The 72,089-nt window shown below is 35.2% G+C and overlaps 1 protein-coding gene across 17 annotated transcripts; it reads right to left on the reverse strand.

Annotated features, from left to right (window-relative positions):
* Positions 1–4,144: 4,144 nt before the first annotated feature.
* Positions 4,145–57,645, reverse strand: LOC129311355 (uncharacterized). Of its 17 annotated transcripts, none has more exons than XM_054953604.1 (13): positions 57,481–57,645; positions 56,628–56,840; positions 56,429–56,530; positions 54,663–54,791; positions 24,538–24,633; positions 24,205–24,300; positions 16,828–16,905; positions 8,479–8,574; positions 8,214–8,348; positions 7,522–7,585; positions 7,251–7,406; positions 6,971–7,153; positions 4,145–6,880 (listed from the first exon to the last, which is right to left on the reverse strand). In XM_054953604.1, exons 2-13 carry the CDS (start codon positions 56,658–56,660, stop codon positions 4,518–4,520), a joined length of 3,531 nt encoding a protein of 1,176 aa, XP_054809579.1. In that variant the 5' UTR covers positions 56,661–56,840; positions 57,481–57,645; the 3' UTR covers positions 4,145–4,517. The 17 variants fall into 17 exon arrangements, with proteins under 17 accessions (XP_054809579.1, XP_054809584.1, XP_054809578.1 ...); XM_054953609.1 differs by having other exon boundaries at positions 4,145–6,703; positions 6,881–7,153; positions 57,481–57,644; XM_054953603.1 differs by having other exon boundaries at positions 4,145–7,153; positions 56,628–56,725.
* Between the last annotated feature and the right edge of the window lie 14,444 nt (positions 57,646–72,089).

Genomic DNA, 72,089 nt, shown 5'->3' on the forward strand with positions numbered 1-72,089 from the left:
AGTCCTCTATGAAGCCCATTGAAATATAATGTATTGAATTTGAGTAAATAGTAATGGTTATGTATATAAGCTGCTGTAAGAAACAATACTTGTGCATAATTTGTGAATGCTTATATGTGTGTGTGTGATTTTTGAATACTAGCCCATTGAACTGTGTATATGTGTACATGCAATGAAAGGATAGTATGGGCTAGTGGATGGATGATATGTGAGTGGAATTGGCTATGTGTATAAATTGAATCAAAGAAATGTGATTTCACCCAAGTTTTGTGTAATGGATAGTTTATAGGCCAATTGTGTGTATGCATGTTATATTGTGTATATTACTAGTCAATCAAGTGTACATTGTCTAATTGGATGTAGTCAAGGCCCTTAAGTTGGCCAATAACGTGTGGTTTCAATTGGTGATACTCAAATGGCAAATTTTGGCACAAAATGGTCAAAATACACTTGAGTGTCCAATTTTCAAATGGAGTATCAGATTGAAATGAAATTAGTGTCATAGGTTAGATTTTGAAATAAGCTTCATATGGGTGCTTAAATCACCCCAATTGGACGTCAAATAAGAAAACCACACACCTTCAAAGTTCATATCAGAATCTAAAATTTGATAGCAGATTCTGATATGTGCACCACAGCACGTGTGTCAACGAAGGACAACATGCTGTGGCGCACAACACAGAGAGTGACACTAGGGTCTCTGTACGACATGTTGTGGCACATATGGCATGAGCCACGGCACGTGGCCCCTATTTTGATTTAATTTGATTGAATTGCATATGTTTTCTAGTTGATTTTGAAGTGCAATTTCGTAATGCTTCCACTGCGTAATATTTTACAACTCGTATATATATTATTAAATGATTTTAGAAACGTTTTTTTACATTGAGATCCTAAAGTTTTCAAGTTAATTATTTTGATTAGTAGTTTACGTGGAGGGTTGTATGGTAATATTGTTGAGGGCATTACAAATAGTTGGTATCAGTTTCTCAAGTTTCAAGATCTGGTTACTATGATTGTTTCTTGCATTCATCCTAGACCTTGGCTGGTGAGGCAAAGTATATTTGTGATTCCCAATCATGTGGTGAGGTGGAGCACCATATGTGAGAGTTGAATGGTCAAAAGTGGAACAAATCTATATGTATATGTGATTGTTTGTGTATTCCTTATATAAGCCCACAATTGTGTAATGTGGCATTGAGAAGTCAAAATGGACAATTGATGTGATATATGTGATTAGAAGTTTCAATCAGGTATATATGGTCCTTTTAAACTTAGTTCAAGGCTCGAAGTGGTTAATGGGGCAAGAAATGAGAATTAAGCATTTGGGATGTAAGTTCTGAAAGAAAAAGTAGCCTTTTGCACTTGAGTATCTAATTTTAGATCAGATAGTCGAATCGAATCCAAACTTATCTCATTAAATAGAATACATTATAAGTTTTGTTTGGGTGCTTGAATCACTTCAATTGGACATCAGATATGGAAATGACACGCAACAGAAGTTTGTCTTCTGAGCTATCATATGCACCACGGCGCATGGCACCAAAGAAGAACAGAGCACATTGCTCTATATTGCATGGCACTTTTTAAGGGAAAATGTGGTGTTTCATTAAGTCATAGATTTGTGTTTACGCTTCCAGTAGCCCTCTTATTAACATATGTTTAACAAAGTCAAGATCCCACATTTCAAAAACAATTCAAGGGCTATTACTCTGATATTATGTCATTGTTGTTTAATGATTGTGGATTTGAAAATAGTAAAGTTCGGATTAAGTAGGGACTTTACAATTAAAGGAGATAAGTTAGAGGAAAGCACAACAACAAGTATAAAGGATTGTAAATGATCATAGTCCAAGTCTGATGGTCTAAAGGATCTATAATAGGTATAAATCACTCACATCTAACTTCTCCCCTTTTTGTCTTGCAACCTAGTGCCCTTCTCCTTATTGATTTCCATATCAGTAGCTCCAACCCCTTTCTCTTGTTAAACACCCTTAACATCCAGTGGTTTAGATGAGGTGGAAGATAAAGGTTCAGGATTTTTAGAGAAAGGTTTAGAAGGTTTATGGGTTTTGGTTTTGGGTTGGCTCTTCTTCCTCATAAAAGTGTTTGGTCCTATTGAGTGGAAGCCTCAACCAGGCCCTTTGTGAGTTGTTAGTACTTAAGTTTGATGCTTTGTTGGATTTTGGTAAAGATGGGAGTTTAGGTTTAGGAGGGCTATCGAATAGGTGGATCACAATTTCTATTTTTAATTGAGGTTTGGTTTGGTGTTTAGTTTGCTGAGTTTCTAGTTGACTTTCAACTTGTTTTTCTTATTGATGAGGTGAGGTAGGTGGAGTAGGAAGGTTCAATGGTGATTGTCTAAAAGGAGAGGAGGTAGGTGAGCCAAGGCTTAGTCTGGTCTTGGCTTTAGGTAGTCCAGCAGGAGTTTAGGTGGAGGTTGAGGATGTTAGCACTTGCATTAAAGCCTCTTTTCTTGGCTAAGATGGACCAGATTTAGTCTCTGCATCTTCAATCTTCAAACGCTTCATGATTTTATCCACCTTAGCACTTAACTTTTCTTGCCTATCATGAAGCGCCAATCCCAGAGATATTCTCAGGATATTCTCATTCATGCAGTGCACATCTTCCATTGTAGACTCATGAGTACCTTTGCAAGGAACTCATTTGTAATTAGTTGTGTGTAGTTAGGCATTGGTATATCATTGGTATTGTTAAAATCCCAATTACAAATCATGGCCCTTGCTTGAAAATCTTTATAGCGTTAATTGAGAATTTTCAAAATTTCGCTATGAATCTTAAACCAATCAACAAAAAATAATTTATTACAAGTAAGGACCATGATCTGTTATTAAAATTTCAATAATTCAGGATCTGTAATTGTCATTAATCTTCTTATGGAGTTCCTAATTATCATTTTTCTTGTTGAAAAAAGTTATTTGTAAAGATAATTTGGGGCATGTGGAATTAAATCTTTTTTACTATGAAATTAGTTGATAAGGTATATTGTAACTATTCTCATACCATCCTAGCGAAATTATATGTTGATTCTTATACATGTATATGCATAATGTTGTATTATATGTTGGCCAAAATAAATCTCTTGTAGCATATGCTGATGTGTTTCATTTCATTTTCTTTTATAGCATTTTCAAGACAGGGAGGAACACTCGAAATAGAAGTAGAAGCAAGATGGAATAGATGTCTTGCAAGTTTAACAAAAAGCAACTTAGAAATGATTTGATGGTAAAAATGGATTTCAAGCCATACCACAATTGTCAACTTTTAGGTATTTGCAATCGATAAGTATAAATGATGAAAATATTACAGATAGAATACACGTTAGATTATTAAAATGAATTATCAAAAATTACTTGTGATGGCAAAGTTACCTACTAGATCTTAAAAAAAATCAAAACACTTTTAGATCAACAGGCAATAATATTATAAGGTAGTGATTATTGGCTGTTGAAAGGCTGGAAAAAAAGAGTGGAAGATAGTAGAAGAGAATGGTGGCATAGATGATAGATGTGTGGTCATTAAAAAAGAAAAAATGTGATTGTTAAAAGAAAAAAGTTGGGATGACATCCATTAATGAGATGATAAATTAAAAACATTCATTCAAGGTCATTCAAAACGAATGTAGACAGATGCACCCATGACGGTTGACTACACAATCATAGGATGCCAAGAATGACATTGAGAAAAGCTATTAATTGCGACAAATTGGTAAAAGAACAAATTAGTTTAGAATTAAGTTTTTTTTTTTCCCCTAAGGAGCTTTTGATACGCTCAAGTCAATAATGATATAAAGATATCCATTAACTTGAAAATAAAAACTGGCCAAAACTTCATGGACAACATCAAGCTATTTGAACATATTTGAGAAGGTTGACCTCTCATAAAATTTAAAGATAGCAAAAGCTTCTTAACCCTTTGGTTAATAATCTGCGGATTTTTACAGCATTCCAATGGATACGGTTTCGCTACTGGCCTCATCACACTGAGGTATATATTTGTTGTCAAGGATGGGTTTAAAGGATTGCATTGCTTAGAATACCATGCCCATGCATACGGGTTTTAATTAAATAGTAAAATATAATGGCATGCATGAGGGAGGGCTACAACACGACTTAGTCTGCTGTAAAAACTGAACAAAAATTTCAATAATCCAGTAGCTACAGACATGACATTGATCCGGGGATGAGAATTGACAACGACGACCAATAATGATTGAAACTTTTTGCAAGGTCTAACATTATGGGGTTAACCTTTGTTGATATTTAGAACTAACAACGATCAAGTCATATGGCACGAGAATAAATCATAAGCTGTGGGTGTCGCTTAAATCCCTGCCTAGTTGATTCTAGATGTGTCCATTAGAAAATAGGAACAAAGTTTGTCTAGGGCTTAATTATAGAAGGAATGCACGACCACTTCCCCATAATGACTTTATTACCTAAAGTACAGTAAACGATAAACAGATCCTGGCGCTAGCTAACAATTATTTAGCATTTTTAACCTCCTTGAGAATTCTTACTCGACTGAGAATAGTGCTTTTGAGAATCAAACTCAGGAAACCAATGCGGGCCAACTTTTTCCGGGGGTAGGATTGTGGAGGAGCTCATTGATGATTGCTGACCTGGCATGGACTTCACATTGTAATGAAACGAAATATCACCCCGAGATAAGCTGGGAGGTCCAAAATCAGGCAACATTGGGCTAGCATCCTTCTGCCCACAACAGTTGTTAGCAGGTTCCTGGAAGCATCCTTGAATTGATAAGTTTTCCTCTACAGGTATTGCACCTGTGAGAGTCTTATATGCAAATTCTAGACATGGGTCCGACCAAGAATCCACAAGTGGAGAAGAAAACTGCAAGTCAGACTTATGCTGCCTTTCAATTCGAGTTTCAAGTTGTGGCTGCTTGGCCGGACCAGATTCTTGCCCGAGAACCTTGCTAATATTATAGGATGACTCTTCGAGTTTTGATGCATCTACATTTCTAGATTGATGCGCAATTTGAAATTCATTTCCAGCTCCAATATTCAGGGATGCTCTTTCATCCAAATTAGTGGTTATATTGGCTTCATCACCATGGCATTCTTTTGCAAAAAAATTAGTCGTATTTTCACAAGATGTCGAACTGGTTCTCAGCTCAGCATGCCCTAGAAGATCCTTTGAAGGCTGGCAGACCATTTCACAAGATATAGAGTTGATCAATAACTCAGGTTGACCCAGGAATTCTTTTGAAGGTTGGAAAATCTCATTAATATCTGCACGCTTCTGTGATTGGTTCAAAGTCCAAGTTATCTTGGCATCATCACCATAAGATTCTATAGAAGCAAATTTAGGAGCATGTTGACAGGATGTGGAGCTGATAAATGACTCAGGTTGATCTGGGAGTTGTTTTGAAAGTTGGCAAACCTTATTAATATCTTCGTTATTCTGTGATTGTTTCATGTTATCAAGAGCTTCTTCATTAATGCAGTTCTCTACCACACTCTCAAGCAATCCTGTATTTGGTGGACAATTAAGATCAGGAGTTATGACAGGCAAAATTTCCTCAGCACCATCCACTGGCAATGCACCTGTGAGAGTCTTGACTGCAAATTCAAAGCATGTATCTGACCAAGAGTCCCCAAACGGTAAGGATAGCTCCGTCTCAGACCCCTCCTGGACTTTTTCAGCTTCAACCTTCTGTAACTGTTCACGGGGATCAATTTGAACTTCATTTGAATTCTCATTCTTGTTTGATGACTCTCCATGTGCTCTACTTTCGGGACATGTGGAGGCTTGAAGATCAAGCTGTGTCTCTTCCCCAAAATCAATATGCTTCAATGCTCCATTGCCTGAAGTTGCAGTAGCAGTTAGTTCATCTTTGCATGACTTTTTAGATGATGCATATTCAAGAGCTCTATCAGAAGGTGCTGTTTCAGGTTCATGGCCAGCAAGTCGCTTTGATAACCTGCGAGGCAAAGTAGGCTCTTTCTTACTCTTGGATTTCTTTGGAGTAACTTGTCGATTTTTGTCATTGCAGCCTTTAATAAAAATCTTGGACAATTTAGTTTTATCATCCGCATCTGCTTCAGGAACCAAAACAGGCCTCTGACATTCCGTAGTATTCTTGGGCAATTTAGTTTTATCAACGTAATCTGTTTCAGGAACCAAAACAGGCCCCTGACCTTCTGTAACATTCTTGGACAACTTAGTTTTATCAACATCATCTGTTTCAGGAACAAAAACAGGCTCCTTGTGAACTGAATCCTCAACTGGTAATGCACCAGTGAGGGTTTGAATCGCAAATTCCACAGATGGATCAGACCAAGAATAGTGAAATGCGAAGGATAGTTGAGGTTCTGACTTCTCATCATCCAACTGTTTCTCTCCAAGTTTCTCTTGTTCACAAGTTCTGGGTCGGACTTTACGTGAACTTTTGCTCCTCCCTGATGACTCTCCAACTCTTGGCACATTAATAGAGGTAGAAGCATGATATGCGGGCTCCTTAGATGGAATACTGCCAATTTGATGTGATTCTGCATTGGCCCCAACTTTAGACTTTTTAGCCTTGTATTCAGGAGGTTTGTCACATAACATGGAGCCAGTAATATCAGGTTCATATCCAGCTAGTCGTTTTGAAGCTCGATAAGGAATGTGATGAACTTTCTCGTTACTTGATTTGTTACCTGATTTTCTAATTTCACCTGCATTCAGTTTGTTTTCTATTAGGAGATTATCCATAATTGGTAAGTCACCTGTTGGCTTTGTTGTACCATTCAAGTTTGGGGAGCTATAATCATTTGATAGAGAATTGTGATTTGATTGCTCTCTGAAATCTCTTTGGTCCTCAGAAATTCTGTTGCTTTTGTTTTGTAACTCACCTGGTATATCACGCGTGTGCTCAATTTTTAGGACAGCATTGAGTTGTTGAGACAATACATTTGCTGAATCAATATCTCGAGCAGTTCTACCTTTCCTCAAGCTCCTCTTTGGAACAAAAAGAGACTGTTCATGGACGATGATATCAGACTCAGACACCTGGTCAGGTTCAGCTCCAGCAAGTCGTCTTGAAAATCTGTGAGGCACACTTAATCCTTTCTTGTTGGATATGCCAGGGCTTCTGTGTTTCTTTTCATCAGCATTCTTCAATGCACCTGGAACATAATTTTTTTCTCGCACATCAGCTGCCGGAGATAAGTAAATGTTCAGCTTCAGAATCATAGGATACAATTTTTAACAGCGGTGAGGTACCTGGATCAGATGTTCTATTCATTTCTGGAGCGTTTGCAGCTGCATCCTCAAGTGAATGCATTTTCACAACAGCTTCAACAGTCTTCACATTATGCCCTTTTACTGAACTGTTGGTATCAGACAATTCTGTGCTTTTTTTTTTAGATATCTTTCTGCCTGGAAAAAAAAAATATGTTAGGAATAAGCTACAGGCATAAAAGGCATATTCTGAGTTTCGATAAACTTGTGATACAATTGATCAATGAAGACCAATATTGTCACCATGATGTACCTAGAAAAAGCTGCCGTTTGGTTGCAGGCTGCTTTAATTTCTGTCTTTTAGCTTTAGATGACGGCTGAAGAGGACAAAGCAAAAGTGAAAATTTTAAATTATTCTTACTCAAATACTCACATGCAAAGTTGACCTCTTTGTTTTGATTGATTGCAGGATAGAAATCATACAATACACTTGGATTTTAGACTATCAATGCCAAGGAATGTGTGTACTAGACATGTGAGGTAAAATAGTATTTGAGGAACAGAAGATATCGTAGGCTGATACTAGGGGTGAGACAAGGTTTTCAATAAATGGAACAAACTTAAATACTCTTGAATATAATACTCTTAAGAAATCACCAACATAAAATTAATTTTTCTATTAAATGAGAAAAAAGCACATACTTAACAGATTAGCTGAAAGATCATCCACTGAAGACCAGTACATGTTAGGTTTAGAAGCTAAAATTCAAATAACAGTTCCAAAACTAATTTATATGTCGTTTAAAAACGTCTCAAGATATTGCTGATGTGATTGAATGATATTTCTCCCGTTTTGTAATCACTAGATTGTTTAGACACTCAGTTGAGAACCACTTGGAAAAGGATATGGATTTAAGTGTTCCCAAAAAAAAAAAAAACAAAAAACAAAAAACAAAATATAAACTAGTAACTTAGTGCTTATCTTAACGAGCAAAACAAGCTTACAGTGGAACTGTCTTCATCTTCAATTTGTCTTTTTGTTGGTTTATACAGACATTTAGTTATATCTCCAGATTCAACATAGCGCCATGCATCTTTCTTGGAACGGAATACATAACCATTCACTGGATCTGTATAGTACTGTAGAAATTGCAAACCAATCAGAACTTATTCACACATTAAGCACATCAGAAACTGTAAATACAGAATAGTGGGGTTGGGGATGGGTACAACGCATAAACAATACCAAACATTAAATCAAATTTCATACTGGGTCTTTCCTAATGCCACTGCCGTTCTTCCCAATCTTGACTTCTTTTATCCACCCAGGAGGTAAATCATCAGCTGCAGACTTCCCAGTTTCAACCTAAAGCATTCCAAAACTATTTAAAACAAAAGTACATGCCAAATAATAATTCAAGAAAATGAACTTCTAGTGATAATTGACAGACTACACAGCCAGTTCATTCCATGGTTGTTAAAAACGGGATTTGACTCATGGACTCGCATGCTTTCATGTTCTTACATATCTATACCTAGCACTGTTTTGAAAACAGGACCGGACCGGCCGATCAGACTGTCGACCGGTCTGGTTCAAAGAAAAAAACCGTTTTAAGAGTTGAGCCGTTTCGAACTGGCGGTTGGACCGGGAACCGGATCCGGTTTTCAAAAACCGGACTATTAAAAAAAAGCTTTTTTTTTATTTTTTATCAAATTTTTTTAAAAAAATGACTTATTTTTTTAATCATTTGATATTATATTGTATCGTATGGCTTGTTAGGTCATGATAAACTTAAAGTATTTGATTTTTTTAAATTAAATAGCAATTTCATATGTATTTCTTATATTTAAATTATTATATACATATATAATTTTTTTTAATTTAATTATTACGTCACTGGTCCAACCGGTTGAACCATGCGAATCGTGAACCGCTGACTTTTTCAGTTCAATGTCCGGTTCAGTTCTGAAAACATTGATACCTAGTTAACTCTTAAATAGAAATAGTAATGTACAAACTCAAAAAGAAACTTGCATAAAATCATAGTTACGAGGTGAAATCATCAATTTTTTGACGAGTTCACAAGTCGTGTATTTAACCTTCCTTATTCCTTTATCATCGTCAGACTTGTCACTGGAAGCCAATGGAGTGGCTCACTGTTGGCTGCTTTGGAATATTGCAACCCTTCACGGATGTTGCTCACTACTTATACTTATTACTAGAGGATGGTTGTGGGAATATTATGTCATTATTGTGAATAATTAGCATTTATTGTCATTATTAGGCTTTATTAGCATTTATTAGGTTTTACCTCACTTGATGTATATATATATATATAGCTTCAGTCTGTACATTAGAATATACATGAATGAGAAATACACTTTTTCTCTATCAAAATACCAGATGATATCAAAGCATTAGGCTCAAAAATTCAAATTTAGTTCAGGAATAGTTGGAATGAGACTTTCTAAACAATACGTGACGGCCTTTGTGTGGACAATGGTGAAGGGAGCTGTGAATCTCACTACCACCCTAGACATACTGAGGAGGCTCCGAACAACGAAACCTAGGATAGCAACGGCGAATAGTGGTGCGTGTGGACCACTGTTTTGAAAACCGAACCGGACCGGCCGGTCGGACCGTCAACCGATCTGGTTTCCGGTCTGGTTCAAAGGAAAAAACTGTTTTAAGAGTTGAGCCGATTTGAGCCATTTCGAACCGGTGGTCGGACCGGGAACCGGAATCAAGCCGGGAACCGGATCTAGTTTTCAATAACCGGACTATTCAAAAAAAAAACTTTTTTTTTTATTCTTTCTTAAATTTTTTAAAAAAATGACTAATTTTTTTAATCATTTGATATTATATTGTATCATATGGCTTGTTAGGTCATGATAAACTTAAAATATTTGATTTTTTTAAATTAAATAGCAATTTCATATGTATTTCTTATATTTAAATTATTATATACATATATAATTTTTTTTAATTTAATTATTACATCACCGGTTGGACCATTGGTCCAACTGGTTGAACCATGCGAACCGTGAACTACTGACTTTTCCGGTTCAATGTCCGGTCCGGTTCTAAAAACATTGGTGTGGACCACATGTGCCACCCTGTAAACTAGGTCAGCAAGCTTTCGGTGGCACGTGCGGCGAGTATTAGCTCCGTTCAGAACACAATCTCCTCAAAAGACAACAACACACTCTCTCCGGCTAGATCCAGGACAATCTGGCATATAGGTACATCGTTTTCGAACCATATCAATCCGTATGGTGTTGTTAGTGCCTTGTTTTGTTGAGTTTGGAGTTATATTAGGTTGTGGCTTCTATTTTCAGTCTATTATGAAGTCTTTTCCTTTTTTGAAGTGCTATGTATACTCCTCTGTAGTGTCGTGACTAATTTTTCCAGATCTGCAGCTATAGCATTAGTAGCAAAAAAGGGTCCCTTTCTTCAAGCTTTAAGGACAACTAGGAGTGCAGTGGTATGGATTGTGGATTCCGGGGCATCCGATCATATGACTAACTGTCATCAATTGTTCACCACTTACACCCCATGTGCTGGAAATGTTAAAGTGAAAATTGCAGATGATTCCTTAGCACCTATGGCAGGGAAAGGGAGCATCCATATATCAGATTCTATTGTTTTGGAATCTGTTCTCCATGTGCCAAAACTTGATTGCAAATTTCTTTCAATCAATCAATCGACTAAGCAACCAAATTGTTTTGCCAAATTTCTCCCATCCCATTGTGTGTTTTAAGACCTATCTTCTGGTACGACAATGGGTAGTGCTAAGGAGTATGAGGGGCTCTATTATTTAAAGGTCATTACTCAAGTGGAAACCTCACCTATTTTTAGTAACTCTGTGTCTACCTCTAACATTAATAATTTTATGTTATGGCGTAAGAGGATGAGTCATCCTAATTTTCATTACCTTCAACGATTGTTTCCAACCTTATGGCCCAACCTGAATTATAGTGAAATCCAGTGTGAGATGTGTGAACTTGCCAAACACCATCAAACTTCCTTTCCCAAAGCCAAATACACACCCACCAAACCTTTCACAATCATTCACAGTGACCAGTGGGGGCCATCTCGTACTCCAAACCGTACTCAAAGAAAATGGTTCATTTCCTTCATTGATGACCATACTCGTATTTGTTTGGGTTTACCTTTTAAAGAACAAGTCTGAGGCTGCATCCACATTCATGAGTTTCTTCACCATGATCAAAAAGTTTCTTCATCCACATTAAATACTAGCACCCAAGTCTAGCACAGTGATAATGGTACTAAGTGCTTCAACTAGTCTTTGAGTCATTTCCTCCAAATGCATGGTATTGTCCATACAAGTACTTGTGCCCACACCCCTCAACAAAAAAGGGTTGCAAAAAGAAAAAATAGACATATCCTTGAAGTTGCAAGAGCATTCATGTTCACTTGCAATGTGCCAAAGTTTTATTGAGGGGATGTCATTTTAACCACAACCTATCTCATCAATCAAATGCCCAATCGAATCTTATCCTTTAAAACTCCTCTCCAAAAATTGCAAAGTGTTTTTCCTACATCCCACATTGGAAACAAACTTCCGCTTCGAGTATTTGGTTGCACAACCTCTGTTCATATCCACTAAAACAGTAAACTCGAACCTCGAGCTATCAAGTGCATCTTTCTTGGCTATTCTCCTACTCAAAAAGGATACAAATGTTTTGATCCTGTTTCTAAACACACCCTTGTAAGCCTCAATGTTACCTTCCATGAAGAAACTCCCTTTTATTCCAATTCTTCAATTCAGGGGGAGAATATAGGTGAATCTCAGACTTCGGAACCAGCACCTTACACAGAATATGTACTTCTTAAGCCCTCACCAGAATCATTACCCTCACCATCTTTTCCATCAAACACCCCACCTTTACCAACCTCTTCTCTTATGCCAAAGTTTGGAGAAAACAAGAAAACAGAGAGAGATGTAGAAAGACCACAAAAGGAAGAGTCATTGGTTTATACTCAAAAGAAGAAATCAAAAGATAGTAAGCAACTTGTATCTAAGGCATCAAGAGAGTCAGAACCAGAGGTAGTTCTTAAAGCTGAAGTACCAAGGACTAATCCATCTAGTAAGCCAAATGATTCAGAACAAGGAAGTGAATCTGCTGAACTTGATCTTCCTATTGCTCTCTGGAAACCACCTCGAACTTGTACCTTACATCCGATTCAAAAGCATGTATGCTACAAGACTCTCTCTCCTAGTTATTGGGCCTTCATCACTAATTTGGATAAAATTGTTATTCCTAACAACATCCAAAAGGCACTGGAAATACCAGAATAGAGAAATGCAGTTATAGAGGAAATGAAACCTTTGGAGAAAAATGAAACACAGAGATTGTTGAGAGACCTAAAGGTAAGAAATTAATTAGTTGCAAGTGGGTCTTTATCCCAAAGTATAAGGCTGATAGCACACTTGACAAGTTAAAGGCACGATTAATAACAAGGGGTTTCACCCAAACATATGGTATAGACTACAACAAAATGTTTGTACCAATGGCAAAACTATATACTATCAGAATTCTATTGTCAGTAGTAGCCAACCTTGAATGGAAACTTCATCAACTAGATATCAAGAATACCTTTCTAAACGGAGAATTGAAGGAATAAGTCTACATGACTCTAACTCTAGGGTTTGATAGAAGCAGAAGTGACAAAGTATGTTGGCTAAAAAAATCTCTATATGGCTTGAAACAGTCACCTAGAGCATGGTTTGACAAGTTCTCAAAGGTCCTAAAGTTAGGTTACAAACAAGGATTATTAGATCATACGATGTTTGCTAAGGCTAAGGGAGCGAAGAAGTGCATCCTTATTGTGTATGTAGATTATATAATTCTTACATGAGATCATGTTAAGAAAATAGCAAGGATAAAGACTATCCTTGGTAAGGAATTTAAAGTCAAGGATCTCAAGAACTTGAAGTATTTTCTTAGAATGGAAGTTGCAAGGTCAAAACGAGGCATATATATATATCTCAGAGGAAGTACGTACTTGTCTTCTTAAGGAAACTGGCATGTTAGGCTGTAAATCTAAAGAAACTCCTATTATGGTCTCAAGAAAGAAGCAACCTGAGAAAAACAGTAAGGAGGAGTTAGAAGGAGAAGAAAACTCTGATAATGAGGTTAAAGAAGACAACGACAATGAAGAAGAAGAAACGGTTGATAAAGACAGATATCAGAGATTAGTTAGAAAGTTCATTTATCTATCCATTACAAGGCCAAATATTGCTTTTGTGGTCAATATAGCAAGTCAATACAAGTGTGATCCAAGGAAGAAACACCTGGAAGCTGTATACAAGATTCTCAAATACCTTAAAGGTACACCTGGTAAGGGATTGCTATTCAAGAAGCATGATCAGAGGACGATTGAGATATATACAGATGCAAATTGAGAAGGGGACCAATGGAGACAGGAGATCCACCTCTAGCTATTGTTCGTTTGTGTGGGGAAACCTAGTGAGTTGGAAAAGTCAAAAACAAAGAGTTGTATCTAGAAGTAATGCTGAATCAAAATTGAGAGCATTAGCTCAAGCAATCACAGAAGAACTATGGATAAGAAGGGTCATGGAAGAAATACAGGTCAAAATTGATCTACCAATGAAGTTGTATTGTGACAATAAAGGCTGCCATATGCATGGCATTGAATTTTGTACAACACGAGAGATCTAAGCATGTTGAGGTGGATAGGCATTTTATTAGAGAGAGAGTAGAGAAAGACATTGTATGTTTGACATACCTACCTACCAAGTTACAAGCTACTGATGTGCTCACCAAAGGACTACCTAAGCCTACCTTAGTTGTATAAGCAAGTTGGACATGATTAGCATTTATGAATACTGATGTGCTCACCAAAGGACTACCTAAGCCTACCATAGTATGGGAATATTATGTCATTATTGTGAATAATTAGCATTTATTGTCATGATTAGACTTTATTAGCATTTATTAGGTTGTACCTCACTTGATGTGCATACATAGCTTCAGTTTGTACATCAGAATACACATAAATGAGAAATACACTTCTTCTCTCTCAAAATACCACAATGATATACACTATGGCTACTGTGTGATACGTGCAATACATTAATCCTCCCTCACAAGCTTTGTTCATACAAGAATAAGCAATAAAAAAAAACAAAGAAAATTGGGTAAACATACATGTGGCAATGAGACATCTTGTGATCTTCTTTTGATGATTTATGTTACTTTTAGAATCCGTTAATTAGCCTTAATAATAGATTAGTGAGTTCTATTGAGCAAATAATAAAATATTAGATTTATTATTGTAGAAACCGAGAGTTGAAGAAGCTTGTGTATTATCAAGACTCGTCAGCAGAATGCATCCAGCAGAGGCCAACTTTGGTCCAGAAAATAGGCATATGATATAGGGAATAAAATCAAATACATACTACCTAATTAAAACAGAATAAAGATATTTACAAATTAAATCTTTGATTTCCATGCTCCCCTCAAGTTGAATCATAGGATATTAATCATGTCTGACTTTCATTACTTATCTTGTCCATTCCCATCCCTTTATTCAATAAATAATCCTGACATAAACTATGAGTGTGAAAACTAGCCAAGCACTACAAAACATCATTCCACAAAGCACCATTTACACCAACCAAATCTTGCGCTACTATCCATGGTGACATGATGGACCTTTGTTACTATCCATAGTAACATGTGGGAACCATCCCGTACTCCAAACTATACCAAAACAAAATGGTCCATTACCTTCATAGATGGTCACATTCGCCTTTGTTAGGTTTTTCTCTTAAAAGAAAGGCAAGGAACATCTGTTTCTGAATTTATTCACCATGATAAAAAAAAAAAATTAGTTCAATACAAACACCCAAGTCTTGCACATTGACAATGGTACTAAATACTTCAACTAAACTTCTCTTCTACTACACAATACTGTCTATAAAAGTAATCATGCCAATACACAAAATAGGGTTGCAAAGGGAAAAATAGAGGCATTATCAAAGTTGCTAGAGTACTCGTTTACATACAATGTGCCAAAGTTCTATTGGGGCATATCATGTTAACAGCGACGTATCAACTAAATGCCAAGTGGAGTCTTATCCTCTGATACTCCCCTTAAATGATTACAAAGTGTCTTTCCCAAATTACATCTTGAATCCAATATTCTTCTTCATGTGTTTGGCTACACTTCTGTTCATATCCACCATAGCAATACACTTGAACTTGATACCATGTAATGTGTAGTTCTTGGATATTCCACTACTTAGAAGGGGTTCAAAATCTTTGACCCATTTTCAAAACACACTTTTTATCAGCCTCAATGCTAGAGGGACACTTTTTTCAACTTAATTCACTAGCCAGAACTTAGTTCTAATCTCAAACATTTGTGACGTATTCTCACCATTTGAATAGGCTTCACAAACTGCTTTCCATATCTCATAAGCTATAGGGGGAGACATGAAGCTCCTTTTTATGGTAGGTTGTCGAATTGACAAGACAAGACGAAACCGTGGAATTTTTGAACTCGTACAGTTTCAAAGCCTTGTTCAAAACCTCGAGCACTAATCCTACCAAAGATGCATCCTTGTTTTCCACAACCTTTATTCGCAAGCTTCATGGATTCAACCCACTCTCTGCAATTCTCACTAGAGAGCTTGTCTAGAATAATGGCGACCACCAATCCCTCTACGCCAATAGCAATGAGTGTGTTGCAAACCTAACAAAAATTAGAAGTAAAGGATCCCTCAAGGCCAAACAATGCATGGTTAGATACTACATATCGAATGTATCGAACTCCCCCTAACTCTGATACTACGTAGAAACTAGGATTTGAAGATGCTTGTGTATTACTAAGACTTATCAACAAAGTATATAGAAAAGCCAAAACCTTTAGGCCAATAAAATAAGGATATGATAAAACAAAAAGTCTTATCCCACAAGTGAAATTGGCTACATAAATTGCACGACATCATTATATTCTATCAACAACAAATCTCAAGCAATATTACTAGCCAAAATATGCTTCTCAATAATTTCATTTAGAAATACGGCATTTATATTTGTGAAAACCAAATATTTAATTTGTAACTATTAGTCTTTATTATATTTTTATTATACAAGATTGATATAATTTTGTTCCCTATATCAGAAATCAAATATTTATTGTCTATATAGGTCTTTATTCTTTTTTCATTAGATAAGATTGATATGATTGAGATTATTAGATATTAAATATACAACAACAACAAGCCTTATCCCACAATTAAATATTAAATATATTTTAATAAATTTGATTTACTAGATATTATTTAGTTTCACATTAAAATATCTATTTATATGTTTAAAATAACAAAATAATTACATGTTGATTATATTATTTAATTACTTAATATATATGCCATCTCGACAATATGATTATATTTTTTTATTTATTTTATTAATAGACAATAAACTATTACAATTTTACATTTCTAGTTAATATTACCAGTTTATCCTTCCTTGACAAGTTTGGTAACCTTGGAATTCAATGATCATTGATCAATCTTATGAAAAGAGGGGGAAATATCGAACATCAAATGAAATATCATACCATATCTTTTGTAATCATCTCAGCTTCTTGTGTAGACCCAGGTTGTAAATCATCCACTGTAGAATTCTCAAGCACAACCTAAAATACCCAAAACAATCATAAAAATGCATACCAAAAGCATTTACCAAATATAACTTCTAGTAAAATTCAATAAAATTAATAAATGGTTAAGCAACAATCAATATTAAGAAAAGAAAGAGATATCAGGCTAGGATATTAGCAAAAAGATCATCAAATCATCTATGGTAGATATAGAAACTAAAATTAGAAGCATGCTATTATTCTGAAGACCAAAAAAAAAATAGAAATTGCTGATCTAATTGAAGAATCAATCTTTTCCCCTTTTGTGATCATTCATTTGTTAGGACTTAGGGATTCAAATTGTCAAAGGAATATGAATTAGAATAATCAATGCAACAACAAAAAGCCTTATCCCACTAGGCGGGGTCGGTTACACAGATTGTACGATGTCATTGTAATCTATCATATACCAAGCTTTTAAAAATGTTCACTAAAAAATCTTGATCAACAACTTCCAAAAGTGTTATCTTTAAACTTCATTTACCCCTCTTGACAAAACTCAATATTATTCGTTTCACTCTCCTCATCAGTGCCTCCCATAGTAGTCTTTATACATGTCCAAACCATCTCAAACAATCTTCTACTGTTTTTCCCTCAATAGGTGCTACGCCTGCTTTTTCACGCATGTGCTCATTTCCTATTCTATCTTTACATGTATGTCCACACATCCATCTCAACATTCCTATCTCTACTACTCCACCTCTATACTCTATTTGTCCTGTTAGAGCCCAACATTCCCTACCATATAATATAGCTAATCTTATAGTAGTACGATAAAACTTTTCTTTAAGTTTATTAGGTGCATTACAATTACAAATAACTCCTTCATTTTTTCCCCAATTAAACCACCCATCTTATATCTTATGTATAATATCCCCTTTAATTTTCCTATCATGTTAAATAATAGCTCCTAAGGTTTCCATCTGAGTAGGAGTAAAACAGAATATTTACATTATATTTTTTATAAGAGGTCAGTGAGTAATAACTTGGAAGTGAAATTAGGTGATTAAACCATACGTCAAGTGACAAAGTTTAGATATTTGGGAACGATTATTCAACAGAATGGGGAAATTGATGGAGATATTGCACATAGGATACAAGCGAGGTGGTTTAATTGGAGAAAAACTAAAGGAGTTATCTACAATCGTAAGGTACCTAATAAGCCTAAAGAAAAGTTTTATCGAACTGCTATAAAACCAACAATTTTATATGGTGGTGAATGTTGAGCTTTGACGGGATAACAAGAACATAAAATTAGACTAATTACACTCACAACAAATGCTATGTCAGGCCTTGTGTGTGAGAGGTAGATAAACTTCCCAACAAGCCTTTGATATCTCTCTTTGTCAACTAGCTTTTCTTTTTCCCTATCTTCCTCTTCCTCAGCTGTGTTGTCTTCTTCCTTAGAATTGCCCTTTTCCTTCTTCAATTTTTGCTTCCTTTTTACAACAACAAGAGTTTCAAATAGTTTACACCCTAGCATACCTGTCTCTTTTAAGAGACCAAGTACATACTTTCTTTGAGATACATAAATACCCTGTTTTGATCTGCCAACCTCCATGCCTGGGAAATACTTCAGACGTCCAAGGTCCTTGACCTTGAATTCTCTTCCCAGAGAAGCTTTCACTCATGTTATTTCTTCATTGTGATTACCAGAAATAATTATATCATCAATATATACAATGAGAATACACCTCTTACCTCTCTCTACTTTGACAAATATGGTATGATTCGATAGTCCTTTTTGGTAGCCTTGTAATTTTAAGACCTTTGAGAATATATCGAACCAAGCTCGTGGGGACTGCTTTAGACCGTATAAAGAGTTCTTTAATTTGCATACCTGGTCAACCCTTCCCTTAGTGAAGCCAGGGGGCAAGGTCATATAAACTTCTTTTAATTCTCCATTCAAAAAAGCATTTTTGATATCCAGTGGGTGTAATGGCCATTCAAGGTTGGCTGCTATAGATAGCAATACCCGGATAGTATTCAATTTTGTCACTGGTGCAGAAGTTTCCTAGTAATCGACGCCATAAGTCTGTGTGAACCCTCTAGCCACCAATCGATCCTTCAACTTACCAAGCCTCCCATCAGCCTTATATTTCGAGGTAAAAACCCATTTGCAACTTACTAGCTTCTTGTTCCTCGGCTTATGCACAATCTCCCAAGTCCCATTTTCTTCTAATGCTTTCATTTCTTCTAGGACGACCTCTCTCCATCCCCTTGTTTTTAGGGCCTCATAGATGTTATTAGGAATGCTAACATCATCCACATTAGCAATAAATGCTCGGTAACTAGGAGACAAGGCTTCATATGACAAGTATTTTTGAATGGGATGTTGTGTACAAGATCGAGGTTTCTTCCTAAGGGCAATTGGCAATTCCAGATCATCTTCTGAGATCTTCTCCATATCAAGATTTTCATCAATCCTCTCCCCTTTCTTTCCAAGACTTTCTTTCCTAGAATCTCCCACCGGTTCTAATTCTGGTACTGCCTCAGGTATGATAGCCTTTATACCCTGTTTCATCTTCTGTGTGTAAACTTTGATCCCTTTACCCTTAGTACCTACATCCTTGTCTCCCCCTGAACTTGCATTTTCTTTTGCTTCTAGCATAAAAGATATAGGTACAAGATCAAGAGGAATATCAAGAGGAGAATGGTTAAGAGAGTCAATAGGAGAATACTCACAGTTAGGAGTCAACTAAAGTTCACTCCAACTCTCCCCCTGAATTGAAGGAGACGGATAAAAGGACTCATGTTCAAAGAAAGTGACATCATGGCTAACAAAAAAATGCTTGGACGAAGGATCAAAGCATTTATAGCCTTTCTGGGTGGAAGAGTAACCCAAGAACACACACTTGACAGCTTAAGGCTCAAGTTTGGTGGATGAATGGAGATGAACAAAGGCAAAGCATCCAAAAACTTTCAAAGGAAGATTGGTCTCAAGATGAGAAAGAGTGTGTTTGGCACAAACACTCAAGTGGAGTAGAATGGGACAATATTTTACTAGGCATACAATTAATGAGGTAAGTGGTAGTAAGAATGGCATCTCCCTAGAAGTATTTAGGTACATTTGTGGTAAACAAAAGGAAACAAGCAACTTCAAGTAAATGTCTGTTTTTCCGTTCAGCCACCCCATTTTGTTGAGGGCTGTTAGCATGAGAGGTCTTATGAATGATTCCCTTAGACTTAAAAAGTCATTCAAGGACTTATTAACAAATTCAATGCCGTTATCAATTTGGAGAATTTTAATAGATGTGTGAAATTGGTTCAACATCATTGTAAAGAATTTGATGAAAATAGATGTCATATCAGACTTATCTTTCATTAGATATACCCAGCACACACGATTATGGTCATCAATAAAGGTGACTAACCACTTGGCATGGGTTCTATTAGGAACACAAGAAGGACCCCACACATCACTTTGAACGATAGAAAAAGGTTGAGGGCTTATATTCAAAGCACGAAAACGAAGATTAATGATGTTTGGCTAACTCACAAATATCACAATGAAAACTAGAAATTTTATTAGATGAAAAATGAGGAAACAAACTACTCAAGTAGTGGACATTGGGATGACCCATTCATTAATGCCACAACAAAAGATCAACATTTTCAAAGGTAGATGCAAGGTTGCAGCGGATATAAGACCAGAGATTACTCACGGTTGACTTGTCCAAGTAGTAGAGTCCATCACACTCCTCAGCATTCCCAATCATCTCGATGAAGGATCCTGGAAAATACAATGAGCGGAAAAAAATTTGAGCACTACAATGAGCCTGTTTAGTCAACTTGCTTATAGACAACAAATTACAAGCAAGATAGGGAGCATGAAGGACAGAATCCAACTGTAAAAATTCAGACATAGTAATACTGCCCTTTCTAACTATAGTAGAAAAGGTGCCATTAGTTGTATCAATTTTCTCACACCCACTACATGGAACATATGATGCCAATAATGTAGAATCCACAGTCATGAACAATCCATTTAGACTTAGAGGAGTAGACATTGAACGCATAATGAGAATTACCTTTCTTAGCCACTGAAGCATTATATGATAGAGAGGATGACTAGATGGATTGTAAAGATTGAAGCATTTCCATGAGCTTGTTTAACTGGTCCTTATCAACAGCTAGTAAAGAAGTAAGTTTGCCTTGTATAGACTCAGATGTAGCCCGGTAACCATGACACTTACCTTTATGAGGTTTCTAGTTAGGGGCTTCCCATGAAGATCCCAACACTTATCTTTCGAGTGGCTAGTCTTCTTACAATGGTCAAAAACAATTTGCCTTTTGCATCTTTTTGTCCCTGATCAGAATGCCTGCTTACCAAAGCAGAAGATTCAGATGAAGGAGGAACAGAAGAAGGAGTAGGTAACATCATCTTACGACGAGAAGCCTCTCGATAAACTTCAGCAAAAGCATCACGAGTTGATGGTAATGGGGAGCGAGCCAATATGCGACTTCAAACATCATCTAGTGAGTGATGAATGCCAGCCAAGAACTGAAAAACCTGCTCATCTTCAATACAACGCTTGTACCTTACTGCATCATTGGAATAGGACCATACCTCTTCTGTGTTGAGATCAATTTCTTGCCATATAGCAACTAGGTCCAAATAGAATTCTGTTACCTCTCATTCGCCTTGTTTGATCTGCCAAGTTCATGTCTTCAAATCATAAAGACGTGCACCATCTTCACCATCCAAATATGACTCCTTAACTGCTTCCCAGATATCTCGTGCCGTTGGAAGAAACATGAAGGAGCGTCGAATTTATGGTGTCATAGCATTAATCAGCCATGAAGCTACCTTAGAATTATCAATCTCCCACGTCACCATAGCCTTCGAGTCTAATGCATCTGGAACCTCAGAGTAGCCAGTGATTAAACCCAGCTTGCCTTATCTGCCAATAGCAAGTCTGATTGACTGGGCCCATTCTCAATAGTTGCAGCCATTGAATTTTTCTGAGATGAGAAGAGTAGAGGTCCCTTCGGCAGAACTCAACCCTTGGGAAGTTCCACCATATGGATTAATATTTGAGTCAATTTCTATGCCAAAACCAATACCCATAGTTGGAAGCTGTGGAACACACGAGTCTGAACCTCGGTGTGATACGATTCTACTGATGGAATCTAAAGAGAGAGAGACGCACAGTGCGAGGAAAAAAACTAACATTGACCACACCAAAGAATACTAATGAATATACGTTCTCATGCGTCGTGACTCGAGAATGTCACGCCAAGAGAAGCCGCTCACGGATGCTCGCAGAAGACTGCTGACCAACGTGCAGCTCTAGACTCATTGTGCAACTCTAGACCCTGGCATGTTGTGCGACGCCTGTCATGCCAGTGCAGAACGCCCAAAATCGAACTTAGTGGAATCAACATGCACGCTATCATGTGACTCTGTAAACCTCGACTGATTGAATTGGCTCCGATGCCATGTAGTTTGGAATTTCTCAAGAGCGTGTATATTATTCACAAATGCACTATACATATATAGTTTACAAATAACAACTATAAAGGAAATAAAATCAAATCAAGAATAAAATATTAACTCCTATGATCTCATCTAATTATATCCCTATGTTTAAGGAATAAATCTTTCTAGTATATTAAATATAAGTTTGACTATTCTCACAAAACCAATTCAAATTCTGATTGAAAATGGAAATGGCCATGACTTCCTAGATTATGAATTGGCAAAGAAGATGGGATGGAACAAGAAAATGATTGGGCAGATGCAATGATAGCTAGAGCATAAAGATTGAAAGTTTATGGTGTTTGGAAAGTGTTCAAATGGAGAATGCAAGGTGTGGAGTTCTCTAGAGATTTAAGAGTCCTGAATATGATAAATAATGACATTGTTTTTGGCTAGAAAAGGCTCAAAAGTCTTCATTACGCTTTTTGGAATTATGACTCTTAATGGAAGGATGGGTGTTTTGCAGGCACAACCTCAAATGGAATGGCATATGGTTAGCTAGAAAAGAATATGAGAAATTATGACATAATTTAGGAATAGAAATGGCTTAAAAGTTTTCATTATACTATTTGGGATTATGGAGCAAGTCGTAAACATTGGCTTAATGGTGATACAACACCAGCTTTCACACTTCAACTAAAGCAACACCATATAAATTGCTTTATGTTCAGAAGCCATCCATTTAGACTCCTCACTAGCCTAGGCAAGCGATAGTGGAAGTAGATAAAAGCTTTAAAGCAAGAGAACGCATGATTGGGGTATTAAAGCATCACTTAAGAAGTGAAGCAAATCATATGAAATATAACGCTGATTTGAAGAGGCCTGATTGTGAATTTGAAATAGGGCAGTGGGTTTTTTGAAACTACAACCCTATAGACAGATCTCAATTGCCTCTTGAAGCACCCAAAAGCTAACACCAAGATACTTTGGACCATATAAGGTGATAGGAAGAGTAAAGAAGGTCCCCTACAAGCTGCAATTACCTTGTGTCCAGGATTCATGCAACCTTCCATGTATCATTACACAAGCTATGTCCAAATCCTTCAGTTAAACAGAGACATCCCCCATAAGATTGGCCGGAAGTCCCAGCAGCGTTAGTTCCTAAGAAAATATTAAATAAAAGGGTAGGAAGAAAGAAAAGCAGGATCATTGCTGAAATTTTGATCCAATGAGGAAGATACCTGGATGTCACAGTCCAGTTATCAGAAGCAATTTCCAAATTTTCCCATTCCTACCTTGAGGACGAGGGTTGTTTAAGGGGGGTTATTGATATGTAAATAATATATATAATAAGAGTTAGCTGGGTTTTAGTAATTATGACAGTTAAGGCTCCTAGTCTATAAATAAGATGTTTAGACCTAGATGTATGCTATGCTGTTATTCACAATGTCTGAGCACTATTCAGTTCTCTGTTTATCATATCCCTCTCTTTCTTCCCCTCTCTCTATCATATCAGTCTTCAATTTTAATTTGTCTTTTATTTGGCTCAAACGAACATGTGCTTATATCTCCTGACTCAATACAGAGCAATCCATCCTGCTTGGAATAATGTTCATTCACTGTATCTGTATACCGCTGTGGGAATTACAAAACAATCAGAAATTCAGAATTCATTAGCATACAGTAATGCACTGTATCACACACAATTCTAAATTGACGAAATTGCATGCAAATCACCTCCCCTAAAGAGGAAAAAGAAAGAAAAATGCATAAATATTCATAACTTTTATATTTGTCACATTAAAGTTCCTTTTGATTTGCTGGGACAGGGTTTAAAATATCACAAGTCTCAAACATGAAACGAAATTCCATACTTGCTCTTTTCTAATGCCATTGTTGTTTTTCCTAATTTTGACTTCTTTTGTCTGTCCAGTTGCTAAATCATCCACCATAGACTCGTCAACTGCAACCTAAAAAATACCAAACACTATTAAAAAAAAAAAAAAAAAGCTAAGCAAATTCTTAAAAAGAAAAACTACTAGGTAACATCCAACAAACTAGATAGATGCTCATCCAATAATCAATATTAGGGGAAACAATCAAATTTCATAATTTGGACGGACTGACAACTGCCTAGCTTACTTGAGAGGTGAGGAGGGGAAGCAGTAAAACACTAACAATTTCAAACATAAAATAAAATGTCATACTAGGTCATTCTTAATGACAGTGCCGTTCTTCCCAATCTCAATTTCTTTTGTTGACCCATGCAGCGAATTGTCCACCGTAGACTTCTCAACTGCAACCTAAAGCATACAAAACTATAAAAGCCTATATAATACATACTTGAAAAAGTAAAAGATAATTTTGAACAAGATAGACCAAAGAAGAGTCATATTTTCATTCACATGGAGGACAAAACATAAATATAGCTTAGAGAGAGCACTTGGTCGAAATAATAGGGATCTACTAGGATTTACAGTATCTGGCAAGTAAAAAATAAAATATCTACAGTATCCTAGACAATTAAACATTTACAAATAAGGATAAGTAAATTAAATTCTAAAATCTTAAATATTTACACGCTCCTCATGTTGGGTCATAGATATTGGTCATGTCCAACTTGCTCACAATCTTCAAATTCCACTTTTTAGGGAACCTTTGTTAATATATCAGCTATTTCATTCCTTCTTGGTGCATAAGGGATGCATGCAAACAATGTCTTCTTGTATTTTATCTTTGATGAAGTGTTTGTCAACTTCCACAAACTTAGTTCTATCATGCTGAACAGGATTATAGGAGATGTTCATGGCTGCATTATTAACACAATAGGGCTTGATAGGAGAATCTAATGGAATATGCAACTCTCCAAGCACTCTTAAGCCACAATCCTTCACAAATGCCTTGTGCAACAGATCTGAATTTGGCTTCAGCACAACTTACGGCTAATATATTCTATTTTTTGCTTCTCCAGGTAACTAGACTTCTCCCCACAAACGGTCACCCTCGCTATCTTCAAGTGGGCCTACCTAATCCGCATCAGTATAAACTTGAATGTGGGTCTGATTTATCTTTTAAAGCTAGAGGCCTTGTCCTAGGGTGCTTTTCAAACACTTTAGAATCCTACGCACAACCTCAAGATGCCTCTATTTAGGACACAGAAAGTGTTGACTTAATACACTTACAGCAAAGTAATATCTAGTGTCGTGGGAAAGACATGAGTTTCCCCACAAGTCACTGATACCCTTCTTTATCAACTAGCTTCCCATCATTTTCCTAGTGTTCGAAAAGTTTTGGTTACAAATAGAGATATTAAAGACAAATTGGAGGACTTAACTCGAGAAGAATAGAATTTGATGCCTTATCATAGGATTTGAGATAGCAAGATTAAAGATGCTCTTAAGAAAATGAAAAATGGTACAACCACTAGACCTAATAGAATCCCTATTGAAATGTGAAAATGTTTGGGTGAAGAGAGGATATTGTGACAAAGCTATTTAGTAAGATTTTACAGTCTAAGAAGATGCCTAATGAATAAAGGAGAAGCACTTTAACTCTCATTTACAAGAATAAAAAGGATATTCAAAATTGTGCAAACTACAAAAGGATAAAGCTTGTGAGCCATCCAATAAAATTACAGGGAAGAGTAATTGAACATAAGTTAAGGTTGGAGACTGATATTTTTGAGACCAATTTGGCTCATGTAGGAAAGGGCTTCAATAAATGTGATACATCTACTGAGGAAATTAAACGAAAAGTATCGAAACAAAGATAGAGATTTACACATGGTTTCCATTGATTTGAAGATAACTTATAATCACATATCAAGAAAAGCACTTTGGAAAGCCTTCAAAAAGGAAGAAGTTTGGGTTACTATATCAAAGCTATACAAGATATGTAAAAAGGGCAACTAGTATAAAAATATCTAGAAATGAGATAAAGCCGTTACTTATTTGACCTTACTTTAGATGTTCTGATTGAATATATCCCAGAAAATCCCCAAATGCATGCATTTTGTAGATGAATTATGGAAAAGAACCTTGGAGTCGAAAGGTTTCTACCTATGTAAGTGTAAAAAAAATAAATAAATAAATAAATGTATTTTAATTTTGATAAGAGGCCAATTAGTATTAATTTAGAAGTGAGCTTGAGAAATTAGATCATACCACAAGGAAAAAATGCAGAAATATGGGAGCAATTATTCAAAACAATAGTGAAATTGATGGGGATGCTACACATATAGATAACAACTAGGTGATTCAAATAAAGAAAGGCAACAAGAGTGATTTATGATTCGGAAGGTACCAAACAAGCTTAAAAAGAAGTTTTATTGAACTACTATACAACCAACCATTTTATACGGTAGCAAACATTGAGCTTTAAAAGGGACAACATAATGTTGGAATAGTATAAATGAGAATGTTGAGATAGATGTGTGGACATACACAAAAAGACAAAATCCACATTGAACATAAATGATACAAAATAGTTTGAGATGGTTTTAGACATAAGCTTTATGAAGAGGGGAGGAGAAAAACCAAAGAAAACACTCAAAGAAGTTGTTGACCGAGACTTTTGATTAACAACATACCAAAAAGCTTGATTGTTAATAAAACACAACAGCATCATGCAATTTATATAGCTAGCCCCACTTAGTGGGACAAGGCTACTTGTTCTTATTGTTGCACCTAAATTAGGGGTGTCACACGACTTGTTTTCCTTCTTCATAGTCACTATAGAAGTGTCATTTGGCTTGCATCCTAGCATGCTATTTCTTTAAGCAACTGAGAATATATTTCCTTTAAGATGCATAAATTCTCTTCTTTGATCTAGCCACTTCCAATCACAAGAAATATTTCATTTCTCCTCAAGTCTTTTACTTCAAATTCTCTTACAAATGCCACTTTTAGTCTTTCCATCTCCTCCAAACTTCGGGAATAAAATATCAACATAAACAATCAAAATTGTTTTCTTACCCTCTCAATGTCTAAAGAAGATTGTGTGATCTATTTGCCCATGTGTGTAACCTTCAATCATGCATACTTGAGTAAATCTTTCAAACCAAGCCCCAAGAGATTGCTTTTCTTTAATTCACATATGGATTTTTTTTTTTTAAGTCTGCAAACCTAATTACTACCTCCTCTAGTAAAACTGGGAGGAAGTGTCCAATACATTTCCACCTTTAAGTTGCCATCCAAGATGGCATTTTCACATCAAATTGATAGAGAGGCCAAGCTATATTAGCAACCAAGGACAAGAGGATTCTAGCAATATTCAGCATTGCAATTGGTGCAAATGTTTCTGTGTAGCCTTTTCCATGAGTCTAAGTAAAGCCCTTCTCCACTAGTCTGGCCTTGTATCTTCCTATCCCCACCTGACTTACACTTCATAGAAACATCCATCTATACCCAACAGGCCTCTTCCCTCTTAGGAGATCAACTTCTTCCAGGTGCCTTTTTTGCCCCAATTCCTCCATCTCTTCCACATTATTTGGCCTTTACACTATTTAGACAAGTTATTAAAGCATGATATAGAAGAGAAAGATGTCCATTTGATATAAATTTTTATATAGGATACAAAGTACAAGATCAAAGCTTCTTCCTGAGAGCAATTGGAAGATCAAGATTGTGATGATATTGTAATTATTATGAATATTATTATTTTCTATTTATTAGGAGTTAATAGACATTATTAGAGTTTATTAGTCTTTATCATTTTATCTCCTACTTTGATGTATAAATACCCTTGTGTAGCTCCATTGTAATGAGAATATGCATTTTTCTCTTCTTAAATTTCCTATGTGGCATCAAAGCCCATTAGATCAAAACCCTAGTTAGGGTTTCTGCGGTATAATAGTCTCGAATCGTCAGCCAAAACCCTAATGGAGGAGAAGAGAAATTGTTGGACCGCACCACCAACCAAGGAAGGACCAAAGACCTCCAATCAACATAACCCCAAAGTTTGGTGTCCATCGATGGCACGTGGTTGTCACCTGCGCCACTCATCCTTTCTGAGTGAAAGGGAGATTTCTAGCGCATGGTAGCGCATGAAGGATGTTTTTTGACAACAATGACCTACTCTAGCAACGATGGACTATTTCCAGCCTAATCCTAGTGTTTTCCGACTGTGGGTATTTCAAGTCGTCACCATGTTCATTGATTGTGACTATTGTCAAAATAGAATGGACCCAAAGAACATAAATACCCAAAAATTCCTTAGGGGAATGGGGCTTCCAATCCTAGAAGTAATGTGTCTCAACCTTCTTGATCTGATTTGTACTTGTTTTCTCATGAGTTTTCAACAATGGGTGATGAAGCATGCTAAACTGCCATCCAAAGCTATCAAATACAATGTAGCATGTGTACACCAAGTTTCAAAGTCAATCTCTGTCTTTTTGGCGCACACAGGTAATTTTCTTCAAGCCTTGGAAACATCAAGAGGTAAAACTTTGTGGATTGTTGATTCTAGAGCATCAGATCATATGACCGATAGCCACAAATTATTTTCTACATTATGCATTGGAAATTTGAAAGTCAAAATTGTAAATGGGTCTCCTACTCCTATTGCAAGGAAAGGGAGTATTTATATCTTTGAATCTATCACTTTAGAATCTATTCTTCATGTACCACAATTAGCATGCAACTTGTTGTTTGTTAGCCTACTGACAAAACAATTTAAAGGTGGTGCTAATTTTCTTCCAACTCATTGTGCCTTTCAAGATCTATCATAAGGGATGACGATTGGACATGCCACAAATTGCGAGGGGCTCAAACACCGGCGTATGCCATTCTATATCAACCTCTAAAGAAACTAACATTTTCTTATCGCACAAGAGGATAGGTCACCTGAATTTTCAATACTTGTATAATTTGTTTCCATCGGTTTTCTCAACCAATACCAAAAATGTCCAATGCGAAGTGTGTGAACTAGCAAAGGATCATCAAACATCTTTCCCTCAAGCTCAAAACACAACTATCAATCTATTTGCTACTATCCATAGTAACTTGTGGGGACCACCCCGTATCCTAAACCATACCAAATCGAAATGGTTCATCACCTTCATTGATGATCACACCCATGTTTGTTGGGTTTAACTTTTAAAAGACAAGTCTAAAAGCCACATTTATGTTTATAAATTTCTTGACCATGATCAAAACCCAATTTAATACTAGTATTCAAGTCTTGCACACCGACAATGGTACTAAATACTTCAATGAATCCTTGAGTGCTTTCCTTCTCAAGCATGGTATCATTCATCAAAGTTCTTGTACCCATACCCCTAAACAAAATGGAGTTGCAGATAGAAAAAAATAGACATATTCTTGAAATTGCTAGAGCTCTCATGTTCAATCACAATGTTCCAAAGTTTTATTGGGGAGATGCCATTTTCACTGCTACCTATCTCATCATCCAAATGCCCAGTTGTATATTATCATCTAACATTCTCTTCAAAAATTGCAGAGTGTTTGTTCAACATCCCATATTGATACTAACCTTCCTCTTCGTGTATTTGGGTGCACTACCTTGTCCATATCCATCAAAACACTAAACTTGGTCCTTGGGCTACCAAATGCATCTTTCTTGGCTATTGTCCTACTCAAAAGGGATACAAATGCTTTGATCTGTTTCCAAACACACATTTCTAAGTCTTCAAAAGACTTTCCATGAAGACACACCTTTCTATCCCAATCCTTCAATTCAGGGAGAGTACAGGTAAATCTCAAAATTGAGAACAAGAAACTAACAACGAACAAGTACTCCTTGATTCCTGTTTTACACCAACAGAACCATTACTAGAACCATCACCCTTATCTTCTACTACCATTTCTCCTTTGCCCACACCATCTCTTGTGCCAGTCACGAAAAATAACTCAAGCAAGGGGAGATGTAGAAAAGCAGAAAGATAAAGGCTTGATGGTTTACTCATGAAGGCAGAAGTCTAAGGAAGGAGAGCACGTTGTACGTAAGGCACCAAAGGAGTCAAAACTAGTGGTAGAATTCCATCTCAGCAAATTCCTAAACAAGTGATCAATCTAATTTTGATTTACCCATTGCTCTCAGAAAACAACCTCATTCTTGTACTCTACATCCAATACAAAAACATGCGTCCTACGAGGCTCTCTCTTCATTTGTCACTAAACTGGACAAAGTTGTAATTCCCAACATCATCTAAGAGTAACTAGAAATACTAAAATGACAAAATGCAGTTATGGAGTAAATGAGAGCACTTAAGAAGAATAGAACATGGGAGGTTGTTCCAAGACCAAATGGCAAGAAACTTGTAAGCTGCAAGTAGTTATTTACCCCAAAGTACAAGGCCGATGGTACTCTTGACAAGTTAAAACCACGCTTAGTAGCAAAAGGCATTCCCTACACATGGTAGTGACTACAAATAAACTTTTGCACCAATGAAAAAATTAAACACCATCAGAGTCCTATTATCTGTGGCAACCAACCTAGAATGGCCACTTCATCAACTTGATAACAAGAATGTCGTTCTCGATGGAGACCTAAAAGAGGAAGTATACATGACTCCCTCCAAGATTTGATAAAGGTAGAAGTGATCAAGTGTACAGGTTGAAGATATCTTTGTAAGACCTAAAGTAGTCCCTAAGGCACGGTTTGACAAGTTCTCAAAAGATCTCAAATTTGAAGGCCACAAACAAGGATTGTCAAACCATATGATATTTGTTAAAAACTAAGGGAGGCAAAAGGTGCATCCTTATTGTATATGTTAATCACATTATTCTCACAAGAGACTACCTTAAGGAAATAACAAGAATAAAGATTGCTTCGGCAAAAGAATTTGATGTGAAAGACCTCAATAACTTGAAATATTTTCTTGGCATAGAAGTTGCAAGATTAAATAAAGGCACCTAAGTATCTCAGAGAAAGTATCCACTTGATCTCTTGAAGGAAACATGTTAGGTTGTAGGCTTGTTGAAACTCCTATTATGGCTCCAAAGAAGAATAAACCTAAGAAGAATAAGAAAGAGTCAGAAGAAGCCAATTCTGATGATGAGGTTGAAGAAGACAATGAGAAAAAAGAGGCTGTTGACAAAGAAAGTATGTTGATATTGAATTTATTGTAAATATTCTACCCTGATTATTAGGGATTATTGTTGATTATTAGGAGTTATTAGTGTTTATTATTCTGTCTCTTAGCTTTGTGTATATATACAGGTTATAACTCATATTTTTTGAATCAATGAAAATGGTATTTTCCTTCTCAAAGTGCCACATGGTATCAGAGCATTAGGATCTGAAAATTGTCTAGGGTTTCTGGCAGTGTCTTGTATGGCAACCCTAGTATCGTGTCTCTAGTCATTAATGCTAGAGTTTCTTGACTCTCACCGCTGGCCTAAGGAGACTTACTAGCGTCCGATCGGCGGAACCCAAGCAGAGGGAGGCCAACGATGGCGTGTGGATCTCACACGCGCCTCCTGTAGTTTCTGCACTAGTGAACACTAGACGGCACGTGGAGGCGCATAACCCATCTGAACGGACGGCAGCTTCTTCTTCCGGTGACAACGAGCTAGTTCCGGCAAGATTCCTGCGTTACCCAAGCCTAGGGAGCATCATTCGCAAACTTCCTTGCTGTGGGTGTCTCCGTTCAGTGTATGTGTTATCTCTATGGATCCTCATAAGCTTCTGTCATGAGCCATTGGAAGGATCCAGAGTAGTGTGTTTGGTGAGTCTCAGTTTTATGTCCTATGTTTCATCTTTTAAGAGACAAAAGGTACTCCAATCATCACATGCTACTGTAATTATGGGATGTGAGTCACTATCCTCGGCCTTTGATGCCAAAACGAGTAGTTTCCTTCAGATCCTAAAAACTTCTCGAAACAAATCCCTGTGGATTGTTGATTTCGAAGCATCAGATCATATGACTAATTGCCATTAATTATTCTATACCTATGTTCCATGTGTTGGGACCCTTAAAGTCAAAATTGCTAATGGATCTCTTGCTCCTATTGCTGGGAAAGGGAGTATTCAAATATCTAAATCTATAATTTTAGAGTCTGTTCTTCATGTACCAAAATTAGCATGCAACCTATTATTTGTTAGCCAATTAACTAAGCAATCTAAGTGTTGTGCTAATTTTCTTTCAACCCATTGTGTCTTTCACGATTTATCATTGGGGAAGACGATTGGACGTGCTACAGAATGTGAGGGGCTTTACTTCTTTGATGATGTTGGCGTGAGTTCCCAACAAGCCACCAGTGTATATAACTCTATATCAACCTCTAAAGATACGGATATTCTGTTATGGCACAAGAGAATGGGTCATCCTAATTCCCATTATCTATCTTGTTTGTTCCCCAATCTTGGTTCCACTAATCATGAGGTCAAATATGAGGTGTGCGAACTAGCAAAACATCATCGAACATCATTTAGTAGAACACCATACACACCAACAAAGCCCTTTCTTACCATCCATAGTGATTTATGTGGACCATCCTGTATCCCGAACCGCACAAAATCAAAGTGGTTTATTACCTTCATTGATGATCATACCCAAGTTTGTTGGGTATATCTCTTAAAAGACAAGACTGAGACAGTGTCTGTGTTCATCAATTTCTCCACCATGATACAAACCCAATTTAACACAACAATCCAAGTTTTGCACACTGACAATGGTACTGAATATTTTAACCAAACCTTACATGCCTTCTTACTCAAACATGCTATTGTCCACTATAGTTCTTGTGCCCATACACCCCAATAAAATGGGATTGCCGAAAGAAAAAATAGACACATTCTAGAAGTTGTTCGGGCACTACTATTCACCCACAATGTTCCTAATTTCTATTGGGGTGATGCAATCTTAACTGCAACTTATCTCATTAATCAAATGCCCAGTCATATTCGATCCTTTAAAACTCCTCTTCAAAAATTGCAAAGTGTTTGTTCCACCTCTCATATTGAAACCAACCTTCCTCTTCATGTCTTTGGGTGCATTGCCTTTATTCATATCCATCAAAACAATAAACTTGGACCACGTGCTACAAAATGCATCTTCCTTAGCTACTCTCCTAGTCAAAAAGGATATAAATGTTTTGATCCTATCTCCAAACACATGTTTGTAAGCCTTGATGTGACTTTTCATGAAGCCACATCTTTCTATCCCAATTCTTGAATTCAGGGGGAGAATATAAGGGAATCTCAAACTTGGGACCAAGAAACTAGCAACAAACAAATGCTCTTTGATTCTTGGTTTACACCAATACAGTCATTGTCACCACAATTACTAGATCCATCACCTTCACCAAAACCTTCAATACCACCATCTCTTGTGCCAATTACAATAGATAACTCAAAAGAAAGGGGAGATGTAGAGAAGCAAAAAGACAAAGATTTGTTGGTTTATTCACGAAAACATAAGTCCAAGGAAGGTGAGCACCTTATATCTGAAGCACCAAAGGAGTCTGAGCCAATGGTAGCTCCTGATCCACCTCAATAAATTCTTGATTTACCCATTGCTCTTCGTAAACAACCTCGCTCTTGTACCCTACATCCAATACAAAAGCATATGTCCTACAAGGCTCTCTCTCTGAGTTACAGAGCTTTTGTCACTAATCTGGATGAAGTAGTAATTCCCAACAGCATTCAAGAGGCACTAAAAATACCAAAATGGAGAAATGCAATCATGGAAGAAATGAAAGCTTTAATGAAAAATGAAACATGGGAGATTGTTTGGAGGCCGAGTGGTAAGAAGCTTGTAAACTGCAAGTGGATCTTTACCCCTAAGTACAACGCCGATGGTACTATTGACAAGTTAAAAGCTCACTTAGTTGCAAGAGGGTTTACTCAGACGTATGGTATTGACTACAAGGAAACTTTTGCACTAGTGGCGAAGTTAAACACCATCAGAATCCTATTATCTGTGGCAGCCAACTTAGAGTGGCCACTTCATCAACTTGACATCAAGAATGCCTTCCTAAATGACGAGCTAAGAGAGGAGGTATACATGACTCTACCCCCAGGATTTGACAAAGGAAGAAGTAATCAAGTGTGCAGATTGAAGAAATCCTTAAATGGCTTAAAACAGTCTCCCAGGGCATGGTTTGATAGGTTCTCGAAAGTCCTCAAACTAGAGGGCTACAAGCAAGGATTGTCAGACCATACAATGTTTGTTAAAGATGGGGGAGGTAAGAGGTGCAATCTTATTGTATATGTTGATAACATTATCCTCACAGGAGACTATCTCGAGGAAATAACTAGAATAAGGATTACTCTGGGAAAAGAATTCGAGGTAAAAGACCTCGAAAACTTGAAATACTTTCTTGGGATAGAAGTTGCAAGGTCAAAGAGAGGTATCTACATATCTCAAAGGAAGTATATACTTAATCTTTTGAAAGAAACAGGTATGTTGGGATGTAAGCCTGCTGAAACCCCTCTTGTGATTCCAAAGAAAAGAAGCGTAAGAAGAATAAGGAAGAGTTAGAAGAAGACAAAGAAGATCTTGGTGATGAGATTGAAGAAGAAGAAGAAGATAATGAGCAAGAAGAGGCCATTGACAAAGAAAGATATCAAAGACTTCTTGGAAAGCTGATTTATCTTTCCCATACAAGATCGGATATTGCCTTTGCAGTGAGTGTGGCTAGCCAACACATGAATGAACCAAAGAACAAGCATATGGAAGTAGCCTATAGAATTTTGAGGTATCTAAAAAGCACTCCTGGTAGAGGGTTATTCTTCCAAAAATAAGAACAAAGAATCATAGAAGTTTACACAGATGCAAATTGGGGAGGAACTCATCCTAATAGAAGATCAACCTCTGCTTATTGCTCCTTCGTGTGAGGAAATCTCGTTACTTGGAAGAGTCAAAAGCAAAGAGTTGTCTCTAAAAGTGGTGCCGAGTCCGAATTACAAGCATTAGCTCAAGAAATATTAGAGGAGTTGTGGCTGAAACGAGTCTTAGAAGAGATACATATTAAGGTGGACTTACCACTAAAACTCTATTGTGATAATAAGGCAACTATAAGCATAGCCCTAAATCCGGTTCAACATGAAAAATCTAAACATGTGGAAGTAGATAGGCATTTCATCAAAGAAAAAGTGGAAAAAGGAATCATATGTTTGACTTATTTGCCTACCAATCTTGTTCTAACCAAGGTGCTTCATAAGCCTGCCTTTGAAAGTTGCATAAGCAAGTTGGACATGATTAGCATTTATGATCCAACTTGAGGGGGAATGTGGTGATATTGAATTTATTGTAAATATTGTACTCTAATTATTAGGGATTATTGTTGATTATTAGGAGTTATTAGTATTTATTATTCTGTCTCTCAGCTTTGTGTATATATACCGGTCGTAACTCATATTTTTTGAATAAATAAAAATGGTATTTTCCCTCTCAAAGTGCCACAAAAAGATATCAAATACTTGTTGGGAAGTTGATTTCTCTCTCCCCATACAAGATCGGATATTGCTTTTGCTGTAAGTGTAGTTAGCCAATGCATGTCTAAACCAAGAAGAAGCATATGGAAGGAGCTTACAAGATTTTGAGGGTACTCCTAGTAGAGGGTTATTCTCTTGAAAACAAAAATAGAGAACCATAGAAATTTACACAGACGTAGATTGGGGAGGAACTAATTCTGACAGAAGATCAACTTCCTATCATTATTCCTATGTGTGGGGAAACTTGGTTACCTAAAAGAGTCAAAAGCAAAGAGTTGTTTCTAATAGTAGTGATGAGTCTGAATTAAGAGCCTTGGCCTAAGGGATAACGGAAGAGTTGTGGTTGAAACAAGTTCTAGAAGAGATATATGTCAAAGTGAATCTTCCACTAAAACTCTATTGTGACAATAAGGCAACTATAAGCATGACCCTAAATCCTGTCCAACATGAGAGATCCAAACATGTGAAAGTGGATAGACATTTCATCAAAGAGAAAGTGAAAAAAGCAATCATACGTTTGATTTATTTGGCAACCAATCTTCAAGCTATAGATGTTTTGACAAAAGGGTTACATAAGCATGCATTTGAAAGTTGCATAAGGAAGTTATACATTATTAGCATTTATGATCCAACTTGAGGGGAAATGTGATGATATTATAATTACTATGAATATTAATATTTTCTATTTAACTCCGCCAATGTTTATAACTAATCCCAAGCCCGGGTAAAGGAAGAGGGTTGTGTTAGGCCATCAACAGCCAACGTAGAACTTTGTTAAATCTATCATGAACATGGACAATAAACGTTATAATGTTAATGCTAGGTCGTTGCCCATAAGTAACGCGCTGCATGGCTCGAGTACAATGATAAGTAAGTTAGAGCCGCTGCATTGTAGTGTTAAATCAGTAAGGGCTACCGCGTCATTCTGAACACACGCGGCTGAAGAGGTTAGTCCATGAGAGCAAAATTAGATTTGGTACTTGGAATATTGGAACATTAAATTGTAAATCTGTAGAGGTTGTAGGGGTTATGATTCAAAGAATAATCAATATCCTATGCCTGCAAGAAACAAAATGGCGTCGAGAAGGAGCTAAGGATATTCAAGGTTTCAAACTTTGGTATACAGGAAAAGTAAGCACACGCAATGAAGTAGGCATCATTATTGATAAGGAGTGAAAGAAGAACGTTGTAGAAGTTAGCAAAATAGGAGGCAAAATTATTTCCTTAAAAATGATAGTTGTACGTGAGACTGTTAATATTGTTAATGCTTATACGCCTCAAGTCGAGACAGAAGCCAATTTTAAAGAATTATTTTGGGAGGATATGGAGGAGTTGATACAACACATACCACAGAGTGAAAAAATTTTTATTGGAAGATACTTTAATGGGCATGTCGGGAAGGAGGCTGGTCAATATGCAAGGGTGCATGGTGGTTTTGATTTTGAAGAGCTAAACAATGAAGGACAAACTCTACTTGATTTCTCGTCGGCGTATGATTTTAAAATTGTCAACACTTGTTTCAAGAAGAGAGATGAGCATCTCATCACTTACAAAAGTGAAACCTCAAGGTCAAAGATTGATTTTCTTTTGGTTAGGAACACAGATAGAAGACTCAGTAAAAATTGTAAAGTGATTCCTAAGGATGCTGTAACAACACAACATAGGGTTCTTGTCCTTGATGTGTGTATTATGAGTAAAATTCAAAAATGTCAACAAATAGTAGCTCCAAGGATTAGGTGATAACAATTAAAAGATGAGAAGCAAGATATTTTCAAGCAGAATCTTTGAACAAAGGAATTTGAAAATCTCGGGGAAGTGCCAACCTCATGTGGGAGGATATGGCTAAAAAGATAAGGGAGGTTGCAAAAGTAGTTTTGGGGGGAATCAAAAGATTCTAGTCCGAGAGATAAGGAGTCTTGGTAGATAGTGTACAAGACAAAATCAAACAAAAGAAGAACTGATTTAAAGTCATACATTTGTGTAACAATGAGAAAAATTGGAAGAGGTGCTGTATGGCTAAGAAGAAAACTAAGAGTTGTGAGTGAAGCTCGTTCTAAAGCTTTTGGAGAATTTTATAAAAGCCCTGATATGAAGGAAGGAGAACAAAACATTTATAAGATTGCTAAGAGTAGGGAGAAAATTAAGAGTTCTAGAACAGGTAAGTGTATAAAGGATGAAAAGGGAAAAATTTTAGTAACAGGTGATGAAATTAAAAATAGATGGGAGACTTACTTTTCCAAACTTTTCAATGATGGAGAGGGTTCATCTAGTAATTGGGACGATTTAGTAACCCGTGAAGGAGAACAAAATTTGTCATTATATCGAATAATACGTGATAAGGAGGTAAAGAAAGCTGTTAAGAAAATGGCAAATGGTAGAGCCAACGGACCTAATTGTATATCTATTTAAGTGTGAAAATGTTTAGGTGAAGAAAAGGTGAGATGATTAACTAAGTTATTTAATGTTATTTTACGGTCCAAGAAAATGCTTGAGGAGTTGAGGAGAAATACATTAATTCCTATTTATAAAAATAAAGAGAATATTCAGAATTGTACTAACTATCAAGGGATTAAACTCATGAGCCACACAATGAAATTGTGGAAGAAAGTAATCAAGCAAAAGTTGAGATTGGAGACAAATATTTCTGAGAATCAGTTTGGTTTTATGCCAAGTAGATCGACTACAGAGGCAATTTATCTACTAAGGGATTAATGAAAAAGTATAGTTGTAAAGATAAAGATTTACATATAGTTTTTATTGATTTGAAAAAACTTATGACCGTATACCAAAAGAAGTGCTTTGAAAATCCTTGAAAAAGAAGAGAGTACGGATTGCTAATATTAAAGTCATACAAGATATGTATGAGGGGATAAAAACTAGTATAAGAACATCTAATGGTCAAACAAAGGACTTTCCTATAAAAATTAGACTACATGAGGGATCATCTTTGAATCCTTATCTGTTTAACTTGATCCTAAATGTTTTGATGGAATATATTCAAGGGAAAATTCCCAAATGTATGCTCTTCGCGGACGATATAGTTCTTATACTAGAGACAAGAGAAGAGGTTAATTATAAATTTGAGTTATAGAAGAGGACATTTGAGTCGAAAAGTTTTCGCTTGAGCAGAAGTAAGACGGAATATTTATATTATAAATTTGATAAAAGACTAGTCGACAGTAATTTGCAAGTAAAATTGGAAGATCAAATTATACCTCAAGTGGAAAAGTTTAAATATTTGAGAGCCATTATTCAAAATGATGGCAAAATCAGTGGAGATATTTCACATAAGATTCAAGCTGGGTGGTTTAACTAGCGAAAAGCTAAAGGAGTTATTTGCAACCGTAAAGTGCCTCATAAACTTAAAGAAAAGTTTTATTTTACTGCTATCAGGCCAGCTATATTATATAGTAGTGAATGCTGGGCTCTAACGAGACAATAAGAGCATAAAGTTGGAGTGGCAGAGATAAGAATGTTACGATGGATGTGCGGACATACACGTAAAGATAAAATTCGAAATGAGCACATGCGCAAAAAAGTGAGGATAGCACCTGTTGCGAAAAAAATGGTAGAAAATCGTTTGAAATGGTTTAGGCATGTACAAAGAAGTCACGGGAGACATCAGTGAGAAGAGCAGAACATATAACTTTGAGCTCTGTTAAAAGGGATAGCGAACGGCCTAAGAGAACACTCTTAGAGGTTGTTGAACGCGATCTCTTAATTAATAATATTCCTAAAAGCTTGATAAATGATAGAGCACAATGGCAACTTGCAACCCATGTAGCCAACCCACCAAAAAGCTTATTGTTGTTGTTATTGTTGTATTATTATTTTCTATTTATTAGGAGTTAATAGACATTATTAAAGTTTATTAGTCTTTATTATTTTATCTCCTAGTTTGATGTATAAATACCCTCATGTAGTTTCTGTTGTAATAAGAATATGCATTTTTCTCTCCTCAAATTTTCCACAAAGGTCAAATACAAAACAACTTGATTATCGCCATCAAGTTGGTTCTTCCATATCAAAACAGGAATCTCCTGGAACAACTTTCTCTCCTTTTGAAACATCAGTGCACCTTCCTTCTCTTTTTTGGGACCTATCATTGGTTTTAATTCAAGCAATGTCTTAGGTTCATGTGGTGTTCTACCTAATTTCTTCTAGGTAAAAACAAGTTACTTAGTGTGTGTTTTTAATTCATGTCTCCTCCTACATCAAGACTGACTTCTATTCCAAGCACAGCAACAATATTAAGTGGCTCTAAGGGTATTGAAGGCACAATGTCTAAGTTTGATGAAATCTGAGGCTCATGCATAGAAATAAGACTAACTTCATTGTCAAAGGTTTAAAATTCATCCCAACTCTCCCCCAATTGAAGATCAAGTGTAAAAAAGTAAATCCTCATGAAAGGTGACATCACAACTCACAAATAGGTTTTTGGTATGAGCCCTTTTGAGTGGCTAAGTAACCAAGAAGCACACACCTTGACTACTTTAGGATCAAGTTTTTCACTATGATGAATATGAAGATATGTAAAGCACCCGAAATTATGAGTGAAATTATTCTCAAAGCGTAGAATAGAATAACTAGAGTAGAGAACTTCAAGTGGCAAGTGAAAGGAAAGAGCACAAATAGGCATACCATTAGTGAGATAAGTGGTGATCAAAATTTCATCCCCTAAAAAGAATTTAAGTACATTGATAGTAAACATAAGTGCCCAAGCACTTTCAAGAATGTCTACCCTTTCATTTAGCAATCCCACTCTATTGAGGACTACAGGCATGTGCACTTTTGTGTAATATAACTTGATCTTTTTGAAAATTACGAAAAGTGTGATTCAAATATTTAGTGCCATTATTAATGTGAAGAATCTATACATTAGTTTGGAACTAAGTTTTTATCATAGAGTGAACATTGACAAAAATTGAGAACACATCAAATTTTTCTTTCAACAAGAAAACCCAACATACACATGTGATCCTCAATGAAAATATGAGCCACTTTGAAAGGGTACAGTTTGAAACATAAGAAGTACCCCATAAATCATTGTGAATAATAGGAAATGGCTTGGAAACTTTATGTTCCATTCTAGGAAAAGTTCTTCCATGCTTAGCAAGTTCACATACATTATAATGAAACTGCTAAACAGTTCTATTAGCACTTATTGAAGGAAAGAAATGACACAAATACAAAAAATTTGGTTGACATAAACAATTATGCCATAACATCACAAGTGTTGAAAGTGGGCTAATGGGTCCTAGGCCCATTAGTCAACTTAACCCTAAATTTAATATCATTATCTTTATTGTTATTATCTTTTCAGCATAGTTTTAGGGATTAGATTTTTATTTTTATGATATGATATTATTATTAGCATATCTCTTGTACTTTATAAATTCAGCTGCCCTTTGAATAAACAAGTACAATCCATCACAAAAGGCTTCATGGTATCAGAGTTGTTGTCAGCCTGTACCTAATTATGTCGCTCATGCAACTTCACCCAGAGCAGCATGCAACTCTATCTCTTAAGACGCAAGGTGCGTCTCTATTCTCGTGTCTATGCTCTAGTGCTTCTCGACTATGTGTCTTTGCTCTCCACTTACCCAGGTGGGCGCTACTGTTCCATAGTTCCAATTGCAATTCTACCCAAACGCAAGACGCATCATATTCCTCTAGGTCTAACTGAAACTTATCTGCCCTCGGTTTCTGTTCTTCCCTCTCCTCACTCTCGACCAAGATCGAAGTGAAGAAGGGGAAAGAAGTTTATGTTCTTTTCTCCAATTTTTGTTGTCATGTCTTGCAAGGCAACCTTGAATGGAACCCCATAAACATTTAATACAGAAGGGGGACACAAAAACAACCCCTCTAGTCAATGTGGCAGTGATGCTGTTCTTTCCTTAGGCAATGGCAACAATGACGATTCACTTTCTCATCCACTTCTCACTCATTGGTTGAATGGGAATAATTACTTGCAGTGGTCCATGAGTGTCTTCATGTTCGTACATGGTTGGAATAAGGAACGTTATTTCAGTGGTTCCCTGAAAGCACCAAAAGTGGGCGACTCCAAGTATGAGACTTGGTATGCAGAAAATAACATGGTGATGACCTCATTGATCAATTCAATGAACCTTGAGATAAGTGAAAATTGTCTTCTTGCCAACTCAGCCCATGAAATTTGGGAGTCTGCCTGACATACTTACCCTGTCAAGGAAAATACAGCAGTAATTTATCAAGCAAAGCATACACTTCAAACCCTTGCACATGGGGAGAAATCAATTACCTTGTATTACACTACTCTTATGCGTCTCTGGCAACATATAGACTTATACAAGGTGCGCCAATGTATAGACTCACCTTGTATTACACTTATTAGTCTTGTCAGGCTAATGCCCTTTACTACAAGACGGTGGTTGAATGGGAGAGCTGCTACGAATTTCTCCTTGGTCTCAGTAACTCCTATGAGGATCTTCGAGGAAAAATTATGGATATGAAACCTCTACCTTCTCTTGAAGACACATTTAACATGATTAAATATGAAGAAAGTTGCAAAGTTCTAGTGCAGCTTCCTTTTTCTATGCCTCTTAGCGTTGAAACTTCTGCTATGGTGGCTCATGGTCATCAAAGAAGGATCCACAAAGGGAAAAAGTCTCTTTGGTGTGATCATTATAATAAAAATGATCATAATCGAGAAACTTGTTGGCAAATTCATGGCAAGTCATCCTATTTAAAGAACCCCAAGGGTCATAACAAAGGGGAGCGAAAAGGTGACAGCAAAGGATTCACCACCCACCCTACTTATGATCATACACTCAATACTGAGGAAATTGCTATAAGGAAATGTCCTCTAGAGAAATATTCTCGTGATGAGACAAGTGAGAAACCTACTCCCTCCATCACCTTGGCTCATGCTAGGAACACTTTATTAATTGCATTGAGTAATATCTCTCATTGTCACAACATATGGTTGGTGGATTTTGGGGCAACCGACCACATTACAAGTTTTCGAGACTTATTTTCTGAGTTTAGCCCTCATTCTGAGCGTACTTATGTACAAGTAGCTAATAACACATATGCTCGGGTGATGGGGATTGACACTATTGCTATCTCCAACTTTATTGTCCTGAAGAATGTTTTATGTCCCTAATATCCACTGTAGCTTATTATCTGTCACATGTATTACTCACCACTTATCTTGCCTTGCCACCTTTGACAAATCTCGTCACGTTTTTCCAGATTTAGCCTTGGGGAGGATGATTGGCAATGCTAAGGAACGCAATGGGCTCCACTATCTGAAAGGCCAACCCATCAGCCAATGCTATTCAACTGACACTATTTCCAATTTTGTTTCTGTTTTTTCTATTATGTCACAAGAAGACATTATGTTATGGCATTCTCGTTTAGGCCATCCCAATTTTGATTATATGAAAATTTTGTTTCCCAACTCTATGAATAAAATCGAGTTTCATTGTGATACATGCAAATTGGCTAAACAAACTCACTCCCTTCTTTGCTCATTCTTACATGTGTGTGGGGTCCTTCACAAATTGAAACTTACACTAAGGCCAAGTGGTTTATTTTGTTTATTGATGACCATACACGATTAATGTGGATTTTCTGATTGAAGATAAATCTGAAGTGTGCACTATTTTCAAAAACTTCCATACTTTCGTTCGAACTCAATTTCAAACTTCTATAAAGGTTCTTCATAGTGATAACAGAACTCAATATCTCAATTCAACTCTTTGCAGCTTCCTTATTGAACATAGGATTCACCACCAAACTTCTTGTGTGCATTCTCCTCAACAAAATGGAGTGGCCAAGTGCAAAAAACAAACACCTCCTTGAAGTTGCTAAGGCTCTCTTACTGGGAAATAATATCCTGCACAAATTTTGGGGAGATGCTATTCTTTCGGCTGCTTACCTTATTAACTGCATGCCCTCTAAGGTTCTTAACTTCCAAACACCTCTTGACTTATTCTTGACATCCTATCCTCACTCTCATTTAATTAACTCTCTTCTAAAAAAAGTCTTTGGGTGCACTGCTTTTGTCTTTCAAAATGCAGCCCTTAAACTTGAATCTCGGTCCATCAAATGCATTTTTTTAGGATATTCATCTACGAAAAAGGGTATAAGTGTTATTCTCCTAACACTCGCAAATTCTATGTCACTTTCGTTGAATCTCTTCCTTTCTTTCCAAAATTATCCATTCAAAGAGAGAATGATGGTGAATGGCTAATTTGTGTGGCTAATAATGGCCATTCTGAAAATAAATAGACTGGCAACCCTAATGTGAGTCCTCACACATCACTAGACTCGTTCTCCACTGACTCTAGTTCTATACCCATCTCAAAACCTGAACTACCCATTTCAATCTTGAACTACCTATCCCTGAACCTGAAGTTCAGCCTACCCACACTTAGCCCAACTGTGAGCCATATTTAGATGAGTCAAGGATAGATCAATTTGAACAGCACACAAATAATGAAGACCCCATTGATGTTCCAAGGCAAAGTCATGATTCTCAATCTGAGGGTAATCCTGAAGACCTTCAGTGACCTATTGCTCTTAGAAAAGGCAAGATAAGTTGTACTAGACACTCCATTAGCAAGTATGTCTCTTATAACAAACTCAAGACTCAATTTAAGAACTTTGTTGCTGCTTTGAGTGGGGTAATCTAGTAACTTGGAGAAGCAAGAAACAACCAGTCGTATCTAGAAGCTCTACAAAAGCTGAATACAGGGCTCTAGCACTTCGAATTTGTGAAGGAATATGGGTTATACAACTATTGAAGGAACTTGGTGTTGAAATGAAAGCTTCTATAAAAATATGGTGCGATGGTATAGCAGCTCTCAAGATTGCAAACAATCCTGTTCAACATAATCATACCATGCATGTTGAGATTGATAGACATTTCATCAAAGAAAAAATTAAAGCTAAAATCATAGATCTAGCATATATTCCCTCAGGAAACCAAGTTGCAAATATGACAACCAAGCCTCTAGTTAGAGCCAAGTTTGCAGAGATGATAAGCAAGTTGGGAATGATCAACATCGATTCGCCAACTTGAAGGAAAGTGTTGAAAGTGGGCTGATGGGTCTTAGGCCCATTAGTCAACTTAACCCTAGATTTAATGTCACCATGTTTATCGTTATTATCTTTTCAGCATAGTTTTAGGGATTAGATTTTTATTTTTCTGATACGATATTATTATCTTCATATCCCTTGTACTTTATAAATTCAGCTTCCCTCTGAATAAACAAATACAATTCATCACAAAAGGCATCAATATGCCTTATCACATGAACTAAGAAGCATCTTGTCTTTAATTTCATAGTCGCATTACACGGCCATCAAGCTCATTGGCATTGCCAATCACCGTCCTCAATAACAGTTGCTGAAAAACACAATGTGAGGAGTAGAAATCAACATGACAATTTTGATCGTCAAAAAGCTAGCTAACATTCATTAAATTTCATATCAAATTGGGAGCATGGAGAACAGATTTGAGAATGAGAGACTAAGAAATGTTAATAGTTCCCTTTCCAACTACTATAGACAATGAGGTATTAGCAATCTTGACTTTTAAATTGCCAAGACATGGTGTATAAATAGTGAATAATTGAAAATTATCTATTATGTGATATGAGGCATCAAAATCCACTATCCAACAAGTACTAGTACATGATTTGTTCATAGTGTTTTAGGCTTAAAAAAATTACCTCTATAATCTACAATAGAAGCAGAATTTCATCTCAATTGTTGTATAGCAAACATCTCCAATATCTTCTCAAGTTGATCATTCTAATTCAATGAATTCTAGTTGGGTCCTTCCTCCATTTTCTCATATCCCCCTTCAATAGACACTTGATGCCCATGAGCACTACCCTATCTAGGTTTCCAATGGAGAGGCTCTCAATGTATATGCTAGCAAGTATCCCTAGTATGCCTAGTCCTTTTACAATGATCCCAACCAAATTTTACCTTTTATTCTTTTTTAGTTGATTGGTAAGCATGTGTAACCATTGCAAAACATTTAGAAGCAATGTTGAACAGAAATGAGAGAATGATTCACTAATATTTACAGAAGAGTGCAATACATATAGGGGAGAGGATAGCAACATGTTTGCTTCTCAATCCCATTGACTAAGCAAAAATAAATGAGTTGAGAAGGAAAGGTTGGTGGCAACAACTAATATGAGAACGCTTGGTAGAGAAACAAAAAGATTTTTCTATAAAGATTGAACTGCATCAAGGATCATCTTTGAATCCTCATTTGTTTGATCTAATCTTATATGTTTTGACTGAGCATATTCAAGAGAAAATTCCTAAATGTATGCTTTTTGCAGATAATATAATTCTTATTGCAGAGACTAGAAGAGATAAATTGTAAACTTGAGCTATGGAGGAAGACATTGGAGTCAAAAGGTTTACGCCTGAATAAGAGTAAAACAAAATATTTACATTGTAATTTTAATAAGGGATCAATGAATAGTAACTTGGAAGTGAAATTGGGCGATCAAACCATACCTCAAGTAAAAAGTTTAGATATTTGGGAACGATTATTCAAAAAAATGAGAAAATTGATGGAGATATTGCACATAAGATACAAGCATGATGGTTTAGTTGGAGAAAGACTGAAGGAGTTATCTGCGATCGTAAAGTACCCAATAAACTTGAAGGAAAGTTTTATCAAACTGCTATAAGACCAACAATTTTATATGTTAGTGAATGTTGGGCTTTGACGGGACAACAAGAGTATAAAGTTGGAGTAGCAGAGATGAGAATGTTGAGATGGATATGTGGATATACACATAAAGACAAAATTTAAAATGAACAAATATGGGAAAAAGTAAGCGTGGCACCTATTGAAGGAAAAATGATAGAAAATCATTTGAGGTAGTTCGAACATATACAAAGAAGACCATGGGAGGCACCTGTGAAAAGAGTGGAACAGATGACTTTAAGTCCTATCAAGAAGGGTAAAGAAGACCGAAGAGAATACTTTTAAAGTTTGTTAAGCAAGACCATTTAATTAACAATACTTTTAAAAAACTTAATAAATGATAGAGCACAATGGCGTCATATAATCCATGTAGTCGATCCCACCTAATGGGATAAGACTTGTTATTGTTTTTGTTCTCATATAGTCTAATCTTTATGGAAAAGTCATTTGTTTCACCACCAAATTCTTATATTATTTCTTGCCCCCTCATTCATATCTTGTATAGATCTAATATAGGTAATATGTATTCCCTTCTTTTTCAAGGCTTTCTAAAGTACTTCTCTCAGCATATGATCATTAGCTTTTCTAAATTAATGAAAACCATAAATAAATCTTTACATTTACAACAATACTTTTCCATTAATCCTTTTAATAAATAAATCGTTTCTGTAGTCACCTGATTGATAAGACATTATTATTTACACATATTTCTTAACTGATTAGGACCATTTTATATATATTAGGAGTCTCCATATGCATTCATATCACATTCTTAATGCAATTTTACCTAAGTATTCAAATACATGTATACGGTATTTTGGTTATAAAATGCACATTTTCACTAAATTAAGGTTAAGCTAGAGATTTATGCCTTTTAATGAGCTAAGATGATTAATTTAATTAGTTTTCATTTATTCATTCTTGGCTAAGAGTTATTGGGAAAAGACAACATGTTAAGGTGGTATTACAAAGAGTTTCTAATTAGCCTTTAATTTTAGTTCAAGTGTATGCTTGTCTACACTTATATCTTGTGAGACTTTCATATTTATTTTCCCTAAATCATTTTAATACTTTGGATGAATTAAATATTTTCTATCTTAGTCTAATTAAATAAACATCACAATATGATTATTTGATTATTTGATTAAATTGTGACTTAAGTGAATTAGTATGATAAATGAAGATATAACTCAAAGTAGTTGAAGAGAACTTCAAAAGGGCAAATGTGGCATGAATAACCAAATTTGGAGAGGTCCAAAGTAAGCTTAGAATGATGCATCATATTACGTTAAGCCTACATTATAATCATCACCAATTTTTCCTCCTATTCACTACGTAGATTTGCCACTAATGCAATTAGTTGAACACCACAATCAATTTAAAAATTTTCCATCACTTTTCTCTCATTTCCTTCAGCCAATTCCATGCTCCACGCTCTCCATTCACATCTCTCACTAATTTTCCCATCTCCAAACATTTTCTCTCCCTTTCTCACTTGTTCTTCAATTTCCCCATCTAATCAATCACTCATATCCCTCTCATTTCTCCTCCAAATCACACAAAACCACATTCATTCTTCTCCTCTCCCAACTTTTGTCCTATCCCTCATATCAAATCAAGGGTTAAAGGCTCAAATCATCATTAAAGAGGATGCAAAGGTACGACCTACTTGGGATCTCCTTTGAAGCTTAGAAGATGATGATGAGAGGCTAGATTTCTCAAGGAATCCTAAAGGGAAGATGGATAGAGGATGAATCAATGATCTTCTAATGGCTAAGCCCTTCTAATTTTTTAAGTTTCTCTCATTTGATTTGGCGTTTAACACTTTAGTCTAGGGTTACTCTATCATTGGTTTATAATTTTAGTTGGAACTAATCTTGATGTAATGCGAGATACTTGTTTAGTTGATTGAATTCTTGTGAATTTCCATAGTTAATTCAGCCATCTATAGAAATACACAGTATTGTGTTTTTCTATTGATGAATCTCTTGCTTTGCTCTTACATAGTCTTGTGAGTAAGGTTGAAACACTAGAGAGAATCACCATAGTCTTGGGATTCAATCTAACATTGAGTTACCATGGTTTTCGCTAAGGTTTGTCTAACCTAAACACTCGGTCAATATGAAATCAAACTAGAAAAATAAATTAAGGACATTAGTTGATGACTTAGGGAATTGAACTAGCTAGATCACGTTTCTTAGGATACTCTTCATAAGGAACTACTAAAAGACCAAGAAAAGAAATTAATCATTAAAACCATAAACATTAATAAGGATAATAATTCTTCCACTATTTAAACTCTAGGGTTCCACTTTAATAAAAAAAACGTATTCACACTTTAGAGTAGGATTTAGCATTTTAGTTTATTAATGTTAGTTAATCTCTCTCAATATTTAGGGAACTTGTTCACTAAACATCATAATTGAATTGAGCCGCTTACTAAGGAGATGACCTAAGTTGACCCTATGCTATATTAGGGTTAGAACTAGTATTATTTTGATAGGTGTACGATCCACCTCCATCACTTATCTGACATGAAGCCAAACTAATTATCAGAAATACTAGTATATAATCTCAATCTATGTTCAATTACTATTTCCCACAATTTCATTATATAACTCATATGTTTAATCCTCTATAGTTAACACAATTTTAAATATTCCTTATTTGTAAATAAGAATTAATATGCTTCTCCTCCAATCGTTAGGCATTTTTCTATGACCATAAGAACTCATTAAATCACTTACTTAACTACCGCACCCCTCCTTCACTTAAATATTCACACTACAATAGGAATACAATCAAATCCATTGGCCCTACCATTTGTCATTTTCTTAAAAACTTCATTTACCACACTATCACGTATCCTTCAATAAAATAACAAATTTTGTTCTCTTTCATGAGTCACTAAACCCTCCTAGTTACTAGATGAATCGTCTCTATCATTGAAAAGTTTGGAAAAGCAAACCTCCCATTTGTTTTTAATATCACCATTTGTGACAAAAACTCTTCCCTCTTTACCCTTTATGCACCTTACTTGCTCCATATCTCTTGATTATCTTTCCTTACTCTGCGCAATTTTATAAATTTTTCATTATCCCTCTTTTGTCCCAAGGCCATTATAAAACTTTTCAAAAGCCTTAAAACGAGCTTCACTCACAACTTTCTTAACTTCTTCTTAATCACACGATACCTTTCTCAAATCTCATCATTATTGCACAAATGAATGGCTTTAAAACACTCCTCCTTATACTTGACTTTTTCCTGTACACTATCATTCCACCACCAAGATTCCTTATCTCTCAAATCAAAACTTTTTAATTCTCCCAAAACTTCTTTTGCAACCTTCCTTACCTTCTTAGCCATATCCTCCCAAAAAATGCTAGCACTTCCCTGTGACTTTCAAATTCTTTCGACCAAAAGATTCCATTTGAAAACTTCCCACTTCTCACCTTTTAACTGCCACCACCTAGTCCTCAGAGCTACCACTTGTTGACGCTTTTGATTTTTATTAACATTTCCACATAAGTTCTAGTAATTTTTAATTGAATACATCAAGGTTCATTTAATAATCAATGAGAAAAATTTAAAGAATGCAATATTCTTTATCTATTTTGTACCGATCTATAGACGCCTAGCAAACTAGTTTTACAAAAACGGTCTTCCTTAAATAAGAAGATTCATGTAATGTTTCAAGGTACATTTGAATAATTGTTTTTTTATGGAGGTTATACCACATTTCTTCGTTCAATTCTGTTATCAAGATTTTATCTTATTTTTAGTAATTACTAAAATAAAATCCATAATTATTCAATCCTTCTACTAGAAAGCAACTAGGATAATTTTTTGCGTCATAAATTAACAAGGAGGAATGGCATTAAGGGCCTTAAAAAGCAAAAATTTTGCAGATAAGACCTAATAGATTCTGAAATTATTCTGAGAGCCTAAAAGCCTCATTTGCAATTATGTTTTTTGGTGAAATGACTAATTTGTCCCCCCATAACCAGCTTCTTCCTCCGTTCATCCTTCTCTCTCTTCCTCTGTTCTTCCTCCTTCGTCCTCCTCTCTCTTCCTCTATTCTTCCTCCCTCATCCTCCTCTCTCTTCCTCTTTCAACACTGATACAATAACCAAATTCATTTTCCTCCCATCATGCTTCTCTATTCTCTCTCTTCTTCTTCCTCCTCCTTCCTTCTTTCTCTCATTTGAAGCTTTTTCGTTCAACAGGTATGAGTGGACGATTCACTTTTATCCAGATAGGTATGGAGAAGATGATCAGGCATTCATCCGATTACACTCATCTCACGTCATCCAACTTCTTGAAACGATTCGCCATAGTGTGGAAAGAATGGATCAAGTGCTGCATCTGCCATATCAATTTTATCTAATCATAATGTGCGCGTTCATGTTCATTTAATGAAAACAAATTGTTATTTATGGACTTTTTTTGTTTCTGATATATATTTTCTTGCAACTGATATAAATGTTCTGATGTAGATGTTGTTTATGAAATTTATGTTGTTATTTATGAAGTTTACGTTGTGCAAACTTTGCAAGTAACTTGTGCAGATATTTATTTATATCATATCAACAAACCTTGTATTATAAATATATGAACATTGTGTTGTTAGCAAATGGATACTTTCATGTTATATAAGGACCTTTTGTTCTTCATTAACTTGAGAAACTTTTTGTTAAGTCTAGCCAACTGATAAACTGGACATACATGAACTTTTAGTTGAGAATATATGAACCTTTAGTTGTGCATCGAGGATATTGTGTTGTACATTATTTGCTTACATCTACATTTTGTCAAGCCTAGCCTACTGATAAAGTAGAATCTTATGGACTTTTAGTTGAGAATAAATGAACCTTATATTGTACATAATGGATATTGTATTATGCATTATTTGCCTATTTGTACATTTTGTTAAGCCTAACCTACTGATAAAGTAAAATCGTATGAACTTTTAGTTGAGAATATATGACCCTTAAGTTGTGCATAGAGAATATTGTGTTGTGCATTGTTTACTTACATCTACATTTTATCAAGCCTAACCCACTAATAAAGTAAAATTTTATGGACTTTTAGTTGAGAATAAATGAACCTTATATTGTGCATAATGGATATTGTGTTATACATTGTTTGCCTATTTGTGTATTTTGTTAAGCCTAGCCTACTGATAAAGTAGAATCGTATGGACTTTTAGTTGAGAATATATGAACCTTAAGTTGTGCATAAAGGATATAGTGTTATGCATTATTTGCTTACATCTGCATTTTATCAAGTCTATCCTACTAATAAAGTAAAATCTTATAGACTTTCAGTTGAGAATAAATGAACTTTATATTGTGCATAGTGGATATTGTTGTGTATTGTTTGCCTATTTGTTCATTTTGTTAAACCTAACTTACTGATAAAGTAAAATTATATGGACTTTTAGTTGAGAATATATGAACCTTATGTTGTGCATAGTGGATATTGTGTTGTGTACTGTTTGCTTACTTGTGCATTTTGCCAAGCCCAGCTTACTGATAACGTAGAATCTTATTTTAGTGGACTTTTAAAATAAATGAACATTATATTGTGCATACTGAATATTGTATCATGCATTATTTGCCTAACTTTAGTATTTTGTTAAGCATAGCATAATAATAAATTGAAATCACATGGACTTTCAAGTGAAAATATATTACAAACTTTTTTTTTTTGCAACTGTCTTTAACTAGCCATCCTCCCGAGAGGCCACGAACAAGGAGGATAGAGTCTTCTAAGATAGGAAGATTTATCATTGTTCAATATGTGGGAAGGCCGGACACAGTCGCAAGACATGCAAGAATCCTAACCCAACATGAGAAATGGTTACAATATACTTCTTTGGTGTACACAAGCAACTATAATTATGTATATGAAAGCATTTTCAAATAATATTTTGAATAAGTGGGAATCACAAATATTTTTTGTTTGTATATAGAGAAGCAACTGTTAGATATTTTGAATATAGTGGCTAACTTTGTGTATATATCAGACTTGAAATATTATATTAAATTTTATATGGGTACTTATTTTAATACCTAGGCTAATACCAACATGAAATTATTCATATATGATGTAATTGTCCTTCTTAATATTGGAAATGCATAGACTTTCTGTTGAACATGCGTGCACATCGTCTTATGTATAGTGGATGTTGTGTTGTGCATGGTCTGCCTAACGTCATTTTGTTATAGTCTAAGCTAGTGAAATATTGAAAATGTATGAATTTTTTGTTCAGCACACGTAGACATCGTATTATGCATAGTAAATATTGTGTCGTGCATGGTCTGTCTAGTCATTTTTGCTAAGGGTGTGTTTGGTTGGGGGGGAGGGGAGTGGGCTCCTTTAGTTAGATGGAGGGCAGCCCCTCCCCTCCCCTCCAAAACCTCCCCACCCTAAAATTGGGGGGGAGCCCCCTCCCCTTAAACCAAACAGACCCTAAAGCCAAAGCTAGTGAAATACTTGAAATGCATAGACTTTCTGTTAAAATGCGTGGACTTTGTCTTGTGTATAGTGGATGTTATATCGTACATGGTCTATTTCGTTGTTTTGAGAGTTCACACAGGTTCTGAATTCAAATCAAACAAAGGGCAAAATTGTACTTTTGGTCTCAAGAAAATTGGCAATAAGGGCCTTAAGGCCTGCAGAGAAATATCATATTCATTTAGGCCTAAATTGCAATAAAGTCTGTTTTTAAGGCCCTTAATGCCATTCCCCCAATTAACAAAGCTTTAGCTCTTGACTTGGATTATTGAGTAGTTAGGGCTAATGGGATCACTCAATTTTCTAATAAACTACAACAAAGGAGGCCTGGAAAAATAGTTCTACAAATGAATATTCAAGGTATGAATTGATAAATACTTGCATAGAAGATTGGGTATAAAATTACCCAAGCTTTTAGAATGACATTTATTAAAATTTACATTGAATTTTTATTAGTTTTTTTTTTTTATCACTAGCATTTTCATGTAAAACCCCCCAAACTCAATTGTTGTCCGCAAAGCAAAACAATAGATATTTACTTTCCATAATGACCCTTACTCACACTACTACATGTTTTCAAGAGTATGGGTTTATTTTTAGGTGCCACCCACAGCACAACAAGCCTATTGCTTTCAATCCTCTAAAAGGCAGATTTGTTTAACCTTTTTCCAAAAAAAAAAAATCACTTATTTGAAGAAAAAAAAAGGAATCTAAAGAAATGCAAATTCAAATTATTTTGAGAAACTACTTTTTGAAAATAATCAAATGCAGTGAATAAGAGAGAATGTTCATAAAATACGAAAATATATGGAAATATCATAAAATTTGAAAATCACTAAATAATAAATCATTGTTTATGATTGTAACTAAACACAAAATAATTTTTTCTTTTTATAAAATCTTCACACAATAAATCAATTTTCATAAAATCTTTAGAGAATCTAAAAATCATTTATATTTTAAGTTTAAACAAATGGTCCCTAAAACTTCTAGGAAGAGGCATGATGAGATCAAGAGGAAAAGAAAGGGGGCCTAAAGAATAGAGAGAACATTTAGAAGAGTCAAAGAAAGTGTAGTTGGTAGCGGGAAAGAGGGGTAGGGAGGCGAGAAAATTCAAAATGGCAACTGTAATATAAGTTGAGAGAGTGGTAGTTACCGAATATTTGGAGGGTAGGGTTAATGAAGAGAGAGATGTCAGGCTCTAGAAAGAAGTCCAGCAAATAACTGCTAGTCTCTTAACATTCTAGAAATTGGTATATTTTCTCTATATTATTGCCATTTCTCAACGTTTGCTTTAGGTTGAGGATATTGTGTCCGTCTATGAGATTCTCCTTGAATGTCATTGCAGTGTTTCTCTCTTTATTTGAATATTGTTGAATGAAATACTCCTGCGTAGTGTTGTTTATCATAGGTAAAGTCTAAGTCTGATTTCCTGCCTGTGCTAGAAGGCTCCTATCAAATTTCAAGTCAGTTATGATTTCATGTTACGATGACGACAAGCATTATTTCACTAGGTGAAGTCAGCTACAAAGACTTCATGGTGCACCCAAAAACAATCCAATTAAGAAATTTATCAGCCATGCATGCTGCATAAAAGATGGTAAGAGGAAGAAAAAAGGATATAAACTAGTAAATGAGGCTCACAAATGGCCCAAAATGGAAAAAAAGAAATGGGAGAAAAGTACGAACATTGCTTGGAGAATGTGTAACAGTGCATCCCTTCTTCAAACTGTTCCCATTTCCATTAAGGGCATTGAGATACCTTAATACCTCAGGCTTAGAGTAAAATTTGTATCCATTCAATGGATCAATGTAACACTGCAACAATGAATTAATTTTTAGCGTGCGATAGACATTATAATAAAGGTAAATGCATTAAAAAATAATGATTGCATGAGTGATATTTCCTATATTTAGAAAAAATAATTAACAGAGACAAAAGGTAGAAAGCATAGGATAAAGCAGAACATTATAACAATTATGACAGAAACTTAATAATCCAACAACTGAATAAGAAGAGAGAAAAAATTCAACACGAACATGTATTAATCACATGTTCACAACAATGAAAGCATGTAGCTTTTCTACCCATGAAAATAATTATGCAGACAATTAGAGTATGGTCTCAAACAAAATGTCAGAAACCCCATCGTAAAGGGGGAGTGGTCTCAAACAAAATGCAGAGAATTATGCAAGGCAACATTATTTGAGGGTGTGCATCCATATTCCCATAGGACCTATTACATGATTATCTTCTGTAGTTTTTCCCCCTTTTTGGACATCCTATTTTGAATCCAACAGATCCATACATGTGTAACGTATATAACTCTTATAGAGAGGGGCAAAAAACAAAAAGAAAACTTCATGATTGGACTTCTAGCATAAAATTATTGTTTTGTGACGTCATGGATACATGTTTTTAAAATTTTAATCCACTGGGCCTATTACATGACTATCTTCTGTAGTTTTTGATTCGTTTTTCCGTGGGTTATCTTGATCCCAACAGATCCATACATGTGTTACGTGCATAACTCTTACAGGAAAAGGAAAACCTCATGATTGGATTTCTAGCATACTAAAAACATGCAAGCAATTTTAACTGAAAATTTAATTTGAACCCACTAAACTTACACTTCTTCTCCTCCTCCATCAATTAGTTTATTTTCTTTTTCATTTTTACTATTTTCTCTTTACAATTCTTCCTCTTCTCCCACCCTTCCATTGCGAATTTCCCCATGTTTAGTCATGTTTTATACAGGGCTTCTCTATCCCCATTGCCCCAAGCTCCAGAGTTTTTTTAAGCTTCATAATTTATGTCCTTACCATCTAGCTTTGTCTCTCCATGTCCAAATCGTGCTCTGTAAATTTAGTTTGATTTAAAAGTACAAAGGAAAACTGTTAAACAAAATCCTATAAAAGTAGTTTTTGAACTTGAATATAAAAATTTAAATACCTTTTGCCCCCTCAAACTGGGGTCTAGCAGCATTGGGGACAACTAATCACATGCCAAACACATTGTAATATGAAATGAAATATGTATATATCGTACACTGAAGTCATAACTGTAAATAGGGATCAACTTCATGAATATGTCTAGGTGATCATGTAATGGTCCCCAATGCGTGACTCAAGCATTGTGGAGTTAGCTAGAGCCTAGAGGTGCCATATGATCAGATTTTGGATGTCCAGAGCAAACTTTCGGCTACATACGATAGCAAACTAAACAAAATGATATTATGGTTCAAATAAATGAGTTTGAGAAACATGAAAATAACAGTGTGTTAGTGGCAATGTTTATTGCTTCACTCCCGAGTAAAAGCAAGCTAACATTCTTAGCAATAATAAAAACTTACCACTGAAATAAAATAAAACACAAAAGGGATGGGCTAACAAGAATAGCCAATGGTATCTAGCTATAATATCTAAATCATTACTTCATTAAATTTGTCTACTACCTTGTACCCAGCTCCCATACTTGGACCACTTTTTCGTCTCCTGACGTCCACACTCCAGCCCTCAGGTAACCAATCTGGATGTTTATTTGCTTTCTCTACAATCTGAAATTGTCAACCACAACCAAGTGGCAAGTGATGATTATTTAGCAAAGGTTGGGGAGACCAAAAAGAAAAAAGTCCATATAATTTTTTTACTCACTTTCTTCGATTTGCCTGTACTGTTACCGTCCATCTCCTGATTGGTTACTTCAGACTTTTCAAGGCGCGTCTTATCCTTTTTCAGGTGGCCGGAAATATCTTGTAAAATAATATTTTCCGTTGTTTCAAAATTGTGAAATTTGTTGGAGCTTCATTATTCCGATTTATTTGTATGACTTATTCCATTTGACACAATCACTCTGACTTCTTCATTCTTCTGACAAGCAAACTCAGTTAAGTAACAAAGCCAATAGAAACTGACTCAACCTCAGTGTACTTGTCACTATCATATTGTGAACATCAAAAGGAATAATCTATTGCAGGCCATAATTGACCTTAAAGTTTCGGGTTTCTTCAGGGAACACAACACTGAGAGAAGAAAACGAGAAACAGTGATTAAGAATATACCTAGGCATGATAATTGCATTGATACATTACGAATTTGCATTTCTATTCCCTACGACTAAAGCCGGCTGCAAACACAAACTTTCCTGCTCTCACCATTTTTGGAAGAGTTCTTTAATGTTTTCAAATTAACTTGAGATTTCCAGTGAATTATGATTCATTGCAATATAGCAATAAAAGATGATATTATCAACTTTGTCTTAATTTCAAGAGCGAATTCAACCATATTTTTGTTCTTCTTTCCTGCGCCGATTAACTAATTAGGGTACCGAATGAAAATTTTCCTCATCCATGTCACAAGTGAAAGAAATAACACTAAAACGCTCATTCACACTCCAATAAGTAGGTCCCAACAGGGAATTAAGCTAATCAGATATTAACAATTAAAGTAAATCGCAAAACCAGCTCGAACATATCCCGACGAACATTAAAAGCAAATAATGAGGTACCCTAATTACGCGACTGCTATTTGCCACTGAAGCTGCGATCGGCCATATGATCGGTAAACGACGAACGGCTAAGGAACAGCTAGATCCGAGAGTGTTCCGAAGGTAGAAGTGCAGCAACTCTGACAGGAACAGGCTTCAGGACGATCTCCACAGATTGAAGAAGAGTCCACAAATGGGACTCCAAAGCCACGTGTTCTAAACTTAGATGCACACAACGACACGCTCACAGAGGTTTCCGTTTAATTGTTAATTAAATAATTATTATTATCATTGTTAATTAATTGTTCACGTTAAATTGGACCGTCTTGACCTTTGCACACGAGCCTTTTTAATAAATATTATGATATGATTGTGATTTCCTTTCTATTTTACTAGAACTAGATTGAATTACTAAAAAAAATTATATCCAAATTCATATAAAAAATTGTATTATCAAAAGGTCTTATAAAATTTATAAAATATTTTAAATCTCAAATTCTATGCATTTAGAACTTGTTTGGTTGATTTTCAATCGTCAATACCTTTAATAAAATTATAAATACATAGGATTTGAACCTTGTATTTTGTAAATTTCATGAGATTTTTTAATAATAAATTTTTTACATGAGACCTAAATGTAATTTTCTTATTACTAAATTAAATCTCGTGTTGTTGGGTTTATAGTCATTCAAATGCAAGAGAAAAATTTGTAATATGATATTAAATTAAAAATTAGAAAGAAAAGTGTAATGAGATAGGCAATTAAGATTCATTTTAAAATATCATTATTTAAGTTAAGAAAAAAGTTAGGACAAATAAATTTTAATTCTAATTGTGTAGCATGATAATTGAAGAGGACATATATTTTATTACTCTAATCATGTCCGAAAAAATATATCAATTCTCAATTAGTTATAATCTATGTCTTCAACGCTTAAAAAGTGAAAGATAGTTATCTAAATGTATCTATTAATTCTAATATATTATTTTGATGATAATATGATCAATTTATTTAGATTGAGGTAGTTATTTTCTTTTGGTTGGTTAAAAAAAAAAAGTCATTTTTCACTTTAAGTTTCTTAAGCAAATTCAAAGATTTTGTTAGTCAACTAGTTTATATGAGTCTCCAAGCTCCTTGTAGTAGCTTAATGATCCATGCTTTTGAGTGTAGTCTCAGTAGTGGCTTATGTTGGCAATATGTAGCAAAATGAAGCCTGAGTCATGTTAAAGGACACTATCCTTAAGAGCTATTTCAACATACTAGTATGTTCGCACGATAGTCCTCCAGAACTAAATAGGATTGTCTTGCAAAAATGTCAGGGCAATAGAATAACAAAACCTAACAAGCGCAAACTCAAATAGCACAACCCAGCACACGAAGGAGGAGGAGAGAATCGGCTTAAAAGCTCAAAAGCCAAGCACTAAACTCATGGGGCTCCTTGGTGTTTACAGATTCAACACACAGTTGGCCTCCGCGCACAATCTTGAAGCAATTTCAAAAACATAAAACCACATAATGCATAATTACTCGGAGGTTTCTAAATGTTAGCACATTAAGAAATCGGTTTTGTTTTTAATTCAAAAATATCCTCTTAATGGACACTTAGAAATGCTGAATTTGAATTTTGAAACTCTAGCACGTTAACACCGAAGAATTTGCAATGTTGGGTACATTAAAACATTGTTTGAAGAAATTAAATTCTGGAATGCCAAATTTGAAGGTTTTCAAATAAGCGTATTTTACAAAATTAATTTTACAATCTTGCAAAAATAAACCAGATAAAAAGTACCCAGTAGGGGGCAAATCGACTGTTTTCAATGATAATTTCTCTACAAAAGTTGACTCATGCGTGCAAGCCCACTTCTCCAAACCCATTTACTTGCCTATTTCATTCCTTAGTATAAATACACTAGGATCTTCTCTTGTGTGGGTAATGTGGGACTTGTCATTTTGACATAATCTCAACTATTCCAATAGATTGTATAGTCATTATCTTCCAATTTATTAAACTTCTCATCAATGTTGGAGGGTTGTTGGTGTAGAGCTACCTGTTGCTCACAACTAATTGGCTTAATGCCTTCACTAGTCTTCCAATGAAAGTTTAGAAGTCTGGATAGTCCTTATAACCCTCATTATATGTGTTGCTATAAAGGTTGTAAGGTCTCCCTTAACTCCAGCTTCAGTTATGGCTAGAACCCATAAAGTGAGTTTCTGCAACTCAGTTGCCATAATTACCTTATAAGGTACCATAAGAATAATCAGTAGTATCATAAGGAAGAGGAGTATCAATATACCTTAGATAATAAGTGAGTTGAGCCATAAAAGTAGGGCTAGCTTCCCTGACAATGACACTATTCACAAAGCCATGAAATGGAAAGTGGCTCTAGGAACAATGCCAACTCCTTAAATGACTTAGTTTAGGCTACATCCTCATATTGTGCTGTGTGATCACAAAACTAAGAGAAGAGGTGTTTGCTACATGTGGAGATACATAAAGAGGCATGGAAGAAAACAAAACCTTAAGAATATGAAGAATCATGAAAAGATGAAGATTTATAAGGTAAATTATTTAATTCTCTTAGAATCAACGTGAAAACTTTGAGAGCTTAATTACATCTATCATCCTTGAAATGAATGCATCTTTCCTAGTTCATAAGTCTCATTTATGCATCTTAAGACTTGTCTTAGTATATTCAAGCTTGTGAATTATGTCATTCTTGCTTATTTTGGATCATAAAAGTTGAGCTTTTCACTGTTCGATGATTCACGTGTGATTTATTATGGTCCCATGTGTGATTTGTCATGTTAGGTATACCAATTGACGTTTCACGCGTGTTTAAATGCTCAATCAAGTGTATTTTGGTCCATTGAACTTGGTTCAAGCCTCAAAATGGATATACGGTATAAGTTTTGAGTTTTGGGTATTTGGATACTTGAAATCATTTTAAAAATAAACTTTTGCATTTGAGTGTCTAAAATTCTCATACGGTATTGCATTGTAACAAAACTTATACCATTAGTTAGCTTATTGAATAAGCTTCATGTAGGTGCTTGAATCACTCCAATCGAATATCGAATGCGAAAATGACATGCGTTCGAAGTTCATTTCAAAAAGCTATCATGACAGCATTTTGCTGTCTTGACAGGGACACGTGCACCACGGCACATTGCGCGTAAGCCGTGGTGCATGGTATAGTGGCTAAGTTAGCCTCTCTGTGCCACATGTCGTGGCGTATTGACCAAGAACCACGACACATGTACCAAAATATTAAAAAATGAAATTTTTGGCTTTGTTTTCAAGTGTCTTGCTTCTCAAAACTTTTTCATGTTCCCAATATGTTTATAAATCATTAAGTTTGATCTCAAGCTACTAATTTGAAGGGTTTTTATGAGATCCCAAATATTTTAAAATTATTTCTAAAGGATTATTAGTTTAAACCCTTTTATATTTAATGTGAAATTAGGAGAAATATCCTTACTCCTAATTATCATTCTTTTTTGTGATCATGTGGTAAATTTTTAGTAATGTCAAGGTGGACATTACAAGATGTCCCATTAAAAGTAAGTTTAAATAGTAGAAGTATATATAAAATTGATAAAAGAAAAAGAACTATAATTAAAAATATTTCTAGCATCACAAAAACAATTTAAATGTAAATTTGATATTATTTATAATTTCTTTTTATGGATTATGAATTAAATAGAAAAATGAAGCCAAAATATTAAAAAAAATTGCTAGATTTTTACTGCTAATCATTTTCTCATCTGGGTGTGTTATTTTTTTCACTGGGAAATAAGATTTGAATATAAATTCATATTATTTTTCTCAACAAATTTATATTTGTGATTTCAATTAATAGATCTTATAAAATTAACAAATAATATATATTTAAAATTATTTCTATAAAAACTAATAAATCATTGATTTACAAACTATAACAAAAATTTTATTTACAAATTGTAAGAAAAATTTACATTATCTTTCAAATGTAAAAAACATATTTAGGAGTCATAAATTATAAATTTGAGAAATATTATCAATATTGTAAATTTGTAAAAAAAAATTATTGTGATTGAAAAAATAAATTAATTTTTTTAAAAAATAGGCCAACCCATTTTAACTCGCCATTTTTATAGGTTGGGCTAGCTTAGCTTGTTTTTAAAATAGGCCAATTCTTTCAACTTAACCTGTCAAAATTGGCAGGTTGAACGAGTTAGCCTATAGGCTCAACCTGTTTTCTCAACTCTGACTGAGGCGCATTCGTAATTAAGCATTAGTGTCCAAATCACACGTGAAAACCAGTTTGTATGTATGTATGAAATTGCATCCAGAAGCCTTGTTTTGCACTAAATAGCCTCTATAAGCAAAATCATGTGTGAAGCACCTCATACAAATGTGTGAAATGACCACCAGGGCCTTGTTTTTCATTCTATAGCCTTTAGAGTCAAAATCATGCGTGAAGACACCCTAGTCCCTTATGTGGTTTCTTTTAGGCATTACCACATGCAATTTCTTACTTGATTTGTTAGGTTTTTAAGCAAGATTTTGAATGTATACATGTGGAACTCCAAAACACACGTGATATGTCATCTTTACTTGTGAAACCTTCAAAACACACGTGATTTTGCCCTGGTTGCTCACAAGATTTTGCACCAACGGCTATAATCATTGTGCAACGTCTATAAATAATCATTTGATGTCTCTAACACTTATTTCACTCGATGAACTATAAATTTAACACTCCAAACTGATCTGAACATGAGATTAACTTTAGAAATCATCAAACTGTGAAATTCATGTTCATATTACTCTTACTATATGAAAGTCATTCTTTCTTGAGCTAATATCTATATCTTTATCATTTGAGTATTTGAGCTTCATTGTACTCATAATTACTCTTAGAGAGAGTTTCAATTGAGTGATTTACTTACTCAAAATCATTGTAGAGGTGAGGGAGAGATTTTCTTTAGAATCAAGAGAGGTTTTTCTCTTAGGAAAAGAAGCTCCCTAGTGAAGTGAGTTGTTGTAAAGGCTCATAAATGCCTAAACTGAACTTGTGGATGTATTGAGGTGGCAAGCACCCACTCAAGCTTGTGTTATAATGGAGGAATCTCAAATAGTTGCTTGGGGACTGGATGTAGGCTCAAGAAGTGGAGTTGAACCAAGATATATCATTGTTTGTAATCTCTCTTCTCTTATCTCTTTATATTTCTAGCAACATTGGTTTATGCTATGTTTTAGTATGTGAAATTGAATTTGACATTTCTACATGCTCTTACTCAAACTTTCATATGAAACTTAATTTTACACATATTGAGCTTGGGGAAATTACTTTGGCTTTCTTCCAATAAGAGTTTGATACTTGAATTTGCTTAAACTTTCTCTTACATATAGTTTTGCCGAAAAGGTTTTGAAAGAATTGAAAATTCTTTAAACACTCAATTCACCTTCCTCTTAGGTGTGTTGCCATAACTAACAATAAGGTTATCACAACACAAGGGTTTAAAATCAAGTTTGAAAGATTTGGGATCTCAAGAAACCTTTTTATTTTTTTGGAAATGATGTTGAGCTCAAACTGTAGTTTTTAAAATAAGTAAAATAAAGTAGTAAAAGCATAAAAAACTGATTACACCTTATACAAGCATTAAATAGGGCATTTTGGAAAATTCTCATAATGCACTGTCTATCACGGCATGTGTGTCATCCACTGCGGTAGATGGCATAGAGAGGGAAACTCTCTCGCTGTGCAGTGCGCTGCTGTGCACCCTTATTGTCAAGACAGCACTCAGGAACAGTTTTTGAAGCACAATGTTATGCCATCCAATGTCCGATTTGGTTATTCAAGTATTTACAAGTAGCTCTCTAAGCCACCTAGCTATCGCTACTGATTTTTCACCCATACACTTCACCATTTAAAAGTTGGACACTAGACACAAATTGTCCATTTTTCCTTTCAAATCTCACACAAGAATTTTCTTTCAAGCCTTGGAACTACTTGAACTAACTGAAATGGAACACAAACAACTTGATAAACCAATCATACAGCAACAATTACATCCCAAACATAAATTGACCATTAAAACCCTGATTTCAACATAAATTCAAGGGTGTGCATAAACTTACGAACAAGCATCTTGGCCATCCAAACATAGCAAACATCACAATATCATCACTTGTATTAGTATCTCAACCTCTTATTGTAACCTTTCCCAATATCCACTTGATATTAGGAAGGGTTAACTTAATACCACACTAAAAACATCAAACAATAATCAAATACTTTGTTTGAAAAGCTTGGCTTAAGGCTTGTTTTGCAAAATCAAATCATAAGCAGTGGAAACAAATCATACTCATTCATATCAATCATTACATGCATTTAAAATAAGAATTAAGGTAAAATTAACTGTTACATGCTGTAGTGGACAACACATGTGCCACAGCATGTGGCATAAAGCCATATACCCTGACCTTGTCTATGCCATGCACCGTGTAGCTATCATTTGATAGTTCAAATGATGAACTTTTAGCTTGCACTGTTTCCACATACAATGTTCGAACAAAGTAATTCAAGTGCCTATATGAAACTTAACTTATAAGCTAACTAATGAGATATGTTTGGATATGATCTAAAAGTTTGATCAAATTTTAGATACCTGGGGTGCAAAAAGTCACTTCTTCAAAGAAATTAATGCACCCAAGAGCTCAAATTAATCCCTTAATCTTATTAGATCATTCTAAACCTTGAACCAAGTCTAAAAGGACCTATTACACCTGATTGACAACATTTCATTATATATACACATATATATCAAAATTTGGCCATTCAATGGCCCATTTCCACAAAATAGAATTTTCACCATATAGTGAAATAATGCACTTTAGGCCACAATCACCACTATTTCACAACAATTTCACTTATTTTCACCAATAGCATAATGTATAGCATGTTCATAACTAAATCTTAGCCTATACTACTCATTTCATCCCCTGCTCACACATATGGACTAAGATTTACACAAAATCACTATAATTTCTAACTCAAATTATGCATATAAGTTCTATGGGAACTTATATAACAACGTTCATAAGGTTTAAGTTCATTACACAAACTCTATAATCACATGGCTTTAACAACTTCAAGCTGATCCTGACTCTTTTCCCTTACCCTGCTCACTACTGGGACCTGTAAAAATGAAACCACAGGGTGAGATAATAATCTTAGTAACAAAATAACTCTCTACTATTGACTATCACATACAACTCTATGAAAGTATATCATAATATACCATTAAACATAGCATATAATATACATTTCACTTTAAATCTCATCAATATATCATTTCACCACTTTTAAATTATAATTACCACAATTCACCGGTTTACTAACATACAGCATGTTCATTATTGACCGAACCTCCAAATCACCCCGACTTGAAACCATAGACTCACCTTAGACTAATATACAATCTTATTGGCCCTGAGCTCACCTTCAATGGTAGAATTACTTGACTAAAGGTGTTCTATCTCACTTCTGGACTATGGTTTCCCCTAATACACACAATGGGATGTCGTTGATTTCAACTCTGCATCACATCGATACTAAGGAGTTTGAATCTCCAACATTACACCTTAATAGATACTAAAGAGATAATCTCTAACACCGCACCTCATTAGGTGCTAAGGAGAATATTGTCATATGGTCTTTTTCTACACTCCACATGGGTGAACTCCCACCATTATGATTATGCTTTTCGAGCCAATCATAAGTTCCTCACCACCATACATATATATAAATACATACATAAGCATAATCGCACAATATCATGTTGTGTTTAATTAAAGTTCATTTTCATTCAATAACCATGCAATGTCACAAAACTTACTTAGTTTAAAATCATTTCATGCAATAGATAGCATACTCACAAATAGTTATAATAAATAGTCAAATAGAAAAGGTTATTCAATTTTTTCACCCTTTTGTCGCTAGGAAGGTTACCCATGGTACTTTCTCAATCGCTACTCCTCTTTACATGCCTCTTTTCTCACTCTACTCACGAGATATGCCAATCTACACATAATTGGCACAATTAGTCAATTGACCAAAACTACTAAATTGTTGCTTAAAGCTACAATTAGCCATTTATTCATCCTTACTTCACCAATCTAGGTTTATTATCATTCAATTAACCACTTTACATCACTCTAAATGATCCCATTCTGCTTAAACACGATTTCCACCCTAATTCTCTCTTAGTTTAGGGCCAAATTGAGCTTATAAGTTCAAACCTCTATCGTTCAACTTTAAACTAGTCATAAAGCTCTAATTTAACTCTTGAGAATCTTTTTATTATTATTGGGTAAGAAACAAACCCCTTAAATTTCTCCGATTCAATTTCTTTATAACTTATACAAAGAGAAATTGTAGTAGAATTAGAGGTAAGGGTTGTATGAAGCTTACTCAATAAGTTACTAGTCAAAAATCTCGTCCAAGCTCCAACCACAGCTTGCCCTAGTTGAGGAATGCTTCTTTTTCCTGTCCCTTCGTGCTTTCTAGTATCTCCCTTAAAAAATTCAACCTAAGTCACGACTTAAGAAGTCATTTTCTAGTTCATGCACTATGGCATAGGTAGCATTAGCCACGGCGCATGGCACAATAAGGAGAATCCTTACTGCACGTGCCCGTTTTATTTTGAGTTGCAATTCTTTCACCCATATCTATTCATTCAACATCCCAAAGACATAAATCATCAACTAATAATCCAAATCTCTAATCCTTTATTAACTACTAATCCATCCCTAATTAATAGTTAATCGTAGGATCGGAAAATCAGGATATTACACTTATAATATTTCCATCACAATCCCATCATTCTAGGCCGAGATACACATAATTCACATAATGTCTCATACAAGTGACCCTAAAACATACTGTTCCTAAGTTGGCATAAAATTTTCTCAAGCTTTTTGTTACAAAACCAAAAGATAAGGGGAGAGAGAGGACTATACAAACAAGCCTTTCAATTCTTTATAACAACTTCCTCCCCTTTGCCTTTATTAGAGCCTTCACCTATAAAATGTAATCATGGGGTGAGATAAATATATCAGTAACAAAATAACTCACAACTATCCACTAACGTGCACAATTGTAAACAAGTAAAGCTTATACATGAAAATACTTTACACGCATCTAAATAATTGCATTTGCATTCTTGCAAGTATTTTTCACACTCTAGCATGATCATTCTACCATTTGAGCCTCCATATGACCCCATCAAAACCATATGCTCTATTGGACTAAACACACATATGTATTAGTCTGAGCATACCTTCAATGCCAAAAGTGTTTTATATCCCACTTTCAGACTATCATTTCCCCTTATCACACATGATCGGGGTGTCGTTACTCTCAACTGCATTATACTGATGCCTAAGGAGCACAAATCTCCAACACCATACCTTACATGTGCATTAAGGAGAGGATTCTCCAATATCGCATCTATATAGGCACTAAGGAGAATATATGCTATTTGGACTTCTACTACTCCTCCCTACGAGTGAACTCCTACTCCTAAATGTTCATGTTCACAATTTCACACATATAAACTACATGTTTACATCCAATCTATATATTTACTCATATACAAATACTTTTATAATTTCATTGTTTTAAAATCATTTTCCATGTATAAAATACTCTTTTCACAACATGCAACATTTTCAAAACTCATAAATGAAAAAATACATATTTACTCACAAACAGTTAAGCAATTAATCAAATAAAGTAAATCATTCGGTTACCTAATAAAAGGGTTACTGTGGTCAAATATTAGCTCCACAGGGTCTATTAGCGTAAAAATGCCCGATCAATATTTAATCTATAAGATTAAGCACTAATCATCAATTACAACCTTAAATAAACTCTTTTTCACTAAATTTTGGACACCCACTATACCCAAACCCCACTTTAACACCATTAACACTTCCAGTACACTTTATTAATTTCCTTTGGCACTCAAACACTTAGATAATGTCCATTCTCCACACATTGTTCCTAATCTCAAATTCCACTTAGGGTTCGTCCAAACCCTAACTAAAAATCTCAAATCAATGCTAAATTCTTAAACCTAAGTTAGAAACTTGATTTAACTTCCTAAGTCCCTAATAAAGCGAATGGGTTTGGTTAAAACCTAAGGGAGAATGAAAATCAAAACCAATACTACCCAAATCTACCAAAAATTCACATAGAGGGGGGGAGTGGATAAGAAGCTTACCCAATTGCGTAGCTAGCTCAAAATGCCTCTAAATTTCTCCAAAGTAAAGCCTTAGCAGATCTTAAGACTTAACCATCACCTCTCTTGTGTTTCCTCTTCTCCTCTTCTACTTGTCCTATGTACGAGCAATCTTAAGATTATTTGTGTAGAATTTCTTGTATTATTTATTAAGAACTAGAGTACATATTGTTGGAAATTATGCCCTAGGGCTAATCATTATACTATGGACATTATTATTAATAAATTTTTCTTTTGTTATCATATCAATTGCATGTTCAATATGATAATTGTATCCTTGAACAAATTATAGTAATTGTCCTAAATGTCCCTGGTTGGTCATCTTTGAGGGATTATAGATGAAACAAGACTAGTATGACTTTGATTAATTATAAAGATATAAATTAAAGTCATAGGCACTTGAAAAAGTACAAGGTGCTAGAGCTAGATCGACCCCGCTATGAGAAAGTTGTATGGTACAAGTCATAAGCTTATCTTATATGTAACTATATCACACTAAGCCCTTTGACCTGAGATCATCATGGATTCTACATGATGACCACTAAACTTTGACCGAGTCAAAAGTTACCTTTGACCGGGTGATCATAAAGGCTATGATTAATTTAGTGATATTCATGTAGAGGAATATGAGTGGTAAAGATGGAATTTATCCCTCACATTAATTGAGAGATATTACTGGGCCCCTCAATGAGTAAGACTGAGAAATGTTGGCCATACTATAATGGAAAAGATTTTTCCATTGCTATTGTCAGTCTACTTAGAGATTGAGAAAGTAACGATCAAGTAAAGGAGAATGACAATTCTATGTCTCATGCTTGACCGAAATATCACGTGACAAAAGGGATGTGATACGGTTGCATGATAGGTTATATCGGATCATCGATCCCCATATCAATTGGGTAGTTGTAATGTTTTGCTAGAGGCCATTTGTGAGGTGTAGGCTAATAACATAATAGCCTACTGCCAATTTCATATGGGCCTATATGGTCGCACACATGAACAAACCCAACTTGAGTTATAATGTCCAAGTTCATTGAATGGAATATATCGAGATTCAATAAATGTAATATAGGGTAAAAGAATTTTATATATATATATATATATATTTGAATATTTATTTTGATATTATATCATATATATTACATTATGTTAGTTTTTAATTTAATTTTATATAATAGATTAAATTTAATACCTAACATGATATGAGAGAATATCATGTCAGTTTTATAATTTAAATTTATAAGATAAATTCGAATTAGATGTGATATCAGAGATTAATTTAATTATATTTTTATGAGCCTTTTAAGTGGAAGACGAAAACCCTTATCTATAATATATATATATATATATATAGGGACGTCCTTGATTAAGGATGAGAGAGTTAGAAAAGTTTTGACAGCAAAAACATTTTGAGAGCCACAAAACACCCTATAGAAAGAAAACTAACATTCATAGAAGAACGGATATTGGGAGTGCTAGCACGCTGTTCGAGTTAGAAAGCTGTTTGTATGGATACTGGTAGAGGGAGCAGATCTACGTTGTCAGCTCTTGAGATCCAAACTCTTGAAGAGAACATGCGTTAAGTTTGAAGAATAAAAGGTAACCTCTTCTATCCACATTGACTTAAACGAGTTCGTTCAGTCCATATCAAGATAGGGATTTTAAAATTTTAATCTTCCACTATGCCTCCCTATCCAACAGATATATAGAGACTAGGGATATGATTGAATCTGATCGTATTAGACAAAATAAACCTAAATAGGAAAAAATAATATATTTAGAGATATAAAGTAAATAAGAAATATCCTACAATCAGGTTTATATAAGGCAACTTAGGTAACTCTTTCTAATGGGCCTAAAAGAAGCAAGCCTACTTCTAACACTCTTCCTTAAGTTGGTGAATAGATATTAATCATTCCCAGCTTGCTTTTAAATCCTTCGAACTGTCTTGAGTTAAAGATTTTATCATCACATCAAAAATCTGTAGACGTAAAGGAATATATGTTAAATCAATATTTTGTTCTCAATTTTCTCCTTGATGAAGTATTGAAAAATCTCTACATGTTTCATTCAATCATATTGGATTGGGTTTTTGGCAATTTTTATGGCTGACATGTTTCACACCACACCTTGATTAGAGAGTTTACATCTATCTTCAATTCCCTTAAGAGTTTGATAAGCCACATTCCTTTACATACCCCTAGGGACAGGCTACTTTTACTTCTCCATGTCACAAGATTACCATACATAAAAGAGCAATAGCTAGTAATGGAGCGTTTATCACTTTTTGAACCTCCCCAATCTATATCGGTGAACATCTCTATGTTTCCAGAGTTACCCTTCTCAAAAAACAAGCCTTCTTTGGGCATTTTCCTTTAGGTACCTGAGAATTCAATGCATGGTTGTCATATATTCAATTTAGAGACTACTAGAGAACTAACTTACCACACTTACAGGATAGCATATGTTAGGTCGTGTGTGGGACAAATAGATCAATTTTCCTACCAATCTTTGATATCTTTCCTTCTCTATTACTTTACCATCTGGCCTAATCATTAATTTTTTGATTAAGCTTTATAGGTGTGTGTGCTAGTCTAGCCCCAACATTCCTATTTCTTTTAGAAAATCAATAACATACTTACATTGAGACATGCTAATCCCCTTTTTAGTCCTATCTACTTCTATGCCCAAGAAGTATCTCAGATTACCAAGATCCTTAATGTCAAATTCAGCAGCAAGTTTTTCCTTCAAGTTGGCAATCTCCTCAACATCATTTCCTGTGAGGACAATGTCATCTACATATACAATAAGAGCAATGATTTTTGAACCATATTGCTTCACAAATAGGGTATCATTTGCTTGGCATTGAGTATATCCTTATTTCTTTATTGCTCAATTGAACTTGTCAAACTAAGCTCTCGAGATTGTTTTAGTCTATAGAGAGATTTGAAGAGTCGATAAACTTTATTTGAGTTCCTCCTATGTTCCTCAAACCTAGATGAAGCTCCATTTATACTTCCTTATCAAGATCACCATTTAAGAAGGCATTTTTAACATCCAATAATATAATGGCCAATCCAAATTTGCAGCAGTAGATAACAGAACATTAATAGTGTTAAGTTTAGCTACTAGAGCAAAAGGTTTCTTTGTAATCAATATCGTAGGTTTCTATAAACCTTCAAGCAACTAGTCGAGCCTTGTATTTTGATTGTTCCATTTTGATTATACTTGATTGTGAAAACCTACTTGCTGCTCACAATTGACTTTCCCTTAGGTAGCTCAATAAGCTTCCAAGTCTTGTTTTTGTGAAGAGCCTTTAATTCCTCATCAATGGCTTCCCTCTATTTTGGATTTGCTATAGCTTCATCATAACTATTGGGTATCTTGATCTCCTCAACATTAGCAACAAAAGTTCTTAGATAGGAAGACAATTTCTTTTATGAAACATACTTACCACGGGATGTTGGGTGCAACTCCTTTTCCCTTTCTTAAGGCAATCGGCTAGTGTAAGTCTTCAAGACCTAGTTCAGGCGCAGACTCTTGACTTTGCCTTATTGTAGCAATAGGCTCATACCCATTGTGTTTTTGTTCAAATGTATTTAAAGGTTCTTCCACCATACTCTCAGCTGACTTTATATCAGAAATGAGATTCAAAGGCTTAAAAGGATTAATATCTTGAAATTTGGACTTGGTAGATTAAGAATCAATATTGTTGGGTAGAGAATAAGGATTTTTTTGGGCTTTTTCCAATTTAAAAAGTGAAGTAGGAGGGAAAAATAGTTTTGATTAAGGAGTATACGGCTCATGCTAGTCAAAGTTAGCGAGATAATCTTGCTTGGTTTCACAAATGATCCATTCATACTTAGAAATCTTGGAGGTCATTTCCCCCTGAATGGGTGATTTGGTAAAAAATGGCCGATCTTTAATAAATTTGACATTCATAGTCACATAAACCTTATATTGGAAGGAGAAAAATATTTATCCCCTTTTTGAGAGGAAGAATATCCCAAAAAAAATACATTTTAAAGTATAGAAATCAAGTTTGCCTCCTCCTTTATTGTAAGCAAAAGTGGTGTAGCCAAACACCTATAGAGGAATAGAAGAAATTAAAGGAGAATTTTGGAAAATTTTCAAAAATTTTGAAGAGGAGCAAAAAATTTAAAGGTTTGGAAGGCATTCGGTTTGTTAAATATGTAGAGGTAAGAAACAGCATCCCCAAAATCTATTAGGCATATTATTGTGCATCATGAGTGTATGAGCAACTTCGAGAAGATGCCTATTTTTTCTTTCAGAAAACACTATTTTGTTGTAGAGAACGAGCACAAGATGTCTAGTGATG

Source organism: Prosopis cineraria, unplaced genomic scaffold, assembly GCF_029017545.1.
Source record: "Prosopis cineraria cultivar Desert tree isolate PC_DT_omini unplaced genomic scaffold, ASM2901754v1 PC5, whole genome shotgun sequence".
Taxonomy (NCBI): Eukaryota; Viridiplantae; Streptophyta; class Magnoliopsida; order Fabales; family Fabaceae; genus Prosopis; species Prosopis cineraria.

Coding starts and splice junctions, on each gene's coding strand:
- LOC129311355 (XM_054953603.1), bottom strand. CDS start 56,660: ATGGACGGTAACAGTACAGGCAAATCGAAGAAA. Junction 7,407..7,521: donor CAAACGGCAGCTTTTTCTAG/GTACATCATGGT, acceptor TTTTTTTTCCAG/GCAGAAAGATATCTAAAAAA. Junction 7,154..7,250: donor GAATAGAACATCTGATCCAG/GTACCTCACCGC, acceptor ATTATGTTCCAG/GTGCATTGAAGAATGCTGAT.